The sequence below is a fragment of the Protopterus annectens genome, chromosome 3.part0 (assembly GCF_019279795.1).
Source record: "Protopterus annectens isolate FY-2018-M chromosome 3.part0, PAN1.0, whole genome shotgun sequence".
NCBI classification, from domain to species: Eukaryota; Metazoa; Chordata; order Ceratodontiformes; family Protopteridae; genus Protopterus; species Protopterus annectens.
Genome location: NC_056731.1, coordinates 1,828,949,060 through 1,829,021,148, shown reverse-complemented (window position 1 = coordinate 1,829,021,148; position 72,089 = coordinate 1,828,949,060).

Genomic DNA, 72,089 nt, shown 5'->3' with positions numbered 1-72,089 from the left:
TGTTTGGAAAGATTTGTGTATATGGGGGAAGCGTATAACAGGGTAGAGATTAAGTGAGTTCTGGCTATAGTGATTCTAGTTGTTGGTGTCAGGAAGGGTTTAATGCGGTAGAGGGAGCCAAGTTTTTTATTAGTGGATTTAATTATAGAATTTATGTGATAATCAAACTTAAGTTGATTATCAATAGTAATTCCTAGTAGTTTGGTAGTGGGGTCTGGAGAGATAACGGTACCATCTTCAGATGTAAGTGTGAAATGGAGAGGGGGTGATAGGTGAGATGGGTTGAAGAGCAGCAATTTTGTTTTTTTAGGGTTAAGGAGAAGACAGTGGTAAGAGAACCATTTTTCTATAGTAGAGAAGGCTTTTTGTGTGTGAGAATGAAGATCAGTTTGAGATGAGGCAGAGCAAATGATAGTGGAGTCATCAGCATAATGGATACAGATAGACTGCGGAATCGAGAGATGGAGGTCATTTATGAAGATGGAAAACAATAGTGGCCCTAAAATAGAGCCTTGTGGGACACCTAGAGAGGTAGGAAGAAGGTCAGAAAGATGGTTTTGCCAAAGAACGGCTTGTTTTCGGTTGTCCAGATAGGATGTGAACCAGTTCATGGTAGGATGTTCGAAGGAGAGGGACTTCAGTATGTAGAGGAGAAGTTGATGATTAACCATGTCAAAGGCTTTAGATAGATCCACGAAGAAAGCAGAGGATAAAATATTATTGTTACGATTATTGTTTATGCAGTTAGTAAAGGATAGTAAGGCTGTGGTGGTACTATGAAATGGCCGAAAGCCATGCTGACAGTTAGCCAGGAGCTGATGTTGAAGTAGATGGGTAATAAGTTGTTTATGGATACATTTCTCCATAATTTTGGCTAGTGGGGAGAGTAGAGCAATGGGACGGAAGTTAGAGAATTCAGTAGAGTTTCCACCTTTGTGGAGAGGAATAATATAGGAGATTTTCCAAATTAATGGGATTAGGCCTTCTGTTAATGATCTATTGATTAATATAGAGACTGGGTAGGCAATGGCTTTGGCTCCTATTTTGAGGTATTCATCTGGTAGTTGGTCAGCTGAGGGAGTATTAGGTTTTAGTTTTTGAAGTAGAGAGGAGATATAAGAGGTAGGTATTGGTTCTAGGTGAAAAGGAGGAGGTGTGAAGTTAGGTTTGGGCAGGTTAGATGTATCTGGATTTTGCTGCTTAGCTAAATTAAGTATAGTGGTAGTAAAGAAAGAGTTGAAGGCATTGGCTGTTTGAATTGGACATTCTGGGTTAGAGCCTAATGGGTTCGGTGATTCAACTCTGCCTGGGCATAGAAGTGAGTTAATAGTAGACCAGCATTTTTGTGGTTGTTTGAGTGAAGTTTGCTGAAGTTGTATATAAAAGTTCTTTTTGTCTTGTAGGATAGCTTTTTTGGTAATATTTCTTTGTTGTCTAAAGTTTTGGTGATCAAATGAGTTCTTTGTGGACCGCCATTTAGTCCAAGATTTGTTTCTATTGTGGATAAGTTTCCTAGTATGATTAGAGAGCCAAGGGGCTGGTTTATTTTTCATTCTTATGGAATGGGTTGGGGCATGTTGGTCTAGGATTGCTAGGAAGGTGCTATTAAAGTAATTAACAGCTTCATCTATAGGGAGAGACTTAAGGAGAGATCAGTTACAATGGTAGAGTTCAGTTAGAAAGAGTTCTTGGTTAAATTGTTTTTTGCTACGGATGGTCCTAACTATATAGGGAATGTTAAAGCAAGTTTTATTTCTAATAATATATATGAGAGAGTGGTCACTAAGGTCATCTGGAAGGGTTCCTATTAAATATTTTTGTTGTGGAAAATTTGTGAGAATCCAGTCTAAGATGTTTTTTTTATTATATTTGTTTATTCTAGTAGGAGTGTTTATAGCCTGTGAGAAGCCATGGAGGTTAATATGAGAGGAAGGATTAGTGCTGTTACATAAAGTCCAATCGATATTAAAGTCTCCTAGTAGAATTGTTTCTTGTGGGAGATTAGTCGAAAGCCAATTCAGGAGGCCTTCTAATATAGTCAGATTTTTTCCTGGGGGAAGGTAGGAGCAGATGATATAAACTGATTTATGGGAATTAAGTATTAGTTTGGTAATAATTATTTCAAAGATGCCATCACAGGGTAGATTATAGTTTATTTTGTTGATTTTTAGTCATGATTTATGTATAATTGCAACACCTCCACCTTTTTTATTTAAACGATCTTGTCTAATAATGCTGTATCCTGGGGGGATAATTTCAATGTCCTTTATTGAAGGTTTAAGCCATGTTTCAGTTAAACAGAGAATATCAAATTGTTGGACATCCAAGAGTGCATGAATATGTGGTATTTTGTTACATATGCTACGTATGTTGAGATGTGCTATTGAGAGTGATTTGGAGGGATTTGTTGTTGGTAGTGGGACCTTAAGGTTAAGATTGTAATTGATGAGGGTTGGTGTAGGGCTTGGGCCAGGGTTGGGATGGATGTCTCCATCTTTTAATGAGTGGAGAAATTTGAATTTATAGTCTTGTGAGGGTTTGAGATATTGGTATAGTGATTTTTTATTACATAAAAAGGAGTATTTAATATGATTGAGTCGATGGTATTTAGCTTGAAAAAAAACTAGGTATAATAGTGGCAGTTGGGAAGGTTATAGATAGAGCAGGAAAAGGTATTAGTGTATGTTTGGAAGGGATGGTGACAAGTGATAGGAGAGGATGTTCATAAGAGGTGAAGAAGTAAGCTGTGTTGAGAGTAATTAGGAGTAAGAGGGCAAGAAAACATGGGTGTTTGTGAGGCATGATAGGGAAAAGTGTATTATATGTGTTAGGAGAAGTATAGGTATTAGCTAAGATAGAGAAGGTAGGAGAGAAATTGAATGTAAGGGAGGGTGATGTATATAAATGGGGTGTGGCTAGTAGTGAGTCACTGAGTGGATGATTGGTAGAGGGGTGTGGCTAAGAGGGTATAAGTTTAGATGTACTGGGGGCGGGTGGGAATTGGGGGCAGGGTAGGGGAGCGGAGTGAGCCCGTAGGGCTTAACGGAGCGGATACAAAGTGTACCATAGAGGATGGAAAAACTATCAGTGAATGCTGACTGTCACAAGGTAAGTGGAGGTAGCCTAGGGGTAGTGGATAAGGATGGACTTTGCAAAGGAAGAAAGGGATAGAAATTAGAAGGGAGAATTAGGGGCAAGTAAGTAGAAGTAGATACTAGTGCATTAGATACTGGTGGGGAAAGGGTGACCTCTAGTGGACAATAGCAGAGTTGCACTAAGATTCACTAGGGCTCTAGGAGAGTAAGCTAGACTAATGGGAGAATGAGCACAAGCTAAGTAAAGGCCTAGGTAAGGGGGGAAGGAGATAAAGGAGTAAGGGGGTTTGCTGCTGGCAAGCTTGACTGGGAGCAAAACAGAAACTTAGCAGGGTTAGCTGGTTATATAATTACAAGACCATGTAATAATTAAACATACTTTCTTGGTATCTTGAGATAGAGGCTTGCAGAAGATGGCAGGGATTTAAAAAGTTCCAAGAGTAATTGGCATAGAGTGCAATAGCGGAGTTAGTTGTGGGATTCTACCCAGGCGAAAAACTCTGGGTATGTCCGGGTGAAAGCTGAGAAGCAGGAGGAAAAATGAGAAAAAAAAAGTTACGTTAAAGTAATGCAAAAAACACTATGTTCCCAGAGTAGTACAGATAAACTTAACCTTACAATATATCACATTTAGTAATAGTTACAGTCAGGCAAAGTCAATCATATTCTTTAGGTCAAAACATGCGTTTAGGCTAAGCACATAGTACAGATTAGCAGAGTTAAGTGGCTAAGGCAAACTATATAACATACACCTCCACAGTGGGGAGCATTAACAGTAATTAAAGTAGTAAGGGTTTCAGCTAAAAGTGGTCTAGGGAATCACAGAGGTGAGCGTTTACACCATTAGGGGTATAGCTTATGTAAACGACAAGTGTGGGTATCCTTTAATAGACTAAATTAAGGCCAAGACAGCTCGTGTGAGGGCACTCCAATTACACACAGGTCAGGTAAATGGCGGGAAAAAAAACACGTTTTTAACAGTAATAAATCTGGAATTACAGGTTAGCCCCCTAGCAGGAGAAAATCCGTAGTCCAGAACCACACAGTGCATGCAGTAATTATGCCAAAGGTAGGGCCAAGTAAATAAATTAGCCTTGCATTAGTCGCGATTACAGCACTAGTACATTTTTACACAGGATTGGGGGGGCACACCTGACTGCTACTACATTTCTTCACAGGATTGGGGGGGGGGCACACCTGACTGTTACTACATTTCTATGCAGGATTGGGGGAAGGGGCACATCTGACTGTTTCTACATGTCTACATAGGAGTGGGGGGGCACTCTTGACTGTTACTACATTTCTTTACAGGATTGGGGGGGCACACCTGACTGTTTCTATATTTCTACACAGGATTGGGGGGGGCACACCTGACTGTTTTTACATTTCTACGTAGGATGGAGAGGCACACCTGACACTTGTACACATTTGCTATGACTGTACTGGTATGTCAGGTACTCCATTTAATTCTGTATTCTAACCTATCATGCTGACTGGAGGCATATCAGTGTACTACAGGTCTTAGTTTTGACTGACTTACATATTAGTTTCTGACTTCCTACCCTTCAGAACTAACCTCCCACTGCCTGACCTGCTGTAGTCTGATTGTGTAGGCCTGGGGAGAGGTTACCCATAGGCATCATTCAGAGGCCATAGCACAGCCTTTGTTTGTGTTTGTCTACACCTGTCCTGCTGGCTAGGACTGTTGTTGGGTATGTGAGCCTCCATGACTGGCATGTGTGAGGCATATGGACACACATGTGGCCCAGCACATTTCCTGCAGTGGGTTTTGTCATCCTGTGTAGTACTGGCTACTATGGTGACATCAGTATTTGTTACAGATCTCATGGTGCCACTGTAGGTGTCTACTATCTGCCGGCATACCATTCAGTCACCTGATTCCCTTGCATGCTCACATCCATACCATAGATATAGGTAACAACACATTCTACTCCATTTGGCAATTGGTACGTTGAGTGAATTAGCTTGTGGGTGTCCTAGTACTGAGGGTGGTACTGCTGGGCTGCCTTTGTCAGATGCACATAGTACACTCCCTACACATGGTTGAGCACAGGTAGTATCAAGTTTGGCATCCCTTTTACTATATGTGAGTCAGAGAGAGGTGTTATTCCCAGGGTGCCTCCTGTGACAGTGTATGTACTATGCGTTGCCTCTTTGCCAAGGCCAGGGCATACCGGGCACACCTCCTTCTGCCTACTGGGGCAGGCTCAGGCTGTTCCTCCTCTGAGTCACTTTGTGCCTGTGCAGGCCTTGGCAATGGTGGGGGGCTGTGTGGGCCTGCCCTGTGCTGATCCTGCTGCAGCTGTTTCCACAGGCTCATATTGTGTAGCATGGCACATATGATGATAATTTGGGTGCATGTAGCTGATGAGTACTGCAAGGCTCCACCAGATGTGTCCGGGCACCGGAACCATGACTTGAGCATCCCAAACACATGGTCTATTATAATTCTGATCTGTGCGCGTGCCTCATTATGGAGTTGCTGTTCAGGTGTGTGTGCATTTCTGATGGGTGTCATCAGCCATGTCTCCAGTGCATATCCAGCATCCCCCACTAGGTGACTGCAAGGGATGTCCCCATTGGCAAATCTGTGGTACAGCTGCATCAGATTCCAGATGTGGGAATCATGATAGCCTCTGGGGCAGCCAGCACACACATTCATTATTATGCCCTGGGCATCACACACGACCTGGCAGTTGATGGAGGGGAAGCGCTTGTGGTTGATGTAGACCCTACCTCGCTCACCGAGTGGTGCTTTGATGCATATGTGCATGCAGTCTATATCACCCACTACCTCAGGGTATTCTGCTACTTGGTGGAACAGTTGCATATTGCTGGTCAACACCTCATGGGTGTTGGGGAAATATACATGCTCACCGGCATGTGCTGACATGGCATCCAGGAACTGGTGGAGTACCCTGGATGCTGATGCCTGTGAGATCCCCATCATATCCCCAGTTGGCCTTTGGAAGGTACCTGTAGCTAGTATTCATAGGCTTACACATGCCTTGGTATCCACTGGGATGGGTTCCCCTCTGTTAGTTCTGTGTGTCAGGCGTGGCCAGCACAGCTCAACAATTTGCTGTAGGAGGTCCCTGTCTACCCTATAGCACTCCACAATCTCCAGCTCACGTAGACCCTGGTAGGTTACCCTGGGTCTGTACACTCTCCTCCATGTCATCACTGTAGATTGGTCGACAGCATTCACATCCTCACCACCCTCAGCTTCTTCCACAAGTTGTATGATAACTATTGCAGCTCCTATCATTTTGTTGTTTTGTTTGTTAAAAGTTCCCTGCTTGTATACACTGGTGGTATAGAGTGTGGGAAAAAAAGAGGGGAAGGTGTTTGCATAGTTTATAGTAGTGTCCTGGGCTGTGTTGGTCTGTTGCCTGTGTAATTGGCTGATTCTGATACATTTCACCTGACAGCTATGCTAGTTCTCCTAGATTACTTTCCTACTGCTGTTTTCTCTTCCCGTTATTTTCCTGTTTAAGCCCGGGGCACGCCGCACAATCAGAGTGCTCAAATGTCCACAGAGCTGCTATTTCCTGATTTACTTTTTTTTAAATTTTTGAAACCCGGTGCATGGTGCGCACACCTGCCTAAGCAATGTAAAGAGGGCTAGGCAGACTCAGACACACCCCCTTGCTTAGCTCTGCTAAGCTAAGGGCAAACCTGAGCCACAGGGCTCTCCAGTCCGCATACAATATGCCTGACACCCCCCCCCCCATGATGTCAGCTAACTCCTAGGGTTGCACCAAGCTATTCCTGCTCTTACACTATTAGGATCTGACTAGCATGCTGGGGAAATCTGGGATTTGTTATCATTCCCTTCATTTGCACAGGATTGTCTGCTAATGCAAAGTTACAGGTCTCACAATGAGCCTCCCCCCTTAGCAACCACTACTCACTGGCCATGTTGTCTTCTGCTTGCCATTGACTATCATGGCAGAATACTGATTTTGCTTAGAATGCTTTTTTGGGGTTTTTGTTTTATTTTTAGCCTGATCCCATTTGCGTGCTGCTGCCCTATGCTTAAACAGCCGAGATAAGCTAAAAAAAAAGTTGATTTTTTTTATTTTTTAAACTGTTTTCAATACCAATAGCCTTATACTTGCAATATGCAAATGTTCCACCAAGTAGCAGAATACCCCGAGGTAGTGGGTGCTATAGACTGCATGTACATATGCATCAATGCGCTGTTGACCAACCCACAGTGAGGAGACAGAGGAGAGTGTACAGACCCAGGGTAATCTACCAGGGGCTACATGAGCTGGGGATAGTGGAGGCTGGATAGGGACAGTGACCTAGTCCTGCTGGTTGTTTCATAAATTCCACTTATCAGCATCACCTGCAATTTGCAAATTTACCTTCCGCATACAGGGTAATACATCTGAGGGGTGTGCAGGACTGGTGCAGTAGTGCAGCAGGCACTGACCTACATTCACTATCCTTGGATCACCCGGCAGACATATTTCCTGCTGGGGCTAGCAATCTGACTGATGCCCTGCATGAGCCCTTACAGAACGGGGGGGATGTTTTGTTGGCATCTGTTTACTCTTTGATTGATGAAAGTTGGTTGTGAGTAAGGAGATGGTCCAATAAGTTAAAATTTCACAGAATGGGAAGGGGGGGGGGATGTTCCCTTGCCAGATCATTAGAGTTTATATTAGTATATATAACTAGCAGGGGGCATAGGGGGAATCATTCCTCTGCATAATCTAATGTTTTTTTTTTTTTTTTTTAGTTGTAATTTTTCATGTACCAAGATTATTGCTCATTGCATGCATAGTGGCATGTTGATGTTGGTGTCATCAATGTTTTGTGGTTATCATTTTGAATGTCAACTTTTGGGTCTGTTGACTATTTTCAAGAGACCTATATATATATATATATAGATATAGATATAGATATAGATAGATAGATACACACACACACACACATATATATATATATATATATATATATATATATATATATATATATATATATATATATATATATAAAACTATATGTATATGTATGTATATGTATTTATATGCATACTCACACACACACACACACACACACACACACACACACACACACACACACACACACACACACACACACACACACACACACACACACACACACACACAAACATGTAGTTATATAATTAAACATTTCAGAATTAATGAGACTCTAATAAAAACTCCTATAATACTATTAAAATGCCAGTGGACATTCACTAAAAATAGCCTCCCACCTCCCAGTTGCAGACAGCAAAGGGGGAAATGTCAGCCCAAAACTACTGTTAATATCTGTATGAGAAACTTACAACAACCAACCTGAATCAAGGAACACTTCCTAACTCTTATTTCAAGACATGTTAGGAGGTTATCAGATTTATTTGTTTCCCTCTTAATTTATGTTCACACAAATGTTAACTGGTTGTTTGTTAACCGTCTCAGGCTTTCTAACAATGTAATCATTTGGTAACACCAAACCTAACTCTACACAAGCATGTAGCTTTAAGACATATCCCAGGATTCATAAAGCTTGCGGCAGTTGCAGGTGTAGCGTCAGCGTTCCAACACCAAATATGGCCGGTGAGCGATCCAGGTACGAGCTGTCCCCAAGTGCACTACCTGCGTATGCTACACCCGCACAGCTCCCGGGCCCTGTATGCTAATTACCACATGTGCAGCAGTGTAGCATGCAAATGAAGGTATGTAGTGATCCAGGAAGTGGTGCAGGTGTAGTGTAAGCATGCAGAAATGTAAACCGTAAAAAACGGTTTACATTTTTGCAAACATAAAATTGGAGCCATGACAGCTGACCAAACACATGTATTATATTGTTAATATATGCCAATGACTAAATATATAGCCATTGGCATAAAAAAATGTACAAAATATAAAAATAACATTTAATATTTTTATTCGCATTATCACGAAATGGAAACGCAGGGCAGCGGCACGCAAATGGGATCGCAAGGAAAATCGAAAAATATAGAATAAAGCTGCAATGTAACACATATCATGACTTCCCCATGATAGTCAATGGCAGGCATGCTACACCACATCATGGCGCAAGGGTTGCTAAGGGACTGTGACAGTGTTATGCGTGGTAGCTAGGAATTAGTAGGCAATGCCATGCAAATGAGAGGAGTAATAGTGAATCACAGATTCCCCGCTGGTGTAAGGATGCACTTCGCAGTGTAGCATTCTAACACCGAGGTGTGCCCTTGAGATAAAGATGACATCAAGAGAGGGGTGTGTCACCTTTGCTGCAAGCACATTGGAGCATTGCTAATCCTGTTTGCCCGTACCTAAGCAAAGCTGCAGGATAGGGGTGTGTTGAACTCGCTATAGCTTTGCTTAGCTGAGAGTACACAAGGTAACCGAGTATGCATGTGAACGGAGATGAAAACGTGCTTAAACTTGGTAAATGAGTTTGCGCAGTGCGCACTGGAGCTGAAACAGGAAGGATATAGGAAAGAAATAAGGAAATGCTGCAGCAGGGAAATTGGAGTACAAATGACTAATTAACACCTAGGAACCTACAGTGGGCCATTGACAACAGCTAACAAGGCTGCAAGCAGCTACCTGCAGAACAGAAAAGGGGAAGGGCTGTACTGCAAAGAAAATAGTAAAGTGTCGCAGCAGAGCAAAGCAGATTTGCATTATATCAACTACAAGACACATTTTGCAACACATGACTGGGTAGGGAAAGTACAAAACAAGAAAGACAGCAGGTGGATGCATGCCTGACAATGGGAGGGGATCCAGGTTTAAAAGTGAATTAAAGGGCAACAGATTAATCAAGGCAGGCAAGCATAACTCCACACTAAAGGCCCCACACTTGCAATACTCACTGTAAAACCCATACTTAAGATATCCTGCAGCTGGAAGTGCTCATACACACCCAATGACATCAGCAGCATCCATAGCGAAATAGTATAAAGTGTGAAAGCACCTCACACACACTTGTGTATTCCAATACACTCTGCACCATTAGTGTACACAGACAGGGAACTTTTAATATGTACATGTTAGGGGCTGCCATAGCTTTGATCCACCAGCATGTGTTGGAGACTGAAGGTGGTGTGAAGGATGATGCATACAACCACCTCAGGCACCAGAGGAGGAGAAGAGTGCTCAGACCCAGGGTAACCTACCAGGGGCTATATGATCTGGAGATAGTAGAGCGTTACAAGGTGGACAGGGACACCATACAGCAACTTGTGGAGCTGTGCCGGCCACGCCTCAGAGCCAGAACAAACAGAGGGGAACCCATCTCAGTTGATAAGAAGGTATGTGTAAGCCTGAGAATACTAGCTACAGGTACCTTTCAAAGGCCAACTGGGGATATCATGGGGATCTCACAGGCATCAGCATCCAGGGTGCTTCACCAGATCCTGGATGCCATGTTACCACATGCCAATGAGCACATATACTTCCCCCGAACACAGGAGGAGTTGGCCAGCAATATGCGTCTCTTCCACCATGTGGCAGAATACCTGGAGGCACTGGTTGCAATAGACTGCACACACATGCACATCAAGTCACCACCCAGTGAGCAGGGTAGGTGCTATATAAACTACAAGGGATACCCCTCCATCAACTGCCAGGTCATGTGCAATGCCCAGGGCATTATCATGGATGTGTGTGCTGGCAGCCCTGGAAGCTATCACGACTCCCACATCTGGCATGAATCACAGCTGTATCAGGTATTTGCCAGGGGGGACATCCCATATGAGCACCTGGTGGCGGGATGCTGGCTATGTACTGGAACCATGGATGATGACTCCCATCAGAAATGCACGCACACCCATGCATGAACGCCATAATGAGGCACACGCACAAATGAGAATCATCATAGAGCATGTATTTGGGATGCTTAAATCATGGTTCTGTTGCTTGGACATATCTGGTGGAGCCTTGCAGTACTCTCCAGGCATGTGTGCCCACATCTTTATAGTATGTGCCATGCTACACAGTATGATCCTGCGGAAACAGCTACAGCAGAGACAGAATGGTGAAGGCCCTCACAGCCCACCATCACCATTGCCAACGGCCCCACAGGCACAGAGCTACTCAGACCTCAAACAACCTGATCCAGCCTCAGTAGGCAGATGGAGGTGTGCCCAGTATGCCCATGACTTTGCAAGGAGGGAACGTATAGCACACACACTGACAGTGTAGGCACCTAGGGACTGACACCTTTCTCCACCTACACACACAGTAAAAATGGATGGCACACACACAATACTACCTGTAAATTGTCATGTATAGGCAGTCTACTGTGTGCATCCAACATAGGCAGCCCTCAACTATTGCACACACAACTGCTATTGGCACAAGGTAAGTCAACACCTGAACAGTAAATTAAGCTATCAGCATGTGCTGAGTCTGTATGTATAGGTTCATAGGATCATAGGTAGGTACTTGGCTAACTGCCCGAGGACATTCATAAGCCTAGCCAAAATGTGTCAGCTCTTGCCACCCCATTGATTCATTACCTATCCCTCTAAGGAGCAGAGCCAATGGTGGGATACCAGGGGTGTACCTACTGTTCCCCATCCACTCTTCAAGGTTTCTCTTGAAGAGTGTTAGTGAGCGGCTCTGTATAATGTAATTAGGGATGTTGTTCCAAAGCATGGGGAGTTTCTGTGACAGGAATCCGTCCCTCCAGCATCTTCCAGTTATTGTTGTGGCAAGGTTCAGCTCTCTACAGTGTGTGGCTCACTGTGACATGGATTCCTATAGGTGGAGCATATCCATTAAGCCTGAGTTCAACATGGCTTTGTTGGCCAGCAGAGATCATCTCTAAGTAAACGAGATGCCACTGAGTAAAGCAGGAGTTTATTCAGTCTGGCTGCATAGGACATATGTTTGAGACCAGTAATCATCTTGGTGAGGTACATTCGTGGACATTCCAGCTGTTGGAAGTGTCTTCTGAGGTACATCCCAAATGGGTTATTATACTCTATGATGGGACTGATGTGTGATGAGTAAAGGGGCACTATAACCTCAGTATGTCTAGATGCGAACACTTTAGTAATCAGATGGCCTTCATAGAAGGATGTCCTAACTACTTTGGAGATATGATTGTCAAAGGAGAGATCACTATCTACCTTAGTCTCCAGATACCCTATTATCTCATCTGTATTAAAGTGTCTGCCACTTATGTGTTAATATGTGGGTGTTTAATTTTCCAAAATGGAATGATCATGCAGTTTGTGGCACTTAGCTGGAGGCCATGACTTTGACACCCTATGTCAGTCTCTGTGAGTCCCCTTGAAGGATGTCTGTGTCAGCTGGACTGTCAATTATGGCTCCCAGTTTGCAGTCATTGCCAAACATGGTCTGCCCTAGTCCACCTGTGTTTGCCTGTACCTCTGAGAAGTATATGCCAAACAGTAGGTGTCTCAGGACTGAGTCCTGTGGGACACCAGCTGTGACTAGTTAAGAGTTGGACCTGGAGGCTGCTAGTCATACCATGTGGGTTCTGTGTATAAGCCCACTGGCAACCCATCCTGTGATGTATGGGTTTATGTACAGGCTGGTGAGTTTATCAATAATACCTGAGTGTGGAATGATGTCAAAAGCCTTGGCGAGGTCCAGGTAGTATGTGTGAACCACCTCTCCCCTCATCTAATGTCTTGGTGACTGTCTGTAAGATGTCAAACAGGTTCAGTATGCATGATCTGCACTCAAACAAGCCGACCTGGGTTGGGTCAAGTGTTTGGAGGTTACCAATGTCTTTGTCAATGAGTGCCATGAGGATGTGCTCCATAGCTTTGCAGACCAGGCTAGTCAGGCTTATGGGGTGGTAGTTACCATGGTCAGTTGTGTTTCCACCTTGGTGGAGTGGAATAACCATTGCTATGCACCATTGTATGGGCATGTAGCCTGTGGAGAGGCTGAGGTTGAAAAGCTTAATTAGGTGGGGGGGGTCAGTTTGTCTTGCAGTGTTTGCAAGATACAGTCTGGGACACCATCTGCCTCCATTGACACTGTGTTTTGCTGTTAGAGAGGGCCATTTCCACCTGTGTGTTTCTGATGTCTGGGATACTGTATGTTTTGGGTATTGTTGTGGGCTCTTTAGGGGGTGAAGTTTGCACTGAATGTATCTGCAAGGATGTTGGAGATATCAGTAGGGTCAATATATTTTGTGCTATATTGCACTGGTACAGTGAAAATATGTGTGTTACCACTTAGATCCTTGACATAGCCAAAGAAGGCTTTGTGGCTATCTTTCAAATCCTTGCCTATTTTCCTGTTGATGTTAGCCTTGGATGATTTCACGAGGGACCTAAGTTTCTTACTAGTACTGGTCATGGATGTCTGCCCTTCTTGGGATTTGCTGTTTTTCTGGACTACTGTACTACTTCTGTTGTATAGCCTGTTTATTGCAGGGGTCTACCAGACTGGTGTCCTTGTCTAGGAGGAGTGAGTCTTGGTTTACCAGTGATGGCATGATCCATACATCCTTGTAGGTGCTTATACAGTGCATTTGTAAATCTTTCTGTATCTTGAGCAGTGTTTTTCCTTAGCGTGGAGGCTGTGAAACCTCCCACCTCTGTCTTTAGTAGTGTGAATTTAGTTGCAGGAAAGGTATTCACTGTGGTTTCCATGAGTGGGGGAGATGGTTGGGTGTGGAAATCAGTGAATAGTTCATGGTCAGATCTAACCAGTGATCGGTTTACCTCTGCTGTGGTGCATCTGTCACTTATGTTGGTGTTTACCACTTCTAGCATGTTTACACCCCTTGTTAGGGAGTTTACCATCTGATACAGGGCATATGAGGTGATAAATTCCAGGAAGCACTGGGCCTGGAAATGAGTACTTGAGTAAGTTTCCCAGTTAATGGTAGGGTAGTTGACATCGACCAATACCAGGGTGTGCAGTAGACTGTCATGTTTTCCACTGTCTCCAGGTAGGTAGAGTGGTGGTCCTGGGTCATGGAGGGTGGTCTGTAGCAGGCCACAGTTTGCATTGCAGTTGTAGCTGATGTTAGCCACACATGGATGATCTCAGAGGTATCATGCTGCCCCACTAAGCTGGAGGTGTAGGTTTCCCCTGATGAATATGGATACACCCCCTCCATTTCTCTGTTAGTCCATGTTCTGTGGCCAAATGTGTGGTATAGGTTATAGTCCGTTAGTGCTGGTGTGCTCTCAGGAGCCTTAAAGCAGGTCTCAGTTACTGCACAGATGTTGACATTGTCCATACTGAGGTGTGCTGTGAGTGCATGCATGTTGCGATCACAACCTCTGGTGCTGAGTAGCATAACCCTCAATGATTTTGCTATTGTGCTGTTTACAGAGGAGGGATTTACTTTTGAGACTTGCAAAAAAAGGCACCATGGGGGCGCCAATAGCCTTGGCCAGTATTCCAAAGCCTAAGGCTGCCACATAAGGCGGTATGGTATTGTTGTATGCATGTTTCCCATCTGTGCTTGTTTCTCATCTTTCCTGTAGGTAACCTACTGGTAAGCAATAAAAAGCCTTAAACTTATACAAGTCTTCTAGCTTCCAAGATAAGCTTTTGGAGTGATTAAGTGTCAGTGTTTTGTATGTTCTTGCTGTACTTAACTGTTTTCTGACTACATGGTGATTTTTCACTGTATATTGTGATCTGAAAGCTCTGTTTATTCACATATTATGTCTGTGATGGCCTGCACTTTAGAGGTTCACAGATAGGTAGTAGGCTATCTGCCCAATGGCAATTAGAAGCATAGCTAGAGTGTGTTGGCATTCTCTGCACCATTGATGAAGTAACTGAGCCTTTGTCAAGCATAGCCAATGAAATTATTCCAGGCAGAATTGCCGGAAGCTGTTGAAGACTGGGGTGGTGCAGGGTGATAGGGGCAATTAGTGATCTAAAGAGGGCATGTTAACATGAACAATCAACACCATTCAATTTCCCCAACAGGTCTTGCAACTATAAAACTGGAGGGGCTCCCTGTATGGTTCTGGGCACATGATCCCAGGGGTGTATATTCTGTTACCCATTCACACATCAAGGTTTCTCTTGAAGTGTGTCAGTGAGGGGCTGTGCCTAATGTAGTTAGGAATGTAATTTATAGTCTCTCATTTCATTTGTTATGTTTTTATTTCAAGAGTAAGTGAAGCTCAGTGGGTTTGGGCACCTCCACCCTTTGCTTAGCCTAGCTTACACATATCAATTATCTAAATAGGAAATAGGCAGAAGCAACATTAATGTCAATAGTGTAATGGTTGCAGCATTTGCATAGTATCTGTGCATTCTTGGTTCAAATCCCAATAAAGTCAGGGATGTTTATCATGTCAAAAAGTATACCTTAACCACAGCTTGCATATATAGGTAGTATTCGTCAGTAAAATAAACATTTGAAACACCCATATTAACCCATGTGTGCTGGAGAGTAAAGTCAACAGAGAACGTAATGTTATGTAAGCACATAGTGAGATGTTACTTCACGGAAATGTATATATCCTGAGTAGTTAGCAAATGTGGCTGTGTTTGCGCGCACAGGTTATAAGTGTTAAAGTTTTTTAACTGTGTTTAACTGCTGCTTTAATGTCACACAAACACTTTTAAACATGCTTACAACTGCTTAAATCAGCCTTATTCTGGAGTAAAAAACATGATTAAAGCATCGCAGGTGTTGCATCCCGGACCATGCACACCATAGTCATGGGACTTACCACTAAGCCATCTGAGCTGTATACACGTTTCATGGTCTTTAGACTACACCTTATACTATAGATATTCCACAGTACTGACCACAAATGGTACAGTCACTTTGTGTACATATGTACAGTACATTGTAATGTACTGTAGTTTGCGAAGCAACATATACAAGTCTACATATGTATAACTGTTACAAATTATATATATATATATATATATATATATATATATATATATATACGTCAGTGATGTCTGCACATAGATAGAAATATATATATATATATATATATATATATATATATATATATATATATATATACAGTTACATCCATAGCCATTTATATAAACATCTATGAACACGCTTTGTGACACAGAAGCAATCCAAAGGAATTGAAGTGTACACAAAACACATGCAGCTCTGGTATTATAACTATTAATATTAACTTAATTCACCATAGAAGGGATGGTTGTTGTGTATGTGGAGATTAGGGGGGGGAGGAATGATGGGTAATGAAATTATGCATCAAGGAGAGCCTGGGTTGGATGTTCAATATGTGAACTAGAGGGGTATACATGGAGTATGGGGCAATATAAAAAGGACACAAAACAAGAACCATTCTCATCCATAATACACCCTGTCAGGTCACATTGCAACATCTAATTCCACAAACATATGAACATTAACATGTATCATACATATGTACACCAACTGACTGTCACATTTGTTTTCAATAGTGAGGAATGCCCGTAGTAATATGTATATTCTAAACACCATAACATTTGTAAATATTTCAGATGCCTTAGTTGTAAAGTCAGTGACTGTGGTGTTCATGGTCCTGGGTTCAAGACCTGCAGGGCTGTTAATTTATTTTGAGGGCCAGAATAAGGGCTTTTGGATGCAGGTTGATTAAAGCATTTTTAAGCAGTTGTAAGCGAGTTTTCACGGGTTTGCACGATGGTTAGTGGCGCTTAAACACAGTTAAATGGATAATCGCTTCACAGGTTTAACCTTTGCTTAACGTCGCGCAGACCACGGGCAAACCTGCTTACAACCACTTAAATGTGTGTTATTCACACTTTCCCCTACCAATGCCTGCACTGAGAGGTAAAATAATAACCACTTCCAGGATTAGAACCCGCAACCATGTACACCACCCTCAGAGTAACCTACCACTAAGCTACCTGAGACGTACCTATGCCAGTTGTGCATTCAGACAGGTTAAAACACAAAAGAGAGGATTGTGTGGAAATAGGACAAGCTACCATGTACCCAATGAAAGGTGTATGCTCTCTCTACACACACACACATATATATATATATATATATATATATATATATATTGAGACAGAGAGAGAGATAGATACATGTCGATATATAGAGATATACATATATATGTAGATATATAGATAGGTTAAAAACATCTACACATCTATGGAGGTACATATAAACATATGCAATAATATATATTATATATCTCTATCTATACATATATATATATATATATATATATATATATATATATATATATATATATATATATATATATATATATATATATATATATATATGTATATGTATACATACATACATACATGTGTGTATACAGCATCTGAAGTGTTCAAATCGGAGTATAACATGGACCATAGCAATCACACATTCTGCCACCCCCAAACAATATGATCATAACATATGAAGAGTATATGCCAATAAACTATTACAAATATGTTCTATGGACAGAAGCCAAATAGGGTTAGTCACCAACACAACCACAATGACTGCAAATATCCATGACAGAAATACACAGACATCTTTCATTTAGCAAAACTTTATTACATTCCAATGTATTGCCAAAAGGATTCAAGGACTAACATTACCTGCATGCTATACAGCAAGCATTTAACAGTGCCTTAATGAATCAGCCTGCAATTACCATAGTATTATTCCACTAAGGGATAGGTGTTCACATAGGGAAAGAACCCCCACACACATATAGAATAAGCAGTTCCTACACACCTGCATCTGCTATGTACACCCACCAACATCTCTCGCTCACCCAAACTAATTACAACAATACATACTGTCATACCATAACCAACTATTCACCCACTGTACGACAGCTGTTGAAACCTTAACATACCTGGACACAGACACACTAACATGGCCCTATATGAAATAGTTGTTGGTATACAATGGAACAGCTGCTGATGTTACAGGGTTTGTTTGAACTAATCCCGTTTCAGTGGGTTGAAAAGTAATTACACTAGGAAGTGTTACCAATTACTGATTATCAGCACAGTATGATACACATTTACACCAAACTAAAGATGTCTGGTGAGCACACTGTAAATCCCCTATCATTATATGCATAGCTATGCAGCCTTGAGCTGGTCAAGCATCCTGGCCAGACTGAAACATATGCAGAAGTATTAGGTACAGACAAACCCTGCACAAGTAGCAATGTTCAGAAATATAACAGCAGTACTCACATTTAGACCAAATCTTCTAGGCATTACACACAATATATTTGTGTTTGTCTCCATACAGCTGTTGGAACAGATTTCAAACAAAACTTCCAGGCTGTCTTCCTCACAAGTAAGGCAAAGGGATAATGCCCAAGTGGAGTACTCAATTATACTCCACTGTTGCCATGGTATTGGCTACGGCAGTAGCTGCACAGCTGATGTGCATGTAATTAACTTCTTTGGAACACCAATTGGTGATCAGGATAGCACATGTTACTGATTTCTAACTATAAAAGGATGTCTTTTCACACATTCAAACCATCTGTATCTACCTGCAGACCAGTACAAAATACACAACAGCAGATTGAAACACAAACCGAAAACGAGTAATATACCAGTTAATAACACCTCCAATTACTAAGAAGGTATGTATAACATAGTATGTCTGTGTATATAGTACCTGTCCTGTAATAATTACAGTGTAATCAATGCATATAGTGGAAATAGCCATCTTGTAGCAATGTATTGTTGAGCAATAGTAATGCTTGTAGTATTCTATGTGTGTACTGCTGTAGGTCACAAGGCAAATTCCTCATACACCACAAGGGATGATATATATGGGCTTGGAACTCATCAATTCTTTTCCAGCCACTGTCAGTGTCAGGGTTGGTCCAACAAGTATGTGCTATAACAGGGGATAGTATATGTTGATATATTGTAACAGTAGACATATGTATGGGTGTATTAGTGAGATGAACATGTCAAAGGTGGGCTTACTGTGCAAATATGATTTGCATTGTGGGATATTGTGCCAATAACTGTGTAATGTACAGTATTGTAGGCAGATCTGTATTCCATTTTACATAGCATTTCTGCTATCTTATGCAAAACTTAGTTATTTCTATTGGCAATTACAATACTCAATAACAGGATACATATGACTTGTATTAATCTGACAGTTTAGCAGCATGATAGCAAAGAAAATTGGAAGAGCTAGGTAACTACCCATGCACATAACACATGAAATATCCACCTCTCTAGTATTGTTTGCAAGCTATAACAGTTGTGCATGTGTACATGTTATGCAAATGTGTAGTGACCCTTGTTACAGGGCTGGGCCAAATGGCTATGTGCACACCTACATAGAGTGGATATTGAGAATAAAGACACACTGGTTGAACTTTCAGGTTTGTGTAGCTTAACCTCTCATTGCCAACCTAACAGCCGCTTGAAAATACTGTATGTAAGGTTGTGCACAGTACTGGTAATGAAACAGGTTGCATATAATCTTTAACTCCAGGGTAACATCTGCAGTAGGAGTGTAAGATGTAGGAGACTGCTGCCCATGTGTAATAGCTGCTTCATAGGTGATGGCTTACACTATCTGATTATATCCTGATCATGTTGATAGTGGCAGCAGAGTCTATTGATACTTTACTCTGTTTGGGGAGTGGGTGTCTGTGCCCAACAGAGCTCATGGTTCTGGTGGATATGTGAGTATATACCCAGAAACAAAAACAGACCTGTAGGCACTTGCATCATCTGTAAGCAACTATCAGGATGTGATGTGCTCCTCAGAGGAGGATTGCTGCTAAAGGTAGCTACTATGTTTCTGTAATAGCCAGTGTTGTCACATCCATAACACAGATATTTACTTGTGAGCATCACTGTCTAAAACATCTTCATAAGCAATAAGTAAACTAAATACAGTACTTGGTACTTGTAGTACTGAATGCTCATACAGGCATGTCCACTAATCAGCTACTGGTGTTTACTAACGTCAGCTTTGTGTATGTGGTCATCCTGGGGGAATGTAATCTCTATGCCATGTACACTGCCAAACCCACCTAACACCACACCCCACACATTGTCTGGGATGCAGCTACAGAGGTAAACTGTAAGGTAGTCCAGTCTACATCCATGACTGGACTGGACAGTCATGAGGTGTAGGGTAACACATGTATCTCATCATCACAACCAACACATACCCTTACCAGAACACAGTAAGGACACCCACACATACTACCAGAAATCACACACATTCACAGAGGCTTCTAAGTATCTGGCCTAGCAAGTGACCTTCTAAGCTGGAATAGACAGACAACAAAAAAACTGTATGACATAGTTTGGATAATTGTACCACACCTCAGAACACGTGACCGGAAACATGCCCAACAGTACTTATTTGTGAATGCAAACTCTAGCACTATGTTACACACCAAGCTATATATATATATATATATATATATATATATATATATATATATATATATATATATATATATATATATTTCTATCTATGTGCAGACATCACTGACGTATATATATATATATATATATATATATATATATATATATATATATATATAATTTGTAACAGTTATACATATGTAGACTTGTATATGTTGCTTCGCAAACTACAGTGGCACATGGCTGAAGAGTGTTTCATGCTTGTTGAGGAGGTATGGAATGAGGACCTCATCTTCCAAGCTGGTGCATGGTGGCAGCCTGGCATGCAGCATACCTGGAAGACATAATGATGGACACAGGTCACAGTAACTCACAGAGAAGTACAGAAGTACAGCTGAACATACATGTGTATCACATTTATTAAGATTACAAATATGTCTTTGCAAATCTGCATGACACTAACACCACTGACATGTTTAAGTCGCACACATTTGACACTTACTGGTGATTTGATGTTATCACCATATATGTGTGTGTAAAGTGATGACATTGATCATACTCCATGTAGATGTTGTCTTGATGTTGGCATATCTGCTTGCCTGTACTGGTGTCTTTACCTATCAGCGCATGCCTGGATGTGTTCACATTAATACAATAGTCCTTAATGCTGTGTATATGTCACATATATAGTTATACACAGCCTTAAGGGACATAACCTGTGACCCTGCAGACGTGCTCATGGAAAGTTTTACATGTATGTGTTTTGCCATATACATCTACATTGCACTGTACAGCTGTTTATCATCCCGCCATGTATTACCTGTGTTGCACTTGTGAAACACATGGGACAATGGCTAGCTTGATGGTATTTGCAGAGCTGGATATCAACTATAGCATGTATGGTCATAGTGAACTAGTAGGCTATATGCCCTGGGCCATTTATGAGCCTAGGCTGAAAGGTTACCTAGCTGTAGCCAACAGACAGGTAAGTTTCAGTGGCCATTTCAAGCAGTGCCACAGAACTGATCCACAGGGTTACTGATAAATTTGCCATGCAGTCATCACACCATGCTTCAAAGAGGGGCAATGTGCAGCTTTGCTGGACAGGGATGCATAGTATGGCAGGAGTATGTAAAGTGTATGGGACAGGGATCTGTCAGGCATGTTGTGATCCTTGTACTAGAAAGGTGGATGTCCATGAAGTATGTTTTTAATTGAAATCAGGATGCGTAAATGTAGCATGTCCAACATCTCTGGGTTGGACACGGCTTTATTCAGAGTAGGCATCATGCTACATAGTGGAGCTAGGGATTGGGAAGGCTGGTGTAGGCCATCTAAACATGGCCAATAACCCTTAAAGGAAATATGTGATCTATTATGGGTCACTTGAGTGTTGCATATGGCTGAACAATGATCTCCATATTCATGGATGGCACTCTGTTATGATTAGGGGTGCCACTTACGACTACCTGACTGGTGTGGTGAAGTAGCTATCAAAGGAAAGACTACTGTCCAGCTGCATCCCATACACACACAGTTTCCATTATGTTGACCGCTGCCTAGGTGGTAGTTCATGGGTACAGGGTTTTTAACATAGGGGGGTGACAATGCAATAATTAGCTGTCAGATTGTGGCCATACATCACACACACATCTGACCCACAAAGGCCCTTCTGTATGTTGACCGCAGCACTCATTAAGTCAGCTATTGCTCCTAGTTCATAGTCATTTGCAAACTTCAATAGGCAGATGCCTTCTGTCTTAGTCTGTGTGGTATAGATAAAAAACAGAGGGAGTACCAAGAATTAACCCTGTATTACTGTAGCTGGCACTGGTTTGATGTACACCATTACCTCATTCTATATTTGAAAGGACACCATTGTGTTAAACATGTATGCATGTCATTCAGCACGTCAGCAGAAGACATGTCATACTTCATGTGATTGGCAAGGTCATATGCCACACATGAGGCTGGTATACTGTTAACCTGTGCTGGTCTGTGGCACCATTGCAAAGTAGGGACAACCATGTCAAACATGTGTGTACAGCCACACGCACATTGTCTGTTGACTCAGCTCAGGGGTAGGCAGAATAATGTTGAACAGACATGTGCTGCTTTGGGAGAGATATGCAATATAGGGCTCAGGCAAACATAGTATTCACTCAGCACACCCTTCTGTTCATGTCGTCCTCATGCATAGGGGCAGTGGCCTAGCATCAGCGGCAGATGTACAAAGGTCAGCGAAGGTCTGTTAACATGTGTGGTATGTTGCACAAAACATGGCAGTGCGGTGCAACGGTGCATAGTGCATGCACTGTGTTGCAGGTTTGGGGCATAACCTACTAATACAAATGGTGCAACACAGGGATGTATGCTAACTACTACTATAATTGTGTAAGGTGCATGCCTTCTGCTATAACACATGCATGCTGTTGTGTGCAACTCAGGGATGTATGATAACTACCACTATAATTGTCTATGCTGAATGCCATCTGCCATATCACATGCATGTTGCATGCCATTGGGTGCCATAGCATGCGTGTCTGTCTGTGTGTCTGCCTGTCTGCCTGTGTGTCTGTCTGTGTCTGTGTCTGCCTGTCTGTCTGTCTGTGTCTGTCTGTGTGTCAGTCTGTGTCTGTCTGTGTGTGCTGTGCTGTATAACTTGTAGTGTACAGTTCTTGTCTGCCCCTCACAAGTGTTGATGTAGGTGCATTGCCCTCCTGTGGTCCACCTGATGTTAGTGCCTCCACAGACTCAAGCAGTGATGATGAAAGTATGATTGAGGCACAGGCAGGGTTGTCAGGGGCTGAATCTGTGCCATTGGTTGCCATTTCACCTGTATCCCCCCTCATCCCTGCACACAGTTCTCCTGCCTACACATATCCCATCACCAGTGGCCATAGAAGAAGGACAGTTGGTGGGTGGTAGCATGGAACAGGGAAGCGTGGAGACTATGGAAGATGTGCCTGCACACCATGATCCTAGCCAACTGACTGTTGATGTCCAACACAGACATGTGCCCAGTGCTGCTCATAGGAGGACCTCTGGCCAACATGCCACTGCAACACAAAGCACATCAGCTGGTGTCACCAGACGCATGTTTCAGGCTGTAATGGAGATACAGTCACATGCTGAATGGCACATCAGAGAAGGTCTGAGGCTTCAGAGAGCTGCTGTCCGTTCTTTAACTGACAACATCCAAGCAATTGCAAATGCTCACCATCATCTTGCAGATGTTTTGGATAGACGACTGGGTGACATGGTGGGAGTCCTCGACCGTAGCATGTCAATCCTCGAGCATGGAATGTCTGTGCTGGAACATCTGATGGGAGTGGGGCATTGGGCACGTGGATGTAGGCCAGCTACATCACCTGCTGAAGGTCTACGTGAACATGCTACTTCACATGCCTGCCCCCATAGTGGCAATAGCAGCAGCAGTGCAGCTGGTGCTGTGCTATCCATACCAGGACACAGCAGGCCACATGCATGTGGTCCTGGATGGTCCCAACAGGGACGCGGTTCCAGTGGACATGTGTCATCAGACAGTACCCAATCTGTACCTCTGGCTGGTATTACCCATGCAACCCCTGGCAGGTGCAGGTGGACACCATGAACTGAGAAACCTGCCCTGTACAGTCTGCAGCTGTCAATAATACCCCTGTGTAGGCCAACCATATGCCAGACCTGAGTGCATACATACACGCACACACCAGAAACAAATGTAGGGCATCTAAACACACACACACACATAACATCTGCACACACCCAATGAGATCAAAGGCCCTAACCCACACACATGATGTCATCCAATGGTGCACCCTAGGCCTCTGGCATCATTATCACCCTGTGCATATGATGATGCCTGTGCTGCATCCCTGTCATCCACAGCATCGGTGCAGGGTCATGCTCATATGGTCTGATGCACAGGGTGAGCATACTAGGAAGACAATTGTAGATTACAATTGTTGAGTAGTGTTGACAGGCAGCAGAAATACCATGTATTACACTTTTAGAATGCATTTTATACATTTGACAGTATGTATCATGTGTAACAACAGTAACTGCATGTTGATCTTGATGTTCTGCCCTCCTCTTTCAGGTGTAATTACATGTGCCGGGGGATGTCAGTGTTTGTGGTTAGTGTCCCATATGTAAATGTAGACTACTCACAGGTCTGTATGACAATACCTGCATGCACTTTGTAGCTTCCACATCACAGTCATAATCTCCCAAGTTTCAATTATGTTTACTGATCTAATGATCCAAGAGCATGATAGCTGTGTAGTAAGCTACTGTGTTCAGAGCCGTCACATCCATAGTGGGTGACATCACAGGTATAGTTACCTGGAGTGGGGAGGAGGTAAAAGAGTTGTTTAGCAGATGACAAGGGTAAAGCCCAGTGGAAAACATGGCTTCTCACTGGGAAGCAGTAATACCCACTCTCATGACAGGATGCAAACACATACACACACTCAAGGATTCACAGACACAGTAACACATCCACACACTCAGGGATTCACAGACACAGTAACACACACTCTGACACACACACACACACACACACACACACACACACACACACACACACACACACACACACACACACACACACACACAGTTGTCAGTGTTGGGATGAGAACATCTGCCTATATGGAAATCATCATTATACTACAACGCAATTACAAGACGCGCCACAGAGATTACATATGTACAGGTAGTTAGAATGGCCTAAAATCGAGGACATCAACAGGGGTACTAGATTGTGGTGAGTGTATGTGGGAGGGGAGTTCATCAGTAGGCTATGTAACAACAAGCTTCACGCCAGGGTGTAAATGTTTACAGGCGGTTAGAATGCCCTTCTAAGATTGATGACATCAACAGCGATACTAGTTTGCATTGAGTGGATGGGGGGAGAGGGCCTTATCGTTTCACTATGGTAAAATACAGCCTCACTCCAGGGACCGGACAACCATACATACACACACACACACACACACACACACACACACACACACACACACACACACATACACACACACACACACATATTCACACACACACTGTGGCATTCACAAAGATATACACCTATGTCACACACATACAGACACTTGACATGTGTGTGATTCAACCACCTGCCTATGTCTTGCTTTCTGTGCTTCACTCTGTACTGATGTTTACAACAGTGTTCAGGAGAGTGAAAAACATTTGGGATGTATTCCCCACCATACGAGACATATATGGACACACACACACCCACACATGCCAGTACTGTGAATCAAACACCTGCCTATCTCATAATATGCATTACAGAGTTACAGCACTATTGCACATGCTACAAAGTGTACTGAATCTTTCCTTTGCCAACTGTGCTGATATATGCACAATATACGCACAGGGGAAGTGTTACTGTTTCAGGTGTCAAGAGGTTTGCCTTCAGTGTCACCCTTACTGCAGTCTATGTTGTGTGTCTTCCCCTTCAATTAACAAAACCATAGCTTAGCAGTTACACAGGTTATTGTAGAAATGGTTATAACACACCTGTAAGCTGTCCTCAGTAATCATTCATCTGCAAAGTAGCCCCACCACTTAGTAGTTTTGTCCAAACATCTGTCCATACCTAAAATACAGCTTACTGAACTTTGAGCATATCACCATATACAGTTGGCAATGTTGAGGCTGCATTGCAACAGCATGATGTACTAATACAATAGTCACCTTCAAACATCAGACACTGCACGTGCATGGAATCTAAACACACATCAATACATGTACACATATGAAGTCTCCATCAGTAAGTGGACTAGCAGGTCAAGAGGATACATTCCACACCTTCCCCACACCATGTGTAAAACCCAGCCGAGCATTACACCATAATGGATGTTGTATTCATGTTCTGGTAGGACACACAACCATCTTCACTAAGTAGCCAAGTGTACATTTATGCCAACAGCACATATCAGCAAAAGACACACACAGCAATATTCCATGTCATGATCCCACAAACTGTTAGTTGACAGTTCCACGGTGAAGCCAGGCTACTGTAATGTTCAACAGTGAGCACATCATATTTGCCACACACACCTCATGATTATTGAAAGAGTGCCAGCAATGTGCTCTGTTTGACCTAGGCATTACACTCATTCAAGCATGTGCAAGGTCTGTGGCTTGTAAACATCTCACCCCAGCACGTTCTGGCTATTGTGGTAAAAAGGTTAATGTCCAGACAGCACACAGCATGCACGGCTTGCAATTGTTGACATGGGGTATATGTAGGAGCTGTGGGCACACATGGCTGTACATGTCATGGACATATCACCTGTAACTACTCAGGAACATACAGAGCATAGCTGTATTTCCCTGAGTCTGTCATGGCTTGTCTGCATGTTTTAATAACTGATGAAACAGTGCTCTGTTTGTGAGGAAACCCCCATTTGTAGGGTCATCTGTAGACTGGTCAATGTGTGTAACCATTTGTTTCTTGTGTTACTCACAGAACACACATCTGTGAACTGCAGAAGCATAGTGTGAGGATTGTAGTCAGTACATGGTGACAGTGATGAGAGTTACTGCCCTTGCATCCCTGATTGGACATACGTCACATGAAACAGTGGTATGACAGTCACTGTCTGAGGTTATCACAGTGACATGCCAATAATGGGCCACTGTTCACAGCTGCAATCACAAGTCATCTACGCTTTGGACAGATGTCATGCAGTATATATGCATGTGTCGTGCTCCCTCTGCAAATGTATGACATCTGTTGTGTTGGGTTGATGGTAATATCTATACATGCTGTTATAAGTAATCCTGAATGCTGTTGACTATTACTAAGCCTTATCTGTGTTAAAACTGCAACACCATAGACTGTGTGGGATTGGAGGTCCTGGCGGACCCACTTGTCCCACTTCAACTGGTCATGGCACTGGGCATCAGCATGTCTGGGGCCCAGCCTTGGACCTCCACCTCTGTTGGCTCTGCACCACTTTCTGGTGGAACCGCCACTGTGGATGGGGCTTGCCCCCCTCTGGGAGCAGGTCCAGACAGGAACTTGTCAGCCGTTGTGCAGTCCAGGCTGTGGTGCATAGGGGGCTCGATAAGGGGTTTCGAGGCCAGCTACACCAGCTCGTGGGCAGAGTGTCACATTTAGAGGGTGAGTCTGCCCCTCCTAGACAGTCCCCAGCACAGCCACCTTTGCAGCTGTGAAGGTGCAGTGGTGGCTGCCCATGGGTAGGGATCTCCGTCCCACTGTTTCCATTTGGGGGCTCATGGGCTTGTGACTGCTAAACACCCCTCTCTGTTCAAGGTGTATCCCACCACAAGTGTCATATGCTGCCCCTGTATGCTGTCTTGTCTGTCATCCTACCCAACATATCCTCCACAAACATACCTACTCTCCTTTCCCAACATCCCACTCTCACCTTACGAAAATGGAAACAAAAGGCCAATCTGTTCCCAGAACAACTTTTGCCCCATACATAGCTGTCCATTTCACACACGTGTCAACTGGACACATTACCTTTTTAATTTTCATCACAACATACTACTGCTGTCCTCACCCCTCTCTCAGGCACACAATCCTGGTATGTACATGACTCCTAAAGGTTCCAGGTACACATGATGCAGACAACCCCATTGTGTACATAATACTACTGGTCCCTCTATGGTTACCCCATTTAACTTTTTAATGATGATGATGTTGCACACAGCACCTTGCAAGAGTACAGTTCTCACATAATGATTGGACCGGAACTGTTTTGTTAATGTAAATAAAATGCACAAAGTAATGTATTTGGGCAATGTACAAATGTTTCCTTGTATTAATGACACATTTGTCTGAGGGAGTCTTGATATTACATAGGACAACACCACTACATGATACAGGAGTTGCTGGTGTTTCCCTTTTCATTCTTTTTTAATGCTTTGTTGTCACATGGTATGTTCTTGATATATCTATATATATCTATATCTATGTATGTATCTATATCTGGACATTAACACACACACATACAGCTACATAATGGAATACATTTCCTATACTGTTGAATGACTGTGCTGGATGATACGTTTGTGATAACATTGGATGTCTGTATATCTGCCATGGCTTAGTGGGAAACCACATTGGCTGTGGTGTGCTGGGTCCTGGCTTCGAGTCTTGCAGAAGCTGTTTATTTTTTTGCTGGGCAGAACAAGGACCATTGGATACGGAGTGATTAAGGCACTTTTAAGCAGTTGGGAGCAGGTGTGCGCGACAGTAAGCAGTGGTTACTTTTGGTTACATTTCCTTACAGTCAGTTACCTTCTTGATTGCTTAACCTGTGTAGGCAGTGCTTACCCCCATGCAAACAGGCTGAAACCCGCTCACTGCTGCTTAAAAGTGCTTACTCCTGCTTACCGCCTCGCTAATTTCTTTAAAAGAAAAGAAAAAAGGGGTGATAGGAAAGTGGTGAAAAAGGGGCACAAAGAGGGAAAGACAGTAGGCAAGGTAGCTAGGGATGTGCAGGAAGGGTGTAGGGAAGGTCCATAGCTGTCCATTTCTTCAACAGCAATGGCTGTGCATATGCAATAAATTTGGCAGTATATTTGGACACTCACAACCCTGAGAGAGGGGTAAGGACAACAATAGTATGTTGTGATGCCAATTAGAAATGTTTACATGTGTCCAGTGGACATGTGTGCGAAATGGACGGCTATGTATGGGGCGTGCTTTTTTTGCGTGAACAGATTGCCCTTTTTTTATTTTATTTTTAGGGGAGAGTGGGATGTTGGGGAAAAGGAGTAGGTATTATCTGAGAGGATAGGTTGGGTAGGATGACAGACAAGACAAACAAAACACGTACAGGGGTGGTATATGACACATGTGGGGGGGGACTCCTTGGACGTGGAGGGGTGTTTGGAAGTCGCAAGCCCATGAGCCCACAAATGGATGCAGTGGGTCTGAGGTCCCCACCCATGGGCAGTCACCACTGCACCTTCACAGCCGAGAAGGTGGCTGTGCTGGGGCTGTGTTGGAGGGGCAGACTCACCCTCTAGTTGCACCACTCGGCCCTCAAGCTGGCATAGGTGGTCTCAAATTTCCCTGCCGAGCTCCCTACACACTACAGCCCGGACCGTACCAAGGGTGACAGGTTCCTGTCCGCTCCCACTCCCGGGGGGGCCGAGCCCCATCCCCTGTGGCGGTTCCACCCGAAGGTGGTGCAGGGCCAACAGGCGAGGAGGACCCAGGCTGGGCCCCAGATGTGCTGGTGCCTGGTACCATGACCAACTGAGGTTGGACAGGTGGGTCTGCTGGGACCTGCCTTCCCATACGAGCTATGTTGTAGCAATAGTCAACAGCATTCATGATTAGTTTTAACAGCATGCATAGGCATTCCCATTACCCAGGGTACCAGATATTAAATAGTTGCAGAGCAGGCAGAACACATGCATCTGTGGGTAAACAGTGGCCATTACAACATGCAGGTTTCATTGATGGCAACAGGACACCAATATGGAAGTATTTTAACATGGCAGATGCATAGAAACAGATGTGAATATTTATAAACCAATAGGACATATGCCCCAACAAAGGCTAGGACTGTAGACATACCAAATGAGTTGTGTAAATCGGTTATTACTGCAAATATGGTAGGGGTGAGAGAGAGAGAGTGTTCAAGTAACAACTAATAAATCCTTGTAGTTTTCACAACATTCATAGACACTGCAGTGGTCTGTCCCTTATATGTATTATTACACTACCCAATGGAATTATATTGTACAATGGTATGTTTGTAGATTAGTACATACGGGACCTGTGTCTTACATACAGACTTGACAAGATGCAGGTGTTAATGCAATATGTTTTGAGACTGCTGTCATACACTTTGGATGAGATGCTGGGATGACAGGTATGTTTGCATGTACATTCTCTGACTATGTACAAGACTGACTATCAGTTATATGTCATTTACAGCTGCCTACATTTCTTGGATCATCACACTAATTTATCAGGGGAACAGGGCAAAAGGCAGGTGATGTGGGCCACTTATCAGGACATACTGGGCAGATTGGAAAAGTTGAGGGGTATGAATATGCATATCACTTTTTATTGGAGCATTCTAGCATAATCTGTACAGTTGTTAAGTGTATATATGCATACAGCGTTCTCTCTGAACATTCTAACAAACTGTGTGCAGTTGTGTGGAATGATTATGCATACAACTCACTGGCACTCCTGGGATCCAAAGCCCTGCTGTGTGTGACAAAAGCATTACAGTTAAGATCACTGTACAGTATGCTATCAGGCAATTGTTAGGCTTTGCAATGTATTTAGTCTAATATGACTGACCTGTTTGCACTTCCAACATTGTTATACAGCACTTCGTACACATTTTATCTGCATACCACAGTGTGGGTAACACTGCTTACTACAACAGTACTATTTAATAACTGCAAAAGTACAACAACATATGACTGCAGAGTAAACAGAAGCAATGCAGGGGTTACTCCTTTATTCGCAGCATATTACGCAATTCTGTATACTGGTACAACACTTTCTGAAGCTCTTACATTTATTTGTTATGACAGTACATGCAGGCTATTTACTAACCTGCCTCGCGATGCATCCTTTGCAGCCTAGCATCATAGGCTTGCTGGTTCGCAGCATGCTCATCTGCAGCTGTCAGAGAAGTACAGTGATATTTAGCCATACCTATCCACAGTATACACAAGCTAGGCAATTATTAACTATGTAGTGGAAGGAGTATTTACTCAGTTCTGGGGCATTCTGCATCTGCCTTGCTTCCTGGATCCACTGTTCCAGGACATCCCCCCTCCACCGCTTCAGGTCTGTATGGTGGTGCCTGAACTGCTCACCAGTCCGGGGGATTCCTGTGGCACTAGTGAGGTCACAGGCAAGACTGTCCCAGGCCTCCGTTTTGTACTGTGAGCCCTGGTACTGGCCTGAAGTAGTCTCCTGTCATGGTGCTTTACCAGGAGCCATATCATGAATTTGGACTCCTGGATGTTCCAGCACTGCGCTCTAAAGCGAGTGTCTTCTCCCACTCCAGCCATTCTGCCTGCAGGGGGATGTTACAACCAGTTATGAGCCGTATTCCCACCTCTTCAGTTTAAGTAGGGCCGGATTCCCACACTTTTCCGTAATTGGCCAGTTTCGAAAAGGCTAAGCTATGTCTTATTCATTACAGGTTATATATGTGTCTGGTATCTGTCATTCATGTGTATGTACACTGTATGGGGTCCTGGGGACTTCATAACATTATTACAGTGACACCACAGCTCTATGTTTACTGCAGTACTCCAATTCACATATTTATGGTCTGTGGCAGGTTATAGAACATTACACTGTACACAGATTTAGTTCACATATTTGATTTGATTTCTCTGTTATGAGGATTAGTTTGCTGATACCTCCTTTATATGTATTGCTATCATGGCGTAGTGGTTAACTACTGTGATGTACAGGGACCTGAGTTCTAGCCTTACAGAGGCTGTTTATTTTGTTGCTGGCCAGAACATGAGTTGTTGGGTACAGAGTGATTAAGGCACTTTAAAGCAATTGTGACCGGGTGTGCGCGGGTTTGTGCATAGCTAAGCAATGCTAACCTCCGGTTACAGTTTCTTACACTCAGTTAGCCTCTACATTGCTTCACCAGTGTGATACTCACATACCGGCACCCAAACAGGCTTACACCCACTTGCTCCCACACTTGCAAATGCACTGCATTTGGTGTTTGCATCTGACACTCACACCCCTGGGAGGGGGTGAGGACTACAATAATACCTTGTGATGCCTATTACATCAGCTTACATGCCTACAGTAGGGTGTTTGTAGGTGTTGTGTAGTGTGTTATGCAACAACACATATGGTCATACAGTACTTAGCCATTTAAACTGGACTGTGCTGCGGTGGGACCCATATCGGGAATGGCTGCCCATTAGGCATAAGCATGCCAGTTGACTGTATGGAATCTGTGGCCTGTCCAGAGTTTGTTTCATAATAAAGGTGTGTTCCTCTTACAATATGCACCTGTCTGGCAAATACCTGGGAACTGACACCATTAAATACACACAAGTAATTGGGTATAGGTTCATAGGTTCATAGGTTCATACTAGGCTATTTGCCCTAGGGCATTTATAAGCCTAGCCAGAATGTGTTTGGCTTTCGCCACCCATTTTAAATTTATTTTGCTATGCCCTTTTTCGAGGTTAATATAGCCTCTGTCTAACAGTGACACAGAAGTGATACCCGGGGTAAACCTACGTTCTCCCATCCACTCATCAAGATTCCTCTTGAAGAGAGTCAATGAGGGACTCTGCCTAACCTGGACTGGGATTTTATTCCAGAGTGAAGGGAGCCTCTGGGTTATGAATCTGTCCCTCCAGCATGTCCTATTTATTTCAGTGCTGATGTTCAAGTCTCTAGAGCGCGTAGCTCGATGGGATTTGGATTTTCTGAGGTGCAGCATGTCCATTAATTCCGGGTTGGACATGGCTTTATACATCAGGCACAGATCGCCTCTGAACAGGCAGTATGCCACTGAGTAGAGCTGGAGTTTCTTTAACCGGGCAGCATATGGCATCTGTTTGAGCCCTTTGATCCTCTTGGTGAGGTACTTTTGGGGTCTTTCCAGTTGCTGCAGGTGTCTGGTAAGGTACATCCCAAAAGGGACATTGTACTCAATTATGGGCCTGATGAGGGATGAGTAAAGAGGCACGATGACCTCCCTGATCTAGATGTGAATCCCTTCATGATTAGGTGGGCTATATAAAATGTTTTTCTAACCACTTTGGCCACATGGTTGTCAAATGAGAGATTGCTATCAACTTGGGTCCCCAGGTCCCTAATTACTTCTTCTGTACTTAATGGATTACCACCTATGTGGTAATTTGTGGCACTTTGTTTTTGCCAAAGGGATGACTATACACTTTTGGCATTTAGCTTGAGGCCATGGCTCTGGCACCAGTTGTCTGTTTCTATGAGGCCCTTTTGGAGGATGCTTGTGTCGGCTGGAGAGTCGATTATGGTGCCCAGTTTGCAGTCATCTGCGAACTTGGTCAGCCACATTCCTTCTGTGTTGGCCTGTACCTCTGAGAAATATATACCGAACAAGAGAGGTCCCAGGACTGAGCCTTGTGGGACACCACTTGTAACTGGTTTGGAGTCTGACATGGCTCCAGCAATTCTAACCATGTGGGTTCTGTCCTTGAGCCAGTTTGCAGTCCATCTAGTGACATAGGGGTTTATATTTAAGCTGGTGAGCTTATCTATAATGCCCGAGTGGGGTATTGTATCGAAGGCTTTTGCGAGGTCCAGGTAGGCTGTGTGGACCACCTTCCCTTGTCAATGGCCTTGGTGACTGTTTCAAAGAAATCAACCAGGTTTAAGAGGCAGGATCTGCCCTTAACAAAGCCGAACTGGGTAGGATCCAGTGTCTGTAGGTCCCCAATATCTTTATTTATGAGGTCCATGATGATCCTTTCCATAGCTTTGCAGACCAAGCTAGTCAGGCTTATGGGGCGATAGTTTCCAGGATCCGTTGAGGCACCACCTTTATGGAGAGGGACCACTGTTGCTGCACGCCACTCTTTGGGCACATATCCTGTAGTAAGGCTGAGATTGAACAGTAGTTTTATGTTTGGGTTTAGCTCTTCTTGGAGTTCATGTAGGGGCAGCCGGGACACCGTCTGGTCCCATTGATGCTGTGTTTTTGCTTTGGAGGGCGGCTCTTACCTGAGCATCTGAGATGTCAGGGGCAGCACTCTGCTGGGATAGATATTTGCCCTTTTGGTGGGGATGGGGAGAAGTTTGCGCTGAACCTGTCAGCTAGGATGTTGGCAATGTCTGTGGGTTCAGTGTATTTTTGTCATTTTGGACTAATTTTGAGCATATCTGGGAATTACCACCCAGGTTCCTAACATAACTAAAGAAAGCCTTGTGATTATCCTTAGTGTCCTGTGCAATTTTTCTCTCGAAGCTGGCCTTAGACAATTTTATGAGTACCCGTAGTTTTTTGCTAATACTGATCAGTGATGCCTTCCCTTTTTGGGATTTTGCTCTATCATTTAGTAGCTTCCTCCTTCTATTGTATAGTTTGTTTATGGCTGGGGTCCACCAGACAGGACGTCTGCCTTTGGAGGATTGGGTCTTGGTTTTATTTGGGATCGCATGATCCATGCATTCCTGAAGGTGTTCATAGAATGCGTTTATAAAGGATTCTGTGGTCTGGGCCGTATTTTCCACAGGCCCGAGGGCTTTGAAGGATTCCACCTCAGTTTTGAGGAGTGTGAAATTTGCTTTAAAGAAGTTTTTCACTGTGGTTTTCTGGGCAGGGGGTGGGGTCGGGATGTGAATATCCAGTGAGATTAGTTTATGGTCTGATCTTACCAGTGAGGGATACACTTTTGGTCTGGAGCATAGAGTCCCCATGTTGGTGATGATCAGGTCCAGTATGTTTTCCCCTCTTGTGGCAGTGGTAACAAGTTGTTCCATAGCATTTGAGTTTATAAATTCTAGGAACCTTTGGGCTAGGGTGTTGGAGCTAGAGTAATGCTCCCAGTCTATGTTTGGGTAGTTGAAGTCGCCCAATATAATGGTGTTTGGAGAGACCTTCATATTTTCCAGTGTTCTCAGAAAGGCCGAGTGGGGTTCCTGGGTTTGGGAGGGTGGTCTGTAGCAGGCTATAAACTGGAAGGCAGTATTACCCACTGTTAGTTGCACATGGATAGTCTCTGATGCTTCGTGCTTTGCCACCAACATGGAGGTGTGGGTATCTTTGATGGATATTGATACTCCCCCTCCTTTTGTGGTTCAGTCCAAGTTTTGGGGCCGAAAAGCATGGTATGAGGTATAACCTGGTAGTGCTGGGGTGCTCTCAGGAGCCCTGAACCAGGTTTCTGTTACTGCACAGATATTGATGTTCTCCATGCTAAGGAGAGTTTCGAGTGCGTGCATCTTGAGGTTTAGACTTCTGGCATTGAGTAGCATTACTCTTAGTTTCTTATCCCTTGTGATACCTATGGAGGTGGGTTTGTCTTTTGAGCCTTGCCTAAAAAAGGCACTATGGGGGTAGCAAGAGCCCTTGCCAATATCCGAAAGCCCAGGGGTGACAGGTGCAAGCCGTCCCTAGGTCATTCACACCAGCATGGACAATGACTGAGTCATATTTGTATTTGCCTTGGAGTGACCTGAGTGCTTGTGTTATGTGGCGGATCCTAGCACCCGACAGGCTCCCCACCGTGACCCTCTCCTTGTTCAGCCTGGTGAGCGGGACGTCAGTGTGCCTGATGATAGAGTCACCTATTACATGTGTATCAGGTGTATTGTTTAGTCTTAAGGGCTGTGACTGTTCGGCACACTGGCTTTGTGAGATCTGTGTTGCACGTGTTTTGTTTTGGGGTAGTGGTTGCTTGGGTGTCTGCTTTGGAGGTCTCTGCTGCTTAGGCAGATCTTTATTTAGAGCCTCTGAGTATGTTTTTTTGTGATTATGTGTTTGGTTTGCTGTCGTGGTAGGTCTATGTGAGACTGGAATATATACTATTAGAGGTGGGCTCTAATTGTAAGCATAGTAGGTTGTGCAACTGTGGGGGCATGTTTACGCCTCTGTAGAGCACTTAAACATGCTCCCTGCACTCGCACACGTTTCCTGTGCACATCGAGGGTGCGGCAGCGTGACTTCATAAATATTCATATGGTGCTGCTGCATCTGTTAGGAGGACGCTCGACACAAGGCTAAAACTGTCCTTGCGCCGAGCTTCATGAATCCCGGGGATAGTCACAACTCTCCAGTTTTACTCCACATGGGGAACAACATCAAATATTCAGTTTCATTAGCAGCTTATTCTTTAAGATGGCTGAGTCACTGGACTTTAAGCACTATGCCACATGAAAGCTCTCTATGTCACTAAAAACCCAGAAGGTTGGCTAAAATAAAAATTATCTAATTCCCTATCCTGCTCCAAAATGTCTGATATTTTGGTGAGGTCTTTGTATAGATGAAATAAAAGTATGAGCATTGTTATTAGTTTTCAAAGACTACTCTGACAATGTGTTTAATGCTAAATGGAGACTTGATATTTCGGAGCCTAAAAGATTAACACACACAATATTAATATGTAATGTGCTCAAATTACAAATTTACATGTTATACGTAAATCCACAGTTCTTGAACAATGAAAACCTAGAATCAGGCCAAGAAAGACCATTCATTTTCCAAAATGCATTATCAGTGGGACACCATTTTAAAGTAAAAAAAATTCCTACAAAGATCATTAAATTATAGTGTAGTATACAATGTTGAATGCACTCTGCATGATTTGTGCAGTATCACTATATAATCTGTGTAAAATCTAGTTATCCTGTTTTCTGTTGCACTTTATAAAGGGAGACTAAAATTCCCTGTTAATGCAAAGGAGAGAGGATCTAGAGCCATGATCTTCTAAGAATAACAAGCGACAGTAGTTTGATCCTAAAATATTGTTGTAGCATGCCCTCACTTAAGATCATGTTTATGTGGCATTTATTTTATTTTACATTTGTTAACTAGTTAAGAGAGCCAGTACACAGGCTCTTTTCAGGCATGATGCAGGATAAATACAAATATATACAGACAATTTATTGTAGCCAGACAGCTGGCACATTGTTGGAAGGTAAGAAGAAAGTGGTTTACCCAGAGAAAATCCATGCAGAGCGCATGCAAACTCCACAGAGACAACACTCAGAAATAAGACCGAACCTCTGCCTTTAAATATAACTAAATAACCCCTGCCTATAGGAAGTTTGCTATTGCCTCTATCTTTATCCTCCAGGTAAAAACATCCCTATCCTTGAACATATACTCTCCTAGATAAACACCTCCATCCCCTATGAAACCATCATTCTTGGGGGATGTTAATATAGATTGGAACTCCCTTATTTGTCACTCACCCCAACATTTCATAAACATGTATGGATTCTCACAACTGATCACTACCCCTACCCACTACAGTAAAAATGCTATTGGTTCCACAATTCACTGGCTCTTGACCAACTCTCCTAACAACTACTGTAACCCTTCTACCTTCCCTGACTCTATTAGTGACCATTTTCCCATCTCTATCTTAAGGCACTCTCCTCATCTCTCTAAGCCCCATCTCTACAGAGATTGCAGGAAACTGACTAACTTTTCCCCTGAAACCTTTAACTATAGACTATCTGCCATCAACTGGTCTTTCCTAAAAACTCTCCCGCTCAATGATGCTGTCACTAAATTTAACCACATTTTCCTTGATGTCCTAAACTCTCTTACCCCAACTCGGAAAATCAAAATCAAATATAATTTCACACCCTGGCTCTCCAAAGCTTCTCATGATTTGATGCGTGAAAGAGATGCTCTATAGAAAAAATGGCAAACTACTAAAACTCCACCTTTCTTCAATGTTATAAGCAACTCAGAAATTGTGTAAAAAATATATATATTATTTTGGATAAATGCCAATATTTCACTGAATTTCAAAGCTCTCACCCAAATGACCCCCAAAAATTCTGGAGTACTATCAAACTCCCTGCTCCACACTGGTTCTCCTACCATCCCTAACCCTTTCCCTTATCACTCACCCTCTGAAACTGCAGACTTACTCAACAATCACTTCATAGACAGCATCTCTAAACTCCTACCCTCTGGTAACTTTGCTCATCCCAGCTCTTCTCTGTCACCCTCACTTCTCCCTAAACCTCTATGCTCCTCTGTCTCTCAGCCTTTTACCTTGCAACCTGTTTCTGCTAAATATATCAAATATCTGCTTCTTAAACTAAAACCATGCTCTCCGTCCACTGATAAATCCCCCCCCCCAGTTTCTGAAAATTGCTGCTGACTCTATTGCATATCCTCTATCTATCTTAATCAACTGCTCCATTCAGGAGTCTACCATACCGGAAATATGGAAATCCTTCTATACCGCTCCTCTGCCCAAAGGTGGCAATTCTGTTGAACCTTCTAACTATAGACCAATCACTATTCTCTCACTGCTCTCTAAGATCCTTGAAAAATGTATACATACCAGAGTAGCAAATAATTCTCCACTGTTTTATCAAGTGATTCAATGTTATTATCACATTGTTCTATGCAGTTATTCTTTATTTTATGTGCTACTACTGTCTTATATACACTGTATTTATTGTGTAGAATTTTATTTGTATGCAATTAAATGTGAAGCTTTTCTCCTTGGGCCTCCTCTGAAAATGGGCTCTTCTCAGGCCCAGTGGACCTTCCCAGTAAACAAATGCAATAAATAATACTCAACTACTGTACTATCTCATTCATGAAAATCTCCTCACCCCTTCGCAACACGGTTTGCACCCTGAACACAGTACCTCAACTGCCTTACTATCCTTTACTCAAAAGGTTGCAGAAGTTAGGGACAACAACCTCCTCATCTCCTGTCTATTTCTTGACCTCTCTAAAGCCTTCGACACTGTGTCTCATCCCATCCTTCTTAACAAACTCACAGACCTAAACCTCTCTCCTTCTACTTTTGGCTGGTTCCAATCCTACCTTACTGGCAGAAAACAAGCTGTTAGATGACAGAAGGCTTTCTCACCCTTCCTTGCTGTTCAAACAGGAGTACCCCAAGGCTCCATACTTGGACTGCTCCTTTTCAACATTTTTACCAATGACCTACATTCATCCTGCAGTCTCTCATCTGTAATACAATACACAGATAACTATACTCTCTTAGCTATCTCCAATACTATCTCTGAGCTACACAAACTAACACAGAATTCCTTTATCTCTGTTGAAAAATGGCTTAGAAATAATCAACTAATCGTTAACCTCAACTCCTTCTCTTCCTACCTCAGACACTCTCTCACCTTAAATCCAACTTTTCTCTTTGCTCCCAAGATGGCACCACTATCTCCTCTGCCTCACACACCAGACCCCTTGGGGTAATAATTGATGACCAACTAAAATTTGACTTGCACATACAACAGGCCAACAAAAAAAAAACACCAAAAACTTGGACTACTTCATAGGAACACAAACTTCCTCACTACTGTCACTAAATGCATGCTTGCGCAGGCATTTCTCTTACCCAATCTTCTGTATGCTTCCCCCATCCTTGCCAATATCCAAACTACCTCAGTGCAGAAACTGGAACAAACGTACAACAAAATTGCCAGATTTATTCTAAACCAACCACTCTGTTCGCATCACTGCATCTCACTAAACAAACTTCAGTGGCTGGAATTTCCGCACCTTCTCTTACAATCAAAACTCCACACTACCTTTTCCACACTCAACAACCCCTCTGCCTGCCCTGCACTCACCTCCCATATTACTCCCTACTCTCCCCCCGGCCTCTCCAGAGTGCTGATCAGCATCTTCACTCAGTTTATAAACCCAAAAGGAATATTGGCAAACTACTTTACAAGCACTCTGTCTCATTAAATTGGAACAAACTCCCTCATAACTGAATCCAACCTTTCTTTTCCCTGTTTTAAAAAGGAGCTTAAATCCCACCTACCAAACTTGAAATTATGCCATTGCCATGACCGCACGTAGTCTTAGTCTGTCCTACTGTATAACCTGTTGCATCTCCTAACTTTCTTTCTCTGTTAGTAACTTCTACTTAAACTAACCTCCTAAATAAACCCTCAGCTCTACTACTATAGCCCTACTATAGCCCCGTCCTTTCTCTCACCCCTCCCATTCTCCACACTATTTATCCCCCCAACTTCTTATCAATGTCTGCACATTTTCCTTCTTTTGAACAATTATTTTTGTTTTTATTCTTATATGTAGTAAATTTAGACCACTGCTATCAGTGCAACCCTTAATGTTCATCATTTTTTCTTTTTTCTCTTTATAGTTAATTTCACATCTGCACTGTTATTTTTAAGTAGTTTTTGTCCTGTATATTTACCTTTGCTGGGGCTCTTTCCCCTTAGGTCTCCACTGAAAATGGGTTGCTTACTATCAAAGCAATGCAAATAGTTAATAACCTTTTCTTTTTTACAATTATTTTGTATTGTGATTGTTATTTAATATTTGTATATTGTCACTTTATCTTTACTTATGTTTGCTGGGGCTTTTCTCCTCGGGTCTCCACTGAAAGTGGTTTTATTTGCAAACTCAATTGGACTAGCCCAGTTAACAAATGTGAAATAAATAAATAAAATAAATAAATAAATCGGTGAGACACAAATCTCACTAGTGAGACCAGTTACTGCCCTAATTTTCTTCATTATTGTATACAGCATTGAGTAATGAAGCTGAACAAAAGTTTCATTCATTTAGGACATTCCAGCAGACCTAGCTTTATTACACACACCCACTGCACTTCTAATAACTCTGTAATTTTTAAATTTCAATATATAATTCTTTACATTTCTGGCTAGTAAGAGTGTTATTAAATCATCATGTAGCATAACAGACTTGCACTTAAAGACAGTAAACCATCTTTTCTTGACTGAGCCCTCACCAATAGTTCTGACTGTATAAAAAAAGTTAACCAACCTGTCTGCTCAGTAAATACTGCCCTGCCCCTTTCAGCTGTAATTGCCATCAGTGATCCTAATTTCTTGAAGTTTGTGGTGGGAAACAGGAAGTATTGAATGGTAATCCACTCTTCACTGCCCACGATGACTCTCCTCACGGACTTCCAAACAGATAATTTGGGCACAAATGGCTAGGCTTATAAAGGCTCTAGGGTTGTTAGCCTAGTAATTTCCTTTGATCCTATGATCAGAAGAAGTCAGATAAGTATTTCACCCCATTTTGTCAAAAGAGAATGAGAATAAGGGGAGGATGCTCTCAAGGCCTCAGGCTGGAGATGAAAATCAAAAAAAAAAAAAAAAAGACATGATGCAAATTGTGATCACACCAAGTGTTTAGCAACATTAAAACACATGCAAAAAGTAACCGTTGTCTGCCGGTGAAGGTGTTTAAAAACAATAAGTTGGAACTTTAAGATAGCTGATTTTATCTTCTTTTTACTAGATATCCTCTGCCCTCTATCAAGTCTGAAGTCAACCTCATTTATGTCATAATTGTCCAAATCATACCTCATCTGATCCCTTGGCACAAACACATGCACACACACAAACACGGACACGTGCACACAAGCAAGTGAGTATGTGCACAGGCGCATGGACAGATACATAATTCAGAAAGATAAAACTATTACATACTAAAAAACTTCTTTCATCTTTCACATTATGATTGTGCAAAGATGCTGAAAGCAAATAGTTTCCTTCTGAGATGTGTCGACCAAAACCTAATGATCATAGCCGGGCATAGGCTAACTAGGCAGCCGCCTAGGGCACCACTCTAGCAGGGGCACTTTTTCAGTGTTTATTTGGTGTACACAGACTAGGATGGGGGCACCAGGTGGTGTGGTGGGGGGCGCCGCAGAGCCCCTTTGCCTAGGGCACCAGTTGACCTAAGGCCACTCCTGCTAATGATACAATTAGACCAAATGCTTCTGAACAGGGTAGTGTTATGGAAAGGGCTAGGATTGCCATGCATTAGTAAGGATGGGCTAGGGTCTTACTTCAGCTAATTCTTTTCCATAACACTACCAGTTCACAAGGCACTCATACACACATCGTGTAAAACAGAAATTTACAGCACTAAGTATCACCTTAACAAGCCCTTACCCAACCCTAACTCACAAACACTTACCTAAACACAGACACACACACACACACACACACACACACACACACACACACACACACACACACACACACACACACACGCATACACACTACAATTCACTAATGATAAAAGTTTTGGAAAAGAACTGAAACTTTCAACATTAGAATCAAATGCAAACATTTATCTTCGGCACTCTAACTTCCTCGATTTGACATTGAAAACATTAAAAAAACAAGTGTTCCAAAGGTAATTTGGTGAGACTGACACATACATCAGTTTGTCAATCAAATAATTAGTCAGCACAGTATATGTGATCTGTATAAAACCTGTGTGTGTGTGTGTGTGTGTGTGTGTGTGTGTGTGTGTGTGTGTGTGTGTGTGTGTGTGTATGCATGTGTGGGTGTGTGGGTGTGTGCGTGTGTGTATGCCAGGACAGAGAAAAGTGATTTAAAAATGTGATGTTTGTACTTTGTTTCTTTCTTAATTCAGATAGTAAATCATTTTAAAGTACATTTAAGCATTGTAAAATATGTAACAGAAAACTGCACCATAAAATTGTTTTAAATATGTCTTAACAGTAACAGCAGAATTGTATTTCTGTTTGTTATTTTATGTAATTTAGAGGAAATTTGTTTAAGAGCTGAAAGTTCATTCTGCAGTAACTGTTTAATGTTGTTGCAGTTGTAGGAAATACTTAATTACTTTCTTGTAATTAAGAAGCAAAAGTTTTTGCTGCCAGGAAATTTTAGCTGAAAGCAGTTAGAAGTAGTGCGTGAAATACAATGTTTTTCAATTCCTTTGATTTTTTTGTATGCAATTACATGTGTTTTCTGTGTTAAAATAATAAGCTGATGTATTTATGTTGATGTAGAACTAGTGTTCATTAGGTTCTGCTTGGCAGATTTTGGCATCTACATATGTATAAGTTTGTAGTAGTAAATCTGCAGATGTAGTATTTTAGAACTTAACACAACTAAATGTTCAGTATTTTTTAAGTGACAGTTATTTAGCTGTTAGTGCCTAGATTTTCATTTAAGAATTCTGGATGTTGTTGTGTCTTTCGGCTTTTTCCCGGTTAGGGGTCGCCACAGCGGAACTCCGATCTTAGTAGATTTTTTTTACGTGCTCGCCCTGCCTAACGCACACCCTTCAATGAAGGAATGCCCATTCACGCATGTTGCCACACAGAAGACGCTCTAACTGAGAATCGAACGGGCAACGTCTAACTGTGAGGCGACAACGCTACTGCAGAATTCTGGATGTGCTGCTGATTATTATTTTCTATTCACTGTACACATGCACTTACCTCTCCATTTTTAATTGGTGTCAGCACTAACTTTATTAATGGCTCAATAAAGTTTATTCACATTTATGATCTTGTGGCTCATATTTTCTTATCTGTGGACAGGATATTATTTACCACTGTAAGATGTCAAGCTGGTATCCATCAATAATTGTCCAGACTGCCCTGCACATTAACATTTTGTTCTTATTTTTTTCACTGTACATTTAGGGTGGCACATGTAACTGATGTGTTGGCCTCTAGCCATATCTGTGTACGTATGCGTGTGTGTGTGTTTGTGTGTGTATGTATGTGTAAATAATAATTTGTTTCTAAGTCAGTTACCATAAATAATTCCTCTGATGGCTAGCAAATCTATTTGTAGGCACTAAAATAGATCCAAGGAAATAGACCCTGTCCACCATATATACTGTATGACATGCAGTGGGCTGTGGTGGAAGTCAGACATCATCAGTGCTAGCCCAGTTGCCACATTTCAAATCCCTTCACTGTCAGACTGCTCATGACAATTTATATGGTTCCCCTAAATGTCATTCAGTGGTTAAGTTGCCAAAGGTGTTTTGATGTGATATTAATCATCAAAGTAAGTTTGTATAAGCTGTAGTTGTATTATGTTATTGGTTTCAACATTCATGAAGTGGAGAAGCAGAGCATTCATTTCTGTCACCATCAACATAAGTTTGGGAATGGACTCAAGCTACAACTTAGGCTGACTACAGAGGGTAGAATGAAGTGTCGGATAGATAACCCTCCTTTCCTGGAGGAGAGGGCTGGGGGAGCCCGATTTCTCTGTAACTTCTAGTAAAGGCAAGAAACCTTTCAGGCTATCTGCTCAAATTACATGTTGGTGCAGATGATGTCTGTGACATGATTGTGCTAGCCAACCGCTAAGGGGTAGAGATGATGTTTGTGACATCATTGTACTAGCCAACCCCTAAGGGGGGGAGATGATGTCTCTGACATCATTGTACTAGCCAATAGCTAAGGTAGAGACTTCGATCAGCTGTCATAAGGATGTCATACACCTCTGTGCATGCAACCCCATGATGGATCCCTCAATCCCCAGTGATGCAAGTGAGCTACCATCACAATCAACTTCTTGAGGATTGGAAGCCCATGTGACAAATGGTTACACAGGGTATCGGGCTAGGGTCTATATCATCAGATTGAATGTTCAGGTTATCGAACACCTAAATATCGAACGGGTAAGACCAAAAGCAAAAAAATGCGAACGTCAGATTTAACGTAGGGAAAGATTTCCCTTGCCCATTAGCCGGATTTTGCCATTTTGTTTATTGTATAGTGATCTCGGAGTTGGTATATTTAGTTGGGGGGTGGAGGGCACAGCCCCCCATGTCAGGGGTTGTGGGGGCAAAGTTCTCCACTAAATTTGGGTTTAAATTTGTTTTTTTTTTTTTGCTTTTTGTGGCCAACAGAAGTCTTTCCCTGCGCTGTTCACGGTTTTCAGTTTCGGTCTTTCCAGTTTGATGTTTAGGTGACCAATAACCTAAACATTCGATCTAGTGATATAGACCAATTGGGCTATTGTGACAGCCAGAAGAGCAACCAGGATGTTGTACAACACAGCGAGTAGAAAAATAATAAAGTATATAGATATATAGATAAATAGCTATATGGATGTAGATGCAGAAATATTGTTAAAGAAACTATGGGGTAGAGCATTTCCTGATCTCTTCTTCTGCACCCTAGCGCCCTCTAGGAACAGGTAAAGACTGTCAAGTACTTAGGTACAAAGCACTTCAGCCTTTTGCACATCTCATGCCAAGCTGACAGGCACTGAATCCCCTGACAGTGGCACCATGACTAACCACTGATTGAATTCCAAAAATGTATCTTTATATGCAAGTGTCATATAAAATGATGTAGGATTTCATTGTGCAGATATATTTTTCACTGTGCTTGTAAGGATGTTCATGCCAAACATCCAAGAAAGAGAGCAGTCTCTTCCCATGCTGACCAATGGCCATGCCATAATTACTCTTAACCTTTTTTAATGTAGTTGCACTATCCCTAACTTTAGCCCAGTGGTAGTCAGCAGATTGTCACAAACTCTTTCCAACTACCATCAGAACCTGTGTTTATTTTACTCACAGCAAAGTTGCCAATTATTAAGATGCTTTGGAGAGTTGGCAGGTCATATTATCTGCCTAATGGATATTTAAGTCTGGTTTGTTTAATTTATAAGGCTTTGTATTCTGTTACTTTGGGATCTCCCCACTGTCATGTTATGTTGACTGTGCTCATATGATTTTCTTTAACACGGCATTACATTAGATACAGCAACATTCAGAATGATAGAAGATTTATACCATAACTCTAAAATGAAACTAAGTCACAAATCCATTTTCAGGCCAGAGAAAAGCAAATCAATGAATCCTAGTTACACTCTTCAGGTACTGTAGGAAACAACAAAAACAGCCGAAGGGTCAATTAATTTACCCAAACCAATCCCTGTATGGTAGGTATGAGATCTAAAAGCAGTCAGTGCCTCTTCTAAGAGGTAGGAAGATGCCAACAGTAGAGAATCCAAGGAAACATTGAAGCGAATGGACAAGCGATCTTGCACTGTAACTCTACAATGAAGGACAAAGCTAATGGGAAATGTTATATTTTGTCAAGCTTGCTGCTGGCAAGAAAAATACACAGTCAGAATATTTGAAAACCCTCATGAGGAACACAAACCATACTTGCTGTATGCAGATATTTGCAAAAATGCATGACAGAATACAGACAGTTGGAGGACACAACAATTTATGAATCTGGGTGATAACATGGAGACAAGCCATATGGCAGACTTCTTATGCTTCTGAATGTAATCAGCAAACCAAGGCAGGCAGGCAGCATGGATGTGACCATGACAAATCTCCTCGATATGTAATAAATGAGTGACAGATTCATAGGCTTTAGACAACTTTGGGGTCAATGTGCCAGCCATCATGCCACTGTACAATTAATATCTAATATAATTTTTATAAGAAGGACAGCGTTGTACACCTGGCAGAGCTTCATATTGCCTTATCATCTGGACTGTTTTTCGTTGGTCACTAACTATGAAAGGAGACGTCCTCTGTTATCCAGACTGCAAATGGGTAACATGACTTCATTTAAATTCAGCCTTTATTGTGCTTATGTTTACATGCTAATAGTCCTCTTTATTATAAACCAAAGATTCAAATTTCACCCAGTATGAATGATGTTTAAAAATAATGGTTTGTAATTTTCATCAGCCTTCTTCATTGCACAAAGTACTGCAAACCAGGAAAGTCTGACATTTTTAACAAATTTACAGTCTGTATATTGCTGCAGATACTAACAGATTACAGACAATAAGGAAAAAATACTGAAAGCTCAGTGGCTCACTGAAAAGAAATAAGACAGGTGGTCTTAAAAGATCCCACAATGAGTATGAAAAAAGTAGGGGGATTCCAACAGTGCCCCGGCTAAATTAATATCTCAGGTCAGTGCCCCGGCTAAATTAATATCTCAGGTCAGTGCCCTGGCTAAATTAATATCTCAGGTCAGTGCCCCAGCTAAATTAATATCTCAGGTCAGTGCCCTGGCTAAATTAATATCTCAGGTCAGTGCCCCGGCTAAATTAACATCTCAGGTCAGTGTCCCAGCTAAATTAATATATCAGGTCAGTGCCCTGGCTAAATTAATATCTCAGATCAGTGCCCTGGCTAAATTAATATCTCAGGTTTCCTCTGAAAATAGGCCATTGGACAAGTAGGAGTACACCAGTGAAAAACATATATAAATAAATAAATAAAAAATCTTTCCACAAAAAACTGCTGTGAACCAAAATGTGTAACAGGTCATCTGGCATGGATTTAAAAGAGAACAACTATTATTAATATGGAACCAATAAAAGTTTATTGAAAGGTCAATTGTTTCTCATGTTTACTCTTGAAGGAGATGATGGTCATTCTGACCTGTGTGCTAGCAGTGTCAGAGCAAAATAATATTCATTGTGATGTTGGATCACAGATTTTACATGGTCCAGATTGCTTAACCTGAAGCAATACTCTGTGCTCTACCAGGTGTACTAGACCAGTGTAAAATGGTCCTGAATAATCTCAGGCCAAACTAGGCAATGTCAAAAAAAAAAAAAAACATAACTTTTACATATCATTTATTTATTTGTGCACTATTTTTAAACATTTTAGTACTCTAGTTCAGTAATTGTTTTCTGTGTCTTATCTAATCTATTGTACTGCACGTGTGTGTGTCAAAGTCAAAGTAAACTTTATTGAAATTTCGAACAACACGTGCATAGCCTAAACGAAATTTTGTGCATCAACTCAATTCTTGAGATTACAAAGGAAAGTGAAACAACACATACAAGTAGAGGAATAAACATAATTAACAAATACAATACTACTCCCAGTACATGCAAGAAATTGCAGAGACAATTACCAACACTCATGTACGAAAAGTATACCTTCCCCTGAGTTAAATGAACTACCCTATTTAAAGTAATAAGTTAAATACCCTATTTAAAGTAATAATTTATGTGTGTGTGTGTGTGTGTGTGTGTGTGTGTGTGTGTGTGTGTGTGTGTGTGTGTGTGTGATATTAAGTATTACATAGCTCCTTGTTAAAGGTATGAAGCAACAAAGTTTGGTTATTGATTGATTGATTGACTGACTAATTCATTAGACACATTAATGCACAAAATTGTTTTTTCTTGCTGAAACTATTTCCTATGAAAATGAGAAACAAGACTGAATTAAGCTGGAGGTGCTTTTTCCATAGTTTTATTGGCTTCTCAGAGTAAGACTGCATAAAAAGTTAAAATTCCCAAAGGTTTTTAATCTTACAGTGGTACAAAAGTTCTGTAAACTGCAAGCTATAATTTATGATGGCAGTGAAACTGTTCAGCAATCCTGTCTCAATCAAATTAAGGAATGCCTGGCTCAGTGAGCTGCAAAACCATCACACTTTGGCATGTCAGATGTGGCTCTCACTCCATTTTGAACTATAAGATATACTATCCATTTCCTGTGGTCAGATGTAATAAAAAGTAAAGGCAGAAATGGCCTTCAGCATAACTTAAGAAAATTAGAGGCTTGCAAGCAACTTCTGCACTAAAGTTAAAGTTAATTCCAGTTTCTGCAGGAGGCCACTCTGGATACCAGCCAAAGGCATTCTTTTGACTCAAAACACATCTTATATATTGATTGGCCTTTGATACCTCATTGCTTAAGGGCCACACCTTAACTAGATAATGCACCTCTTCCTGCTAATTAAAGATAGACAACACCCAGAATAAATGAAGATTTATTCCACCAGGTAAATAAAGTGTGCAGCATGAAGTTGCAACATATCAACATCAAAATACCTGCTTCTAAACACCAGATGAGATCATATTCAGATGTAGACAAGACAAGCAATGGGCACATTTAAATAATGACATTTTGGCAGACAGATATACTGCTAATGTATTATATATTATTTTGTAATAATATAGTGTAGAGGCAGCCTTAATGCAGTAAGCTATGGGTCTTTATTATGTTTTAATTCAATAGAGAAGGAATTGAGAGATTTGAAATAAAATTTAAACATTCTAAAAAAGTGAAGTGATGCTTGTGAAAATTACTCAGAACTTCAGACAACAGTGTTATTATCTAAGTTAGAGCACACCAGTTCTAATATGCTGTATCATTCCTTCAACATGTACCTGCAGAACATTTGCTTGTTTTGAGAGATGAGTGGTAATGAAGAAGAGTTTTGGCCTGCTGGTTAGGCCATCAGCTCTATACCTAATGGCTGCAAGTTTTAACTAACTATACCTGTATTCTAAAGTCCTGACCTTGGTGCAATCAACAGCATAACAGCAACAACACTCCTATGGACCTGGGTTCAACACCCAGCAAAATATTTAAGTGTTTCTCAACAATGAGTATATAGGTTCCATAACGCACACACACACACACACACACACACACACACACACACACACACACACACACATATTATATGTACACCAGACATGCGTTTAACAATTGGTGATAATGTCAACCCAGTTATACTCATCATGGATCTGAAAATGAACACAGGCCAAATGAATCTGACAATAAAATGACAAATTCCTTCTTATTATTTGTAGCCATCCAAAGTTATTTAACTGGAAATCAATGCTCTCTATGAATGAAAAGAAATCTTCTCAAACCTTTGTTTGCTTGAGGCACTCTCAACTATTGTTTGGATAGCTTTGAGACCTGTTTTTGGATAGGGGCACTGGAGAGCAGAGATAGCGACAGATAATTATTAATTGATTAAATAAATCAGGAAAGAACAGAATACTTGCAAGCAAATAACTGACTACCACGTTTCATTAAAATATGTCAGCTGTTTGGAAAATAACTTCCCACATACAGCTGGAATGATGACAGATATACAAGAAGGCTGCCACTGCTGCAATGAATTTATTTATTTATTCATTTACTGTTTATTCACTGGGTTGGTAGACTAGTCCGTTGATCTTTTTCAGCACAAACTGTCTCAGAGACCTGCAGTTTGCATATAATATAACAAAGAATAAGCACTGAAAGAAATGTGTAATTAGGAAAAAACAAGTCATAGCTTGCAAAATATTAGTACTGGTACATCGGCAATAAAAAGATTTAATGAGTACAAATACATTGGGAAAATGTGGGCTGCAAACATGCATTATAGTAAGAGTTATATAGATATATATGACAGCGAAACATTAGAAAATATTTAGCGCAACATACTAGAATTCTAGTGCAGTACTGATATTCTGAATTGTTACTTGGCATTAACCATTCCCATTCCAGCAGGTACACAAGGCTGACTTCATAAAATGGTCTTTTAGATCAGGTTTAAAGGTCTTCGGGCAATCTTTGATTTATATTTTTGTGTGGAGCTGATTCCAAATGACAGGACCTCATTTAGAGAAGGTTCTTTCTCTACTAGCAGTTTTGAAGCATGGGGTGGGAGAGGAAAAGGTTGTCGTCTGTCAGCTTCTCAGGGTGTAATTTTGAAATTTTGGTACCTAACCTTAAGTGGACAGCAACTCAAGTTAAAGGTTTTGAAAAGAAATGTCAGCCTATATGTCATTGATAGCCATTGAGTGTCATTAAGTAAGGTACAGTGGTGTACAAGAGAATGTGTTATGAATCTTATGATTTTGTTTTGTGTGTATGATTCTGTAGCAGAGTTTGCAGTTCCTTCTAAAGTGGAAAAGCTGAGTGATGAGTCAAATATCAAAGTGATACTGTTTCAGGTGCAAATGAGCATTTATATTTATATTACAGGTAAATGCGGGCATATGCATATGGGAGCTCAAGAATTACAGGCACTCATAGATGATACCCCAGACTTTACATATCAAACCTTCAATAATATTACATAATTATTGTAGTGAAAAGAATATGACACTAATTCATGTAATGGAAGGGTGGGTGCTTTTAAATGTGTGAGACTGGCATATTGTAAGAATAGTCTGTGAACTGATGCCACACACCATCCGATTGTATCCATGGCGTTAGATATATAAGTATGTTGAATGCATCATAGAAGAAGTTGTGTATGTACAAAACAATCAGAATAAATTTCAACTCAGAAGAAATTTCCTGATTGGATTTCTTTAAAGGCAATATGTATGTAGTAAGTAGACAATGCATTATATAAATGTTATGTTGCTTGAAAGGATTTTAACCATTTCACATTTCAAGCTTAAATGGGATGACTGGCAACTTTAGAGATGGCAATAGAAATACTGAATTGGAGTGAAAGGAGAGTCACAGGCAGGTGACTTTAAATGAACAAAAACAGCTGTACCCACAGCTTCAAAGTAAAGAAACTTAAAACTAATTAAAAAATAAAAATAAAAACACCATTTGGAGCACAATTAGTTAGTTCAGTACTTTCAGTTTTACTGTGGACAAGATCTTATTTGATGAAACCTTCTGTACAGTGAAGATGAAAACACTAAACTAACAAATTATTAAAGTTGTTATAGCCCAACTGGTACGCTTTTGTTTTTGGGTATTTATAATGCTAATAATCCACCTGTAATTATTGTTAAAAACAAGACCATTAAGGAATTGAAATGGAACTGGTTAGTTTTTAATTGAATGTCCTGCATATGGATTCCTGTATGTGCGCTGATTTTGTTTGAAGAAGTTATGATTTCATATAAAGGTGCTCCTAAGTGTCTAATAAAGAGGTTTAGTTAGACTTTTTCTTTATTAGTGTATTTTCTGTTTATTTTTTATTTTTTTATTTTTGAACTTGTTGGAGTCACATAAGATGAAGTGGGCTAAACCTTAAGTGAATTTGAGTAGGTACTGAATTCAAGCTAATGCAAATACTTGAATGCCTGGGGGAAATGACAATGCTGAGTTCTGGAAATATGAGCAAAAGCAGCCCTGATTACTCTGTTATAGGAACAAAAAAGTAAAGAAACCTAAGGGGAATTAGGCTACTCAGAAGTCAAAATGCACATGCATATTTTAAGTAAAGAAATAATCTAGGCAAAGAAATCTCAACAAAGTAAGAAACCCTAAAAAGTTTTTTTGAGATTACTCAGTTCTGTAAGGGACTCCTAGTCTTTTATTGAATTTCTTAGTGCCTAACTTAATATACTCACATACTGAATTTCTTAGTGCCTAGCTGAATATACTCAAATCAGGCATCACTCAGCAGTGAATCTTAACTGTTCAAAATGGTACAGATTCCAGTAGGATATTACTGGTAGATCAGGTTTTAGGGATAGTATAAACGGGTACATTTAAATGATGATTATAAAATAGCATAGCTTTGGTTTGCACAATATTTAGCAGAAGAATCAACCCATTGAGATATTTTTGAATGTTATTAAGATAAGCTGAAGCTCGGCATTAATCTCATCAGTATGGGGAGCTGAAGAGAAGAGTATGGCATCCTCTGCTTGTTGGATTAATTTGGAGTGCTGCAGTTTATAGTCCAACCATTCAACTATTCAATATACACTAAAACAGTATTGTAGGGACTACATAGGGTACCGGACCTGAACAAGGACTGAATGGCTCACATCGGCAAATGCTTTTGAAAGGTACGAAAAAGTGGAACACTTATGAAATTACCTTAGCTGCATTGATTTGTTATGAATTCTGTGAATGTGGGGAAAGAACTTTATGTGCAGTGACCTGGAAAAAGCTATTATGTGAGTGAAAAAGGATATGATGTTCAGATCATACACCATGCATGGACATGCATTTTGATGCCCTTTGAGACAAGAGGTAAAATGGTAATTAGGCAAAAATGATTAAGCTTGGGAGATGATGCCCTATATATTCAAGAAATGATCATGGACTTTCTTCAAGAGGATAGTCAAATGGCATTTCAGAGTGGAGCAAGTGAGGATGATAGAGACTCAGGGTATCATGCCATCTGCACCCTACTAAAATATTCCTATCACAACATATCAAAGGCAACAAAGGAAGGCTTTAATTTCACAAAGTAGTATTGGACTATAAAAATAGAATCTGAGGAGATGGAGCAGGTAACCAAACTAAGCAAAACTAAAATTAAATAAGTATTAATTGAAATAATTAGTTAATAATCTTTGTTGGACAAGGTTGAGGCAGAGGACTATGCATCTATGCTTTACCTGGACTCAAGAAATGTGACACAGAATTTGTGAGTGAATTCAGATGAAAAACGATAAGCTATATATGTGGACACCACTTCTTGGTTGTGTAGAGGGAAGATGTCACTGTGTTTCTTTGATTCCTGAAATTTTGCAAGCTCACATTTGTTCTGACAAGGTAGCATACAAGCTCTATCATGTTTGGTCATAAGCTATTTAACATGAGGTGTGGTCCATAGAAGAAAATGTAATTTAGCCTTGAAACTGAGGGTAGCTAAAATGTGTTTTTAAAATATTCTGATGCAGTACCCATTCTCAGAGAACAGGGAAGGACAAGATGACTTCCATAATAACATAAATACAGGAAAGATAACTAAGATATTTTTGTTTTGTTTTTAGTGACATGAAAGAGTTGAGCTTTTGCAGTTTTGAGTGACCTAAACAAGCTAAGACTGGGTAAGTAGTCAATAAAGGTATCAGCCATATCGGCCATTTCTTTAATGTGTGTAATATTATTAGGAATAATTGTGACTATTAAGTCAAGGATTTTTTTTCACAAGCTTTGCAGACTTCCTCAGTTCTGGATTAATAATTATTTGCTGTCCACCCTGCAGATGGATGGATAGGTGAGAAAAGGCCAGACTGCAGTCAGTACTGAAAGTTTGAGTGCCTTTCAGCGCACATTATATTTCCATTCAGCTAAGAGAAGAGTCCTTGTTCTCTATGTCATTTGGTCGACTCTGCAGAGAAACAAGAGACAGTCATTTGACTTTATTGATTTTGGAAATATGAAAGTATGATCTGTCTGTAGAAATAGATGCATTTTAGTGTGACTGAGTGACAAACCCTCTGACAAATACTTTTGTGAATGTCCGTTTAGACAAAATACAAGGGACTTTACCAAATTGCATCCTTCTTTTTTATTATAATAAACTGTGAAGGGTTTCCTCCTTTGCTGTAAGGAGACTTCATTCATGTAGAAAACACATTTTATCATATTACATGCAGTTTTGTTAGTACTTTTCAAAACTAGAAACACTGCCCTGCATTTCCAGCCTGTTATTATCTTGTCCTGTTAAATCATCGTTTTATGCATACCTTGCTTCTATGTTAGGCTGTCACTCATATTTGAAAAAAAAATACCCATCTTTAGTTTTACTTTCATTTTCATCAAAGTTACTACTCAGGCAGTAGAGCTCTGAATTCCTCTTGCCCTACAACACCACTCCTCTGCTGTGTGCCCTTTAAGTGCAGGGACCTCCTAATCCAGTGGCCTTAGCACCCTGTACAAGTATGTCTGTACAGCTTGCACATTTATGTCCAGTCTAGTACATGACAACAGCCATTCTTTCTAAGTGCACCTTGCAAACATCCTAAGAATCGGCTTTAATTAAACAAGTACCCCTTTGTGAAGGTATACATTATTTGAGCAGTATAGAGTACACATAGCTAATTTGTTCTTTGCCTCATGCGTGAGCAACATTTCAAGTCGCACTGGTGGTCACTACACCACTATACTGAATGAGACATGTTGTTACCAGTTTTAATGCTATTCACTACACATATATAATGTTTCCTGATAGCCATGAGTATCTGTTTTGGAACTGTGTATTTAGTAGCACTGTGGGTGAAAAGCCTTCCCTACTAGTTTTGGTACAATATATAAGGAAAGAGAAAGAGCTTCTCTATCCTGGGCTAGGTTCACATCTTATATATTCAAAACAATATACTATTGTGAAAATTAATTGACCCTAAATGACCATAAACCACAAGTGCCTAAGTAGAAGATAACACACCTGATTTGTATACCACTAGCAAGCTATGGTTGCCATATGCCCTTGCTTACCATATCACAGCCTGACAGTTTTCAGTTCAGTCTACACAGAGCAGCAATGGAGCATGAAGGGCTAGGTCACGTATGGAGAAAACACTTGCATGCAATGCAAAGCTTGTCTGCTCTATAATTTTCTAAAGTAGAATTTCAAACAGTTACCAAAGGTGTGGGGACACATATGCTAGAGTGTCATGTTACCCCAGAACAAAAAATGGCATGTAGCCAACCTATTGTCAAGTTATACTGCACTTTTATAAATAATTGACAAATTATTTTATATTTTTATAATCAGTTATCAAATTAAAAGTGTAATACTTATATGCATAATACTTTGCTACTCTAATTCTGCCAATCAGTGTAAATTCCTTACATCAGGCTATGCAGTTGTTTTACTAGCAGACCTTTAGGAATTTCACTGTCCCATGGAATCAAATATTCTAAAGTGTAAATAAGCATTAGGCATTCGTGTTTGTTAGTTGTTACTAACAAGGTGAGTAACGTATTCCAAAACGTCAATCAAACACTTCACCTGCAGAACATAGGCAGAGCTTTAAAAATAATTTTATTTCTTTAGAAAATAAAATAAAAACACAAATGCTTCCATACTGGCTAATCTAAATACCTTATTCATTAGGACACATGACTCTCCAACGTATTCCATTTGTCAAACCAAAAAAAGGTGACTGCTAACTGATTACTTTGCAAGGGGAGATGCAAACAGAATGAGTTTCAGGATAGCCCCAGTCTTCATTTCTACTGACATACAGTTTGCAAAGACCACTTACCAAAATCCATAATGGCCAACTCTGTCACTCTTTATATCAAGCCAGAGGTAACACAAACTCAGGAGTAATTCTTCTCAATCAGCAAGGCTGTGTAACCTTAGAGTTGGTGTACACAGACAGATATTGTATCTATGTATCTATGTATGTATGTAGCGATCTATCTATCTATCTCACTAATCTCTCTCTCTCTCCCTGTCTCTCTCTATATGTATGTATGCACACACACACACACACACACACACACACACACACACACACACACATATATATATATATATATATATATATATATATATATATATATATATATATAGAGGGTGCATGGAGGATGACCTATCCCTTACAAAAACACCTTAATTCAACTGCCTGCAAGTTTCAAAAAACTCCCTTTCATTCAAAGAGTAGGCAGCAATGAGTTGTCTGTTTGTACAAGCTGTAATCAATGAGTTGTCTGTTTGTACAAGCTGTAATCAATGATTTGTCTGCTGGCAAGATTGTCACTGGCATACTGAAGGAAATGCAGCAGTTTGAGTGCGCATTAATTACCCAGCGGGCAATGATCACCCCCAAGGGTTAGTATATGTTTGTTAGAAGGTTTGCCTGGGTTAGTTCCTGCATTACTTGTGGAAAGCCAAGGTCAAGTAATAATAATATTAAAGGGAGTCAGCATCAACTTGTGCACTGTGGTTAATTTCCCCATGATTACTAGTACAGTTCTTATTAGGGGTACTACAGGCAGATTATTCAAGCAGGTAAAAGGTATGTTGATGAGGGGAAGGAAACAATCATGTTAATTTTAGTGTGTCCTTCCTGAAATGCCTCATATTAAAATAAACAGAAATGGGTCTATCAGCAGTCAAGATGCTGCAGACTATATCCTTCTAAACTAGGAAGAAATAGCATCAAACATCTTCGTCTGCCTTTATCTTTGGAAAGAATTATAGCCAGTGTGAAGGTGAATGGAGAAAGGAGAGAGGCTGCAACAAAAATCGTCCTAGTGTCTAAAATATCAAGGTCATGAATATCAACAGTTGGGGAGGGTTGATGCAATGGTTAAGGTCTTACCCTTACAGATACAAGGTACAGGGTTTGAGTCTAACCTCTGGGTATTGGCTAAGCTTGTAATAGTCTGAATACTGATAACGTAGCATTTATCTATGAATCAAGCCAAGCTATAAAGTCTTCAGACTTTTTATTTATACTGCCAAAACTAATAAAGACAAATTTAGTAACATAACTTAAGCAAAAGAAGAAGCTAGCATTGAAGTTGTGGAAAGGCCTTTGATGCAGACAGCAAATCAGGGGATTCTTGATGTCACCAGCTAAAAGTAGTCAAAACTTTTAAGGGTACAATGGCTAAAGACATGAGATAACTATACTTTAAAAATAAAGCTTCTTAGCATTATTTTTTAAAAGATTATATTGTTGGGAGTTTTGTTAATATGATGGCCATGAAGTTGCATGAAGGTAAAAGGCTTTAGCCAAGAGAGGGAGATGTGCATTGTGCCATTACCTCTGAAAAGAACAGTATACCTGTATAATGGTGTCATAACTAGGACACGAGCTTAAAACACCAGAGATGTTAAGCTTGTAATGCACAAAATACATTTAACAGTACAGGCAGTTCACCATTTAACAGTACAGACAGTTCACCATTTAGCCAATGCCTTAAACACAACAGTTTAGGTCTTCAGCTCAGCATTTACAAAAGACTGTTCTAGAAGTATTGCGTGAAAGTTATCTTTCCTAATCAGAAGGCAATCTCTTGCACACATACGTAATACAATACTCTATTCTATATATAAATCTGAGATGCATAGCCTTAGATTTAGTGGATGCAAGATCTGCTTACCCAGAGAAGGAACAAGGACTTGTTCGTAATAAGTGAACTGAAAATTTGCTACAGCCATGTGCTTCTGTTTCTTTTTCTGCCTTTGGAAATGTGATACCACTCTCATTTGATTAGTATTAAAGACAATAAATATAGAAATGTGATGGGCAGCCTATTTTAGATGATCAAAAAACATCCAAAATCAGTTATTAGAGAAGAACTTTGAACCAATGGCATACAGCTGTTAGCCATTGCCAATTTTTCATTGATCATAACTGAAAGAAAATCTTTGGACCAACTTACTTACCTGGTTAACAATCAGAGAAACAAAAAATAAATAGCTAAATTCAAAAACATGGAATAAGTTAAATGACTGAATATGCATATAGATAGGTAGCTATTGATAGATAGATAGACAGATAGACAGATAGATCAGTAGCTAGATAGTTAAAAAGTAATGTCAATTAATGCATATATTTTGTAGAGTACACCTAATAGGCTCAGTAATGTGAAACGCACTAATGTCTACAGAATTCATGGCCTTAAACAGGAAGGGCAATGTTTATGCAAGAGTAATAATGTGTCAGTTATAAAACTAGTGTAATAAAGCAGCAATTATTTTATTTATTTATTTAGTTATTTGACTTTTGTTAACCGGGTTAGTCTGGCTGGGCCTAAGGCCCAAAATACATTACTAAATTAGTGTACAGTATCCTATGACTATACTGAAGAATAAAGGCTTGCAGGTGATAAAACTGCAGAAACTAAAACTCTATGTATTGTTAATTCATATCAAGATGAATCAATTGTTATGCATATAGCTTAAGTTTTCATTACTCATTCAGAAAGATGTTATCATGATGTGCAAGATGTGTAGGTATTAACAAAATTGGCAATGCAGAGTAGCAAAAAGCATTTCACCTACTTACCACAACTTAATTTACAATCTAGCCATTTCGAAACCTTAACATGGCTGCAACATGTACCGCATTCACCATTTGTAAAAACTGAAAATCATATTGTGTCATATTCAAAGATTTGCTCATTTCAGGGGTTTGTTCCTGAGTAAATGAGAAAACACATCCTTGTTACAGATACTCCTGCAGTGAGAGATGTAGACTGTAAATGAGGCTTTGGTGTTATAAATAAGGTGAACACAGACAAATGAGACAACAATGACCATGTGTACTTTAAACTGTCTACTTAGAGTTTAGAAAGTCTCTCTACATGTCCAGTATTTTAATCTTGCTACACTTTTAAATCATGGTTGATCAGTAGATATGGGGCTGTCTAACTAACTGGGAGGCATACAGCTCAGTTGTTCCTGTTTTAGAGTAATCTCCCTATTTTCAAGCCTGATTTAAGAAGTCCCTACTTTTGGAGGTATGGCCCTATTTTTAGGTTTGATTTACCTCCTTCACAAAATTTTCCTGAATTCCTATTTTAATGTGTGATTTTTGAAGCTGTCTAATACACAGAAGACCACACTACAAGACCAACATGCAAGTGTCAACAATAATTTAGATAAGGAGGACACACCTCTTACATCTCCATTTTTTTCTGAAGCAAAATAAATGACCTTGTATGATGGAATTTTGCAATACAGTTCACTACAGTCTGCAGTTCTTACACTGTCTCTTTGATAAAATGCTTACATATTTTCCATTATTTTGTCACACTCTGTTTTTTAAATATGTTTCTGAGTTATTTTGAGCTAAATAGCAAACTTTGGGAAAGTAATGCAGTTCTATCATGCATTTTCTATTTTTACCTCTCCGTTGTACCTCCCACAATGTCACATGGTCTGAGTAGGTGTCAGCTTTTTTGGGAAATAATATGAATGTAATAGATCAATCAGAACTGTGTCAGAAGCCCAGATAACCACAGTACTACAAAAGACAGAACTGAGTAATTATGGATGAATGTAAATTTTAGCTTTTCTAGGGGTACTTGAGAGACATGACACAGAAAACCAAAGAAGAGGCAAAAATTTGCAAGATTTGGTTCAAATACTATAGGAGGCAAGGGGGCAACAGAACACAAGAAACAGGATAATAAGCAGACTTTATAAGGCTACATTAGTAATTGAAAGGGAGAACATTAGGGAGACAGTGGTATTTTGGTGGGAAAGGGATTTAAACATAACAGGACTGGGGGAACATTGGTGGACGACATGTGAAGTGCAAGTAAAAGTGACCAAGGTAAGAGAATTTCAAATCTTTAGTTGAAAATGTCCACACACATATTTTTATATCAAGAACAAACTGAGTAGGACATTTGCAGTATTAAATGCTAATTGTTGGAGGGGCCAGAAAATGGACATTGGTGACTGGAGGTACATTGTGTAGGGCTGTAGTAAACTCCTTAGCTTCCATTTAGCAATGAATCTTATGGTTGAAGGAACATTAGGAGATAGGTTGGAGACAGATGAACCAGAATAATTAAAATAAATTACAAATGGAAACCAGGTAGCCAGGCCTCCAGGAGGGAACTGGTAGCACTGTTGTGTCTAATCTTCAAGAAAGTAATAACTAAGAAATGGAGGTCACTAGAAACTCCCACAGTGGAGGAGATACAATCACTACTGAGAGAACATAGGCAACAAGATGAGGAGCAGGTACTATAGAATAAATGGAGGTTATTGGACATGGCAACTGAGTGAAGCACAGAGGGGTATGTTGCTAGAGCAACACTAAAAAGTCATTCTGGGTTGGAGATCAGGAAGTAATGCAACCTAGCAGACAGCAATTGAAAATAAATTAAATCTAGGTACTGGCTGCCCAATTATTTGGCCTGCAACTTAAGGAAAGTTGTACCAGGCTGTCGGTTCATGAGATAACTGATAAGAAAGATTGATTGTCCACTTAATCTTTATTGGTTAAATTTTCTGTCATTTAATGTTTGGTACACCATGTAAGAAGTCTGTACTGATGAAGGTGTAAAATAAATGTCAGCTATTCAAAAAAATGTATATATATTTTTCCAGAATGCTACATGCTCTTTTAGGAACTCAGCAAATGAGATAAGAACTCTGTCTGGTAATCTTGCAGGTGTACTTACATAATGACATGTCCCCAGATCACATGGCAAATGCAAATGTCCCTCTCTGTAAGAGTGCAGAAAACAAGAAGCAAAGAATTGTCACTATTTGACATCTACAGGTGTTATAAGGCATTTTCCAATTAAAGAATGACAGAGTACCTAAGCAATAAAAAAAAAAAGTACAGAAATCTCAGGCAACATCTTTTTCAGATAAATAACATGTATACTAAACATGTTAATGTATGCAACATGTATTTTATAATCTCAAGTTTTTCATTAGTATCAGTTTATAGAAATGATTCACATCTTATTATTTCAGCAGGACTAAAGCTGTATTTGCATGTGACAACTAACTTGGTGACTGTAAGAAAATTAATGGTTCCCTCATATGTATGATATTACAGGCAAGGGAAACATGAGCTTTGTTGCTAGAGTTTAAATGCTGATGTGTTACATGATGCTCTACAAGACAGGCTTGGAGTGGAGCCCTGCTAAGATTAAACATGGAGAAACAGAAGTTCCTAGTAAGTTACATTGTTGTGCTATTCATAACATACTTCGGCATGATTTCTCCTTTAAAATATAAATTGAATGATCTTGGCAACTGAAAGTCCATATGTTAGACAATATTTGTCTGTTTCTTGCCCTTTCCAATTTGACTCTGGCTTGTGGTGTCTCCCCCATATGCACTGACTAAGCTCTTGGTGCAGCATTCTGAACCTGACTTTTGCCAAGTCTCCCACCTATACACTGAGTGTAGCATAAATGTAAAATGCAGAAGGAGCCAAAACAGATTCATATCATGTCTACAACATCACATTTGTGAGCAGATGGTCATGATTTATCACCTTTTAATTTAATGCATTCTGTCAGGATGCTCATAAACAAAATCTTTTGTCTGATATTGGAATAAGTTACCCAGCAATAAATTAAAATGTAACTCATAAATGAGAAAAAAATGGTTACAGGACAGCATTTAATGGACAACGGTGCAATTTGTATGTGAATAAGGAGTTGGAAAACTGTAACTGGAGAAACAAGACAAAACGTTTGAAATATATAACCTGACAATTATCTAAATCCTTCTTTTTCTTCAAATGCATTGTCTACAAAACAATTTTTCAGAGGTAAATATGAAACAGAATACAATTATGTGCTCATGCATTTATTTTGTTAAATTAAAAAAAATAAACACCATTTTATTGACCAAAGAATTGTGTAGTAATAAAATGTATTTGTGCTTTGTTTTACCTTAACAGGAGGAAATTCCATTGCACATTCATGCACAAGGAATTTTCTTTCAGATGTCATATAGGGAGGATAGATGTATACGGGTTTTTTATCAATGTATAAATCATATTATTTTCCCCACAGAAATAAAAAAAAAGATTCATTAAAGGTTGATATATGTCAAGGGAGGCCTCTTGTTCATTATTGAAGGACGTTTCTGGAATATGTTTGTTTGTGTCTTCTGGAATATGTAAGGTCTTGGAATAGCTCATCCTCAACTAAAAGTTTTCTCTGGCTAAGAAAGCACTGAGAGTTTACAAGATGAAGAGATATCCCAAATGCATAAATGAATGCAGACAAGATCCTGGCATGAGTATTTCTCCATATATATATATATATATATATATATATATATATATATATATATATATATATATACAGTATATCATCTGATAATAGAAATGCTTCAACAGCAAATTCCTGAGTGTCGAAAGGTCTCATCCTGTCTCCTAAATTCTAATTAAGCATTTTATTTATTGCATCTAAGCAATCCTCCAATAGTATAGAAAGAATGTAGAGAGAAAGAATCATGAATTGTGGAGGGGAGTGCTGACTAGAACATAATCATTTTCAGGTACTCCAAAAACATTTTTCATTCCCTATAAAGCTAGTCACTGACAATCTCAGGCATTTATTAAATATTTCTCCCACATAATTACAAATAATAAAAACTCACCAATGTGGAAGACAGCCCCCATATGACAGAAATTATACTGTATCACAAGCTAGAACTAGATCAAATAATTTTTTAAGCATTTATTTTTTGCAGCTTGGCCAGGACTGTATTCAGTAGGCATGTTTATCATCATATGGTTTTGTTGTGTTAAGGACTGTGGACACTTCTTTAACTGAGATGTCATTCTCCAGGAAACCTCAGAAGTGTCTACAAATGCTATGGTTTATGCAACAGGGATTATTAACATAAATTTATAGAGTCATCAGCAATGGCTGAAACAGATGCAGATGTTACTATCAGATCACGAGGATAGCATTTCACCAAATGTCATCTAAAAATTCACTATTTATCATCATAATCACATCTAATAGGAAAGAGTGGTGTGCTCACAGCTGGCCAGATAACAGATGTTTCTTTTAATGATATTAAAGGCCTTTCTGAACAGCAAAACAAGCAAACAGGTTACTTTAATGTCAGTAGTCAGTATTCTAATGATATAGAAAGCTGACAAAAATAGCATTACTGCATTATGGGAGATTATAGCACTAAAAGTAGCACTGCTGTTTAGAATTAAAAGTAAATGAAAATTAAAATGAAAACAGGGTAGAGGTTAATATGTTGAGGGAATGGATGATCTTAAATAACTCCACTCACATTATGCATCTGACATTCTATACTAGCTTAAATGAATCAGCCCCTTCCAGGGAATTCAGCATATGGAGACCTACTCTCTGTGCCAGGCAGTGCTCAGCGCACATCAGAGCTCAGAGAGTCACCATAAGGGAGGGGTGCAGTCCACCAGGATATTGCAGTGCAGTTCTGCACTACCAACAGTCACTCACTACCTACCATCTGACTTGCTGCTTTGGAGCAGCTGGTATGATACAGCAAAGTAGATAGAAATGAATGCAGGGCTCTCTCCTAGGCTATAGATCCACACCACCACCACACAGATCAAATGGACCAATTAGGTGCAGATGATGAAATGATACGTTACTAATAGTGACTGCAATGTAATCTAAAGTAGTCACTGTCTCTAAAAGACTCTCAAAACTTAAAGTTAAATTTTATGTGCTCCCACTGCATATTACCCTAATGGTGAGACAGACCCCCACCCCCACAAAACAACAACACACACACACACACACACACACACACACACACACACACACACACACACACACACACACACACACACACCACAGTTTCCATACCTGTCCCTGACCTGTCTTCCTTCCAATGTTTCCCTTCACTACCATAATATTTGAAGAGACATTACAGCACCTATCTAGTATGCCCTGTTGCCTAATGAATCTCCCAACCTCTTCAGTTGCTGTTGTTGCTGTGATTGCTGCACTTCCAGTCAGTGCAATCGCTGGTGTTTCGTGAATCCCCCAAACCCCATCTCCATTGTGCTGTCAGTTTCACTAAAGAACTTTAATCTTTGCTTTACCCCTGATGTCTAGTGGCTCCTTCCCACCTCAGATTGCCATTGTGCTATTGGTGCCATTAAGGAATTTTAATCTTTAATTTATCTCTGGTATCTAGTTATTCCCTCTACCTCCAACCCATAGTGATACTGGTGCCATTACAGCACTACAGTATATGGTACTCCAGGTGTCTACTGGTTCCCCTTACCCCAGGATCCCCATACAGCTGTCAGTGCTGTTATGGCACTTGCATTTAAGACTACTCCCAGGTGTCTTGTGGCCTCCCCAATCCCAGTACCATGATTGTGGCAGGCAGCTGAACACAGCCTTTTGGCTATTTTCAATACCATTATATGGTGGAGATCCCCATGTTGATGTACATGTTACTGCCCAAAGTATATTCAATAGAGTGGAAAAAAATATATATGGATTTATTTATTTGTTTACTTTATTTATTTTAAGGTACTTAAACTGGATACAAGGGAGCATTTCAAGTATAGCCTTGTTACAAAAGAAGAGTATTAACTAATTTGCAAGTTATGCTGTTAAAGTGCTACAGTGTAAATGTACAGTCACAATACAATGAAAGTTCCAAACAAAATGGGGTAAACTTCTGTAGTTAGTCCATCAAACCTCCACTGCTAACAGAGCTGGAGTTTACACTTAAATGCATCTGCAGAAAATATCTTTATTTTAATCCTGGCAGACTCAGAAGAAAGAGTCATGATGGTGGTTCTTAACATGAGACTTGAAGTAGTGGAGAGTGGGTAAGGACATCGTTTTCAGTGGTTATGTGTCCCCTAATTTACATCCAGTGCACAAAAACTGCTTTAGTGTAGCATTCTGTTTTGGGTGAAAAGAGCAAATGAATTGGCATTTGGTGGTCAAAGGTATTTGATGGACGTTTTAGGAACCTAATGGGTAACAAGAGCTAAAGTTAAGGAGTCTGCACATCAATAAGGAGAAAGACACTGTGGCTCATAAAAAAGATTAATAACATCCCTTTGACTTGCTGAGGGAAGTGCACTGCTTCTTTCAGCAGCACGAGTTAGTAACTGTTTAAATACAATTAGGTAGAGTTTGGTCGGTTACAGCTCATGCAGAATCCTGTAGTTATGTGTAGTAAGCTATATTCTGATGTTGTTAGAAATGCACAGTTTGTGAAGCTGTATCTTGTCCTAGCTGCTAACAGGTGAACGACTCTGTGGCTAGAAGCTAGGTGTCTCCATAGTGCAGTACTTGCTCTAGGTGTCTCCATAGTGCAGTACTTGCTCTAGGTGTCTCCATAGTGCAGTACTTGCTCTAGGTGTCTCCATAGTGCAGTACTTGCTCTAGGTGTCTCCATAGTGCAGTACTTGCTCTAGGTGTCTCCATAGTGCAGTACTTGCTCTAGGTGTCTCCATAGTGCAGTACTTGCTCTAGGTGTCTCCATAGTGCAGTACTTGCTCTAGGTGTCTCCATAGTGCAGTACTTGCTCTAGGTGTCTCCATAGTGCAGTACTTGCTTAACTGAGAGTTGAGAACAAAAGGAAGTTACAAATCAAGATGGAAACCAAAACCTGAATACTGGATCAAGATAGCATACAATCATTTTGCCCTGTATTCAAATTCATATTTTTATATTTTTCTTCTGTTTATGATTTTTGTACTGTTTCAAGCTTTTTGTATTGTTTATATTTTTTTATATTGTTTATACTTTTTATAATTGGAGCTTTTCTCCTTGGGCCTCAGCTGAAAAGGGGCTTCCCTGCCCAGTCAGACTAACCCAGTTAACAAATGTCAAATAAAATAAAAATAAATAAAGATAGAAACTGAAAACCGGGATATATAAAGGGCTGCACAGACTATAAGATTTTCCCTAATGGTGAGGTAATAGCAAGTTTTAGAGGTTCTGCATTCTTGACATTTAGTGTTGAACATAACCAATAGATTTACATCAATATGGCTTTATTAAGGGATAAGAGGTGTTTACTAATTTGAATGAATTCTATGGTCAGGTCACTGTGGTCATGGGGGTCTACTTTGAAAGACCGAAATACCAGAAGGCCAACTTCGAGACGAGAAAGCTGAGAGCCACAGAAAACCGACATCCTGGAACACCGACTTCCAACTCCAGGTAGGTAACCGCTTGGCCAAAGAAAACCCCTAAATTATACCCAAAGCAAATTAAACCCACTGATTCATAGGTTCATAGGTTCATAGGTTGATACTAGGCTATCTGCCCTAGGGCATTTATAAGCCTAGCCAGAGTGTGTTTGGCTTTCACCACCCTTTTAGATTAGTTGGCTGTGCCTCTGTATAGTAGGTCACAGAAGATAGCCCTTTTAAGGTTAGTGGGGAGCTTTTCCCCCCATACCTGCTATGTGGGGGGTGTTGCCACCCACACCCCCCTAAGTAAATATACCAATCTGAGGTCACATTACCGTGGGGGTAAAGGGCAAAGTTCAACATGGTGGCCAAGTGGTTACTTATCTGGAGCTGGAAGTTGATGTTCCAGGAAGTCAGTTTTCTGTGGTTATCAGCTTTCTTGTCTCAGGATTTTAAAAATTGGCCTTCTGGTATTTTGGTCTTCCGAAATAGACCTGGTTATGGATATGCATTTTCTTACAGTAATATTATTCTGGATCTGGCTAAAGCCTTTGATTGTATTGCTCATTTTTATACTTTAAGGCACTTGCTAATCTAGGATATAATTTCTTGTGGATCTAGGTTATAATTCTTATATAATTAATTGGATAATGGATTATTTACAGGACAGACAGCAAAGATTAATAATCAGAGGTTGTACTTCTAAATTAGCCAAGGTTGTATGAGGTATATCTCAGGGTTCTGTGTTGGGACCACTGTTATTTAATATAGTGTTTTCATTTGTTCAATCATCTAATCTCTTTTGGATGACTAAACATGCTGATGATTGTAAAACAGGTTTTGTTTTGACTAGTACAAAAGACTTCATGGAGATTGATGAATCTCTAAAAAGTATTTCATCTTGGGCATCACAAGTAAGTATTTAGTTTAGTAATGAGAGATGTAAAATTATGTATTTTGGAAAGTCTAGTATCAAAATAAATGTCTGCTTGCAAGAATTAATTTTGGAAGAGGTAAACTGTAATGAGGATTTAGACATGTATATTTCTAATAATTTCTCTTTTTCCACTCATTTAGATCACATTATTAAGAAAGCTCTTGCACAAGTTGGGTTGCTTCTTAAAAATATCTCTAATAATAATTTGAATAAGTTGATTAATGTTTATAGAATTTATATTAAACCATTGTTGGAGTTCAGTAATTTATTCTGTACATATACAGTTGGGATTTAAATAGATTATAATCTGTTCAAAGAAGGTTTACTAAGAGAATATTAGGACTCTATAATATGAGTTATCAAGAAAGATGAAAGGCAGCTAGACTATATTCATTGCATTATAGATATTACGGAGCTAGAATTATTCTCGGTTTTAAGGCTTTAAGGAATGAGGAGTTAGGACTATTATTAAATCCTGTATTTAATTGTTGTGGTACTACTATGAAGCAAAAAATGCTCAAATTCTTTGTAGGTTTTAATAGAACAAAAAAGCAATCCTATATTACTCAAATGCTGTCAGCATTAAAAAGCAATCCTACATTACTCAAATGCCGTCAGCATTAAAAAGCAATCCTACATTACTCAAATGCCGTCAGCATTAAAAAGCAATCCTACATTACTCAAATGCCGTCAGCATTAAAAAGCAATCCTACATTACTCAAATGCCGTCAGCATTAAAAAGCAATCCTACATTACTCAAATACCGTCAGCATTAAAAAGCAACCCTACATTACTCAAATGCTATCAGCATTAAAAAGCAATCCTATATTATTCAAATGCTGTCAGCATTAAAAAGCAATCCTACATTACTCAAATGCTGTCAGCATTAAAAAGCAATCCTACATTACTCAAATGCTGTCAGCATTAAAAAGCAATCCTATATTACTCAAATGCTGTCAGCATTAAAAAGAAATCCTATATTACTCAAATGCTGTCAGCATTAAAAAGCAATCCTACATTACTCAAATGCTGTCAACATTATGAAATCATTTACCAGTTATGGTTCATAGCTTATGTAATTTAGATGCATTTAAAAGAAACCTTGATAAATGGATTGGTTCTGAAGTATATAATCCTACTTTTGTAGAGTCTGTATTTCTAAAAGGACCTTAGGGTCAGTATAATAACTTATGAACATATAACGTATGAATAGCTGTGCATGAAATGTAGGAATTGCAATGAATTTGAAATTCAAATAAACACATCATCATCATAAAAAAGTATTCAGATGTTAGTGAGTGTGATCCCAAAAGTATTAATGATTTCTGATACAATTTTTTTCTGTTAGGCCTAACTCTACTTTTTGGTGGCTGATGTGGGCATTTGCATCAACAGAAGGGTTTACTGTGACTTACCCTTGAAGATGAGTACTTCCATCTACATGTTAGTGAGGGCTGCCATCACCAGGTTGATAAGTCAAATCTATGTCTCTACTTACACCTGCTTCACCTGCAAGCATCCACTTGCATGTAGCTGAAGAACCATAGCGCGTTGTGTAAATGCGTACTGCTGTAGTACTAGCCAGAGTGTGTTTGACTTTCACCACCCTTTTAGATTAGTTGGTTGTGCCTCTGTATAGTAGGTCACAGAAGATAGCCCTTTTAAGTTTAGTGGGGAGCTTTTCCCCCCATACCTGCTATGTGGGGGGTGTTGCCACCCACACCCCCCTAAGTAAATATACCAATCTGAGGTCACATTACCGTGGGGGTAAAGGGCAAAGTTCAACATGGTGGCCAAGTGGTTACTTATCTGGAGCTGGAAGTTGATGTTCCAGGAAGTCAGTTTTCTGTGGTTATCAGCTTTCTTGTCTCAGGATTTTAAAAATTGGCCTTCTGGTATTTTGGTCTTCTAAAATAGACCTGGTTATGGATATGCATTTTCTTACAGTAATATTATTCTGGATCTGGCTAAAGCCTTTGATTGTATTGCTCATTTTTATACTTTAAGGCACTTGCTAATCTAGGATATAATTCTTGTGGATCTAGATTATAATTCTTATATAATTATTTGGATAATGGATTGGTTACAGGACAGACAGCAAAGATTAATAATCAGAGGTTGTACTTCTAAATTAGCCAAGGTTGTATGAGGTATATCTCAGGGTTCTGTGTTGGGACCACTGCTATTTAATATAGTGTTTTCATTTGTTCAATCATCTAATCTCTTTTGGATGACTAAATATGCTGATGATTGTAAAACAGGTTTTGTTTTGACTAGTACAAAAGACTTCATGGAGATTGATGAATCTCTAAAAAGTATTTCATCTTGGGCATCACAAGTAAGTATTTAGTTTAGTAATGAGAGATGTAAAATTATGTATTTTGGAAAGTCTAGTATCAAAATAAATGTCTGCTTGCAAGAATTAATTTTGGAAGAGGTAAACTGTAATGAGGATTTAGACATGTATATTTCTAATAATTTCTCTTTTTCCACTCATTTAGATCACATTATTAAGAAAGCTCTTGCACAAGTTGGGTTGCTTCTTAAAAATATCTCTAATAATAATTTGAATAAGTTGATTAATGTTTATAGAATTTATATTAAACCATTGTTGGAGTTCAGTAATTTATTCTGTACATATACAGTTGGGATTTAAATAGATTATAATCTGTTCAAAGAAGGTTTACTAAGAGAATATTAGGACTCTATAATATGAGTTATCAAGAAAGATGAAAGGCAGCTAGACTATATTCATTGCATTATAGATATTACGGAGCTAGAATTATTCTCGGTTTTAAGGCTTTAAGGAATGAGGAGTTAGGACTATTATTAAATCCTGTATTTAATTGTTGTGGTACTACTATGAAGCAAAAAATGCTCAAATTCTTTGTAGGTTTTAATAGAACAAAAAAGCAATCCTATATTACTCAAATGCTGTCAGCATTAAAAAGCAATCCTACATTACTCAAATGCCGTCAGCATTAAAAAGCAATCCTACATTACTCAAATGCCGTCAGCATTAAAAAGCAATCCTACATTACTCAAATGCCGTCAGCATTAAAAAGCAATCCTACATTACTCAAATGCCGTCAGCATTAAAAAGCAATCCTACATTACTCAAATACCGTCAGCATTAAAAAGCAACCCTACATTACTCAAATGCTATCAGCATTAAAAAGCAATCCTATATTATTCAAATGCTGTCAGCATTAAAAAGCAATCCTACATTACTCAAATGCTGTCAGCATTAAAAAGCAATCCTACATTACTCAAATGCTGTCAGCATTAAAAGCAATCCTATATTACTCAAATGCTGTCAGCATTAAAAGAAATCCTATATTACTCAAATGCTGTCAGCATTAAAAAGCAATCCTACATTACTCAAATGCTGTCAACATTATGAAATCATTTACCAGTTATGGTTCATAGCTTATGTAATTTAGATGCATTTAAAAGAAACCTTGATAAATGGATTGGTTCTGAAGTATATAATCCTACTTTTGTAGAGTCTGTATTTCTAAAAGGACCTTAGGGTCAGTATAATAACTTATGAACATATAACGTATGAATAGCTGTGCAGGAAATGTAGGAATTGCAATGAATTTGAAATTCAAATAAACACATCATCATCATAAAAAAGTATTCAGATGTTAGTGAGTGTGATCCCAAAAGTATTAATGATTTCTGATACAATTTTTTTCTGTTAGGCCTAACTCTACTTTTTGGTGGCTGATGTGGGCATTTGCATCAACAGAAGGGTTTACTGTGACTTACCCTTGAAGATGAGTACTTCCATCTACATGTTAGTGAGGGCTGCCATCACCAGGTTGATAAGTCAAATCTATGTCTCTACTTACACCTGCTTCACCTGCAAGCATCCACTTGCATGTAGCTGAAGAACCATAGCGCGTTGTGTAAATGCGTACTGCTGTAGTATCATAATGTAGTTAGGTAGGGGGTTGAATCTTGCACTTGCCAACTGTGTGTGTGTGTGTGTGTCTCCTTGGGGAAAAGCAACCTTTTCCTAGGGCTGATATCCTAGTACCATCCTATGGACCTATAAGAAATAGCCAGGGAATTGTTATGGCTATGCTTGTATAGGCCCTAGGGCTGATAGCCTAGTACCAACCTATGAACCTATGAACCACCACTCCATCTGTCCAGAGTAGGCAAGCATGACTTGCCTGTCACTCTAATCCTCCCATCCCTGGCTCTGCCAGCATTCAAACCACTAAATGAAATCGAATAATCTGAATAGCATTTAGTGCTTTACCATTTTATGACATACAGCTATTTTTGATGCCTTTTGTGGAGATTACTAACAAACAGAGCACCTCATTCTTCCTCTGCAAATGCAATCTGGATGATTGGATGAGTAACTGTAAATTCACCCCAGGGGTTCCACCTGTGTCTCTCTTGGAGAGGGGCAATTGGTGCTGATCATGAAAATAAGGGTAAAACTTGGCTAGGCTTGTAAGGGCCCTAGGGTCATTAGCCTTGTAACTTCCTATGATCCTATAATGCTTGAATCAGCAAAGCCAGACACTCCCAAAAAAGGGTTGAAGAACGCAATAAATAAGCCAGACACTCCCAAAAAACGGTTGAAGAAATGCTATAAATAAGCCAGACACTCCCAAAAAAGGGTTAAAGAACGCTATAAATAAGCCAGACACTCCCAAAAAAGGGTTGAAGAATGCTATAAACAAGCCAACTGAGAAGAGAAGAAGCATGTACAGAGCTGTAAACACAAGTATTCCATGTTTATAAAATAGTAAACAGCAACCGACCGAGAAGAGATCCTTGCAGAATTCTTGACTAACCTACCAAGGATTGGAGAGGAACTTCCCTATGTTAACTGTGAAGGAATGCTGGACTGAGATAACCATGGATCTAGTGAAGATATACGGGTTACAGCTGAGGTCCCAGGAAAGTTGATTTGGTCAGTCATGGGATGGTTCAAAGTCAAAAAAGTATTGGTAGACTTAGTGCTGCTTATGCACACAGATGAACTAACAAAAATGCAACTAACAGAGGGATTTCTAGTAAACAGATATGATGTGACACAATCAACAGACTGTGAAAAGAAATTTCAGCAAATGATTGGGGAATGCAATGCAAAACTGAAAGCATATGGAGTAAAACTGAGGACAGACCAATTCACAATTTAGCTTTTTTCAGTAAAGCAG